Raw genomic sequence first — 72,089 nt, 5'->3', positions numbered from 1 at the left:
ACACTGCACTGAGAGTTTTGTATAGACAAAAAGGCAGAGTTAGTTTTATTCATCCATGAGAAATTAATTCTTTTGAACCCTTGATAGAGAGATGAGTTAAACTTTGTCATGTTTTTAGTAAAATTGTGGGTGGTGATAATGACTTATTGGTCAGGACCAATATCAATATACCAATTTTGACATATTGGTACATCGATATTGGTCCCGGCGTCAGCGACTAAACCGGCTCTCCCATATGCAACCCTGCAGGACTAAAAATGGAACCCACCAAAGAGCAAAGGTGCTCCTCTGCGAGCCAACGGCCAGCTAGCTAAAGATGGTATCTATAAAAACACCCAACAGAAGGCAAAGGCAAACTACTGTTAACCCTTTCGGTTCCAAAACCAAACTTTATCGGGTTACGATCAATGTCTCAGCATACCAAAACCGAAAATTCCGACATATTTCAGTTATTGATAGACCTTTTTTAAAACGTTTTATTTGTTTTAAAAACAGCGTTAAAATTTTAAATTAATAATTTGAGCAATTTCAGTAGGTTTTTTACTACTGTTTTGAGGCTATAAATAATCTCTTATGCACATGTGCAAAAAGAACACGTTGTAAAGATTTGATCTTTCTTTATGGAAAGCTGATCAACATGGACGGAAGCGATTATTTGAGCTCTGCTAAAAAGATCGTTTAGAGGAAGACATCGACTGGTTTAGAAGTGATGAAGAGGATTTCAGGTCAGAAGAATCTGGGGAAGATGATGGAAGTGAAAAAGAAGATCAACAGAGTGAATTGGATTGCGAAAGTGAGAGTGAAACGGTCGGCGTTGAAACAGGGAATAATGACGGATATCAAAGAGGGGCTGATTTAAAACAAAAATAATTACATTTTGATAACAGTTTGACAGGAGTATAAGTTCGAGTTCTTAAACAGGTAACTGTTTTTTATTATTTAAAGCTATTTATAACATCGGCCATTATAAATGTAATATTTAATGAAACGAATAAATATGGCCTTCAAAAACAGCGATGCTTCGGAGCCTGTTGATGATAAATATATTTGGCAAGTTATTGGTTTAGTTTTGCATATAGGTATTCTCAAAAAGCCTACTCTGTTGTCTTGCTGGTCCACAATTTTTTATTATCTATGGTGATTTTTAATAAAATAGAAAGAGAAATAGAAGCAAGTTTACTTTTTACTGACAATTTCGAAGACCCTGCTGGCAATAAATTGTTCAAGTTGGAAAATGTTTTTGCCATGATATGTGACCGGTTATATTCTGTTTTGCTGCCTGGTAAATTTATATCTATAGATGAAAGCTTGCTGGCATGGAAAGGACAGCTCAGCTTCAGGCAGTATATTCCATCTAACAGATCTAAATTTGGAATAAAGTTATTTGCACTCCGATGCTGTCTCTGGCTATGTGCACAAGCTGTCTGTATACATCGGCGATGAACAAGCTGAAGGTACTGGCAGCAGTCACTTGTGGAATATCTTTGTGCGAGTCATGTTTGGATCCCCACCATGCAAACTAAATTTATTTACAAATTGTATTTTATTTAGTTTCTGCAAATGCTTCCTTGCTTTGTATTGCTAGCTTTTGTACATACATTCACTGAAATGTCATTATCTATTCAATAGATAATGACATTTCACACAAAAAATACAATAGATTCTATTGTATTTGTTGTATATTGATATGTTGTATTTGTTGCCCACTGCCCTTATAGAGCACCCACTTAATCAAAAGAGTTCAGTTCTCATATTGTTTTGCCATCTAGCAGAATGATTTCTCCATCATTTGCTGTTTCTGCTCATAATAAAAGTTGCTCCCTGTCTTTTGCTGCTTCACCAAATGTGTGAATACAGGCTCACCACTCAATTCTTCTTGTGCACAACCAGTTAATCTTTGTTGCAGCACACATGGATCTTAGCTGCAGCACACATGAATCTGTGCAATGAGCTTATATGTAAAATTGTTACATAAATCTATAGTTTCAAGAAATAAATATAAATCTGACAGTAAAAAATCATAACTGTGAATATATAGATCTCAAGTTGCAAACTCTTGACAAGCTGCCTGGAGGAAAACATCTCAGTCTGTAGGAAAACATCTCAGTCTGTAGGAAAACATCTCAGCTTTCAGATGCATATTAATTTGCAGTTCTATGCCAATTTGCATGAGAGTTATAGCAGAGTTTGAGGAGCCATGTCAGGTAACAGTTGCACTGCTTATCGCCATGGCGTCATGAGCATTTCGAAGGTCTGCACCCGCAATGCACAGGAGCACCTAACTCAACTTTTGATGCGCTTGGACCACCAATTTATTTGCAAACTCTTGTAAACATATGACATCGTGCAGATGCTTGTCATAAACCAGTTTTGGCAGAGATATTGCTTCTAAAAATGTATTTGTTATCGATATTTCATGGTGGAGAGGTGACAACATCATCAAATCAGAATTTTGACTAAAGTGTTCACAGCCGACTTACAGGGAATAAATGGCTGTCTGTTGAGAAATTTCTAAGCTTTCAACTGCATATTCATTTGAAGCTCCATGCCAATTTGCATGCGAGTTATAGCCAAGTTTAGACGGCCATGTCGAGCCTCCATTTTTCGAAGGTCGTTAGGGTCACACGCTGAAAATTTCGATAGGCGCTCCTGCATTGCAACGGAGCTCATAACTCCACTTTCAATGCTCTTCGACGACCAGTGTTTTTTGCAAATTGTTGTGAAGATATGAATCCATGCAAGTATTATTTATACAACATTGTCAATTACCTTTACCAATTAGAAAAATACAATTGAAAATGACGCACAGAAATAAAAAATTCATAGCTTCTACGAATTGAGACTTTTGTTGGTAAGTATTTGCAAGCTATCTACATAGAAAAAGCATCAGCTTGTAGAGAAATTTCTCAACTTTCCTATGCATGTTAATTTATGTTACTGCCACAATTTTGATGTAAGTTACTGCAGTTTCTATGCAGTCATGTCAAATGCACAACAAATCGCGCCAGCTATTGCCCGGTACGCTAATGCTTTTTCCACCCGCAACCGCGTGGTCGCTAAAGGGTTAAACCTGTCAAGATAAGTCATGGTTATAGGAAAGGGGAGATGTACTATGGCCCTATTGGACATGGTACATAAAGAGAGGGATATTGACATAGCTTTAAGAGTTAGGGTTAGAGATAGTAGTTTGCTTAAAAAAGCTACGCCTCTGGTAATTCCCACTTGTTTTGACCACTACTACCTACCTTTTATTTAAACTGACCAGCTTAAAGGTTGACTTGCAACAAAATTCACATTACAGTTATTTGGTATTAAAAGGTTCACTCTGTCTTAGTCTGCTGTGTTGTAGGCGAAAAAACATGTGGAGATGTGATTACAAACTCTTAAAAGCTCAAAAACGAAAGTTAATTGCAGCCATTACAAAAAACGCCGTAGCTTGGCATCCCACAATGCTACATACATGTAAAATGGTAGTGTACAGCCTGCTACACGGTGTTAGTTTTTCATAATTTACAGTTTTAAACTAATTGTACTGCTCAAAAGATAAAATTTTCATTGTAGTGTCACCTATCTTTATCACAATTAGCCACCCCAAGTAAATCCCAGTTTTAACTCATGACTCAACCTTTCGATCAATCAACCTTGCCTGCAACACAAAATAATAAAACCACTACATAATATATATATATATATATATATATATATATATATATATATATATATATATACCAAAGATATGTATCTTTGTTATACTACTAGTACTATGTATATATTAGCAATGCATAAAACAATAAAACATAAAAAGTGACCAGAAGAATACAATAATTTAGCTATAAAACAACTATTTATTTTTTTGTTATTTATTTGCAAATGATTAAATTGTTTTGGTTTATTCATTCACCCACACTCGTTTTACTATTAAGCTACTATAGGCAGATAGACCAATGCCAAGCAAATCGACTTATTAGTATACTAAATCACCGCAATTTGTGGACTATTAATGAATTATAACAATAATAAATTTATAATAATTTGTAGTAAAACAGATGGTACTGAAGTAAAATCAGGGCAACCCCGTCCCAGGCCAAGCAAAACTGTTACTTGATTATAGTAGCCTAAGCACCTCACATTCAACTATGCTTCTGCCAATACCGGCGTAAAAGCTGTTAATACAGACTCACTATCACGCAGCCGATCACAGACTGGGTATACCAACGCAACCCCAACAAGAGCCTATAAATCAGACTCGATATAACAGCCGATAGCAGACTGTGTATATACAAGCACAACTCCAGCAAGAGCTGATAATACAAACTCTATATACTACAGCAGACAGCATAAATACCAGTGCAATCCCAGCGATAGAGCCGATAATACAGACTATATAACAGCCGATAACAGACTGTATATATACCAGCGCAACTCAAACTAGAGCCGATAAATCAGACTTTATATATTACAGCCGATAGCAGACTGTATATATACTAGCAGATCTTTTAAGCCAAGCTGTCTAAGTTACAAACGAAGATCTGTTGTACTTGAATAAATTTATTGTGATATCATAGTATGCCTCACCATACTAGCCAAGTTTTGACTCCTCAAATGCAAAAACAACTGTTTATATAAGCGAGCAGAAGCAAACACAGCATATGATTGGTGGCTACAAGTAGTTGAAATTTGTAGGTCAAAACGGCATTTACTTTTTAAAAAAACAAAAGCTACTTACAAGTAAATACATAATATAAAAGTTTTAGTAAATTTTTGTAATACATTAATTAATATGGAAAAAGAGTTAACAATAAAACAAAGAACCAATGAATATTCTTTCTTGAAGTTCAGAGGATTTTCTTCTTCTAAGTCCAAGATAGCGGGTGCCATATAATTCCTTTAGCGGGCGTATTTTAGCTTGCATTTATTCCGTTCTCTGTTAGAAATTGAATTCTTTAGTTGGATAAATAAGCCTTATTGACTTGCTAGTGTAGTTTTAGCCTTTGCTCCCGTTCTTTCGCTTTAGTGGTGGAAAATATTTTTCATAAATTTCACGCAAATTTACTACTGTAACAGTACTCTCATCCTAAGGGGGTGATGATCTTTTCAGACTCAAAACATCTACCAAAGCTTTAAGATTCTAAGCACACATCTTAGCGTTTTGGTAATTCCGAGAAGCCACCAGTAGTAATTGTAGTAGTGGTAGTTAAGGAAGGAAAGGAGATAATAAATTGATTTCAAGGATGATGTGTTCTTTTTATTTTACACTTCAATGATTTTCGTTCTGATTGGTAGATATATATATGAGCAATTTTTATTGTGGTAATCAATAGTCATATTTTACAATATGTTTTCCACAAGGTGCCACAGCAAGTAAACTAACTAAAAAGCAGTGTACAACAAAAAATAAAAAAGAACGCAAAGAAACTACAGCCTAACTAAAAAACTAGAGACTAGTGAATAGTCTAACTAATATAATAATGTTGGAACTGAATGCATAAAATATGTAAAACGCAAGCTTAAGGATTGACATGAGTATTGTTTAAACAAAAAGTAGACAAATAATAGCTCTGTGAAAATAGTATGCATATCTATGACAACAAATTTATAGTTATGAAAACAATGTGTAGTATAAAAATGTTAAAATAGGTAAGGCTATATGGTGAATGGTATTGTTGGTCAGAGGATAGTAGGTGTAGTTTGAGTTTTGTTTTAAAAGATTGCAAAGGAAGAGTTCTTAAAAGTTGACTTGCAACAAAATTCACATTACAGTTATTTAGTATCAAAAGATTCACCATGTCTTACTCTGTTGTGTTGTAGGTGCAAAATATATGGAAATGTGATTACAAGCTCTTAAAAGCTAAAAAATGAACAGTTAATCGCAGCCACAAGAGATCGCTGTAGTTTGGATGCTCTTTCCAAAACGGCTCAAATGTGACGTAGTTGTAGGAGATGGTTTCTGTTTACACTTTCAAGCAACCTCATTCGTCGAAATATTTTCATGAATATACTTCACGCATTCAATAAAACCATGTCTATTGTTCTTACGCGTCATTTTTATCGTCGTTGTAATGCTGTCCCTTTCAGCACTGATATCCTATAACCTACCGTAAAAATTTGTTTAATTTTTTAAACTTAGCTCGAACGAGTACATATCATTGTCTCCCCAGTTGGTCACCTGTGATAATTGAAAATTGCTGCAGAAATTAATCACAAAGTATGGGTCACATGATCAGATTATGACTAGACGATTAGACCAAGCCGAAACAAAACTGTAAAGTAGCGAGTATCTATAGTTGATACGGGGTCTTCGGTAAAACCCGAAATGTTTATCATAAACTAGTCCTACGGGAAGTTTTATATTGAGCCTTTTATTGGCCTTTCAATTCACGTGAGAACAGCACGTGGCAAGACAATAACCAACTGTAATGACTACGTCAAAGAAATAAACTGATTCCAATCTACGGCGGCTTTTCGTTTTTTAGCTTTTAAGAGCGTGTAATCACATTTCCACATATTTTGCACCTACAACACAACAGAGTAAGACATGGTGAATTTTTTGATACCAAATAACTGTAATGTGAACTTTGTTGCAAGTCAACCTTGAAGTATCAGTAACTTTAAATGAGTGCAGAGGTTATTAAATGAATTTAGCAGGTTACTGTTGAGTTTGTTGTGGTTTATGGCACTAGGTAATTTAAATCTGGTCCTGGTTTTGTGACCATGGTTTATGGTTTGAAAGCTATAGCTGAGATATTTAGGGGAGTTATCATGGAGTATTGAATAAGCAGTGTGGCAGGTAAAGTAATGTGACAGCTTAGGTAAGAGAAGAACACCAGAAGTGCTTGTTATTAAGTTGGTAGGTGGTAAGTGATGGTTTTTGTGGGGTATGTTTAGGTCTTTGCATATAAGTCGTAAAGCCTTTTTTGTAAAATAAATAGTGTGTTGGTATATTTTACAGGTATTGTAGGTTAAAACACATGTAGGCCATATATGAGATAGGAATGGATAAAATTATAGTAATATAGTCTGGCAGTATCAAAGTTCATAAGATGACGAATGTTATAAAATAAACGTAGGTTAAATGATATTTTATATGAAATGAATGAGATGTGGTCTAGCCATGATAAAGAGTCGTTGATGATAAAGCCAAGTAGTTTTGAAGCAAATTGTCTTGGTAGGGTACTGTCGAATATAGAAATTGTCAGAGGGAAATTCAACGGTGGATTTACTAAAATATAGTGAGATTTCGAAATGTTAAAAGGCATCTGACTTGTCACACACCATTGTTGGATAAGTCTTAGGTCTGAATTTATTTTAGATTGGAGGCATGAAAGGTCAGTTTCGGATATAGAGAATGAGGTATCATCAGCATAAGCATGAGGTGTGCTGTGGAGTGGTAATTTAAGTAAATCATTTATAAAAATTTGAAACAGTGTGGGTGCAAGAATTGAACCTTGTGGAACACCAGTAGCTATAGGAAGAGCATCTGAGCAGATATTTTTTATTTTGACGCATTGGTGCGGTCCATTCAAATATGACCTGATGGTGTCAAGAAATTTACCAGTTATTCCTATGTTTGCAAGTTTTGAAATAAAGATATTATGATTAACCATGTCAAAAACTTTTTGAAAGTCAAGAAAAATAATGACTAAAGTATTTTTGTTTTTGACCATGTTTGACCAAGTGGAGTAAAGATGATGAATGGTAGTGATGCAGGAGTGGGTTTTTTTCTAAATCCTGACTGTAAGCTGCTTATAGTTTTGTTGCTAAGTGTATTTGAAGCGCAGTAGTATATTTCTTTTGTAAATTTTAGAAAGTATTGGAAGTACAGAATCTACAGATATGGGTCTATAATTAGACAAATTATTTTTATCCCCACCCTTGTGTAGTGGGGTAACTATAGCAGTTTTCCATATGGTAGTTCAGGGAAAGTTGCTTCCTTAATAGCTCTAGTAAAGGCTGACTTGCAACAAAATTGACATTACAGTTATTTGGTGTCAAAAGATTCACCATGACTTACTCTGTTATGTTGTAGATGCCAAATACGTGGAAATGTGATTACAAGCTCTTAAAAGCTCAAAAACAAAAAGCCGCCGTAGATTGGAATCTCTTTATTTATCTGACGTATTTATTACAGTTTGGTTATCGTCTTGTCATGTGATGTTCTCACGTGAGTTGAAAGGCCAATAAAAAGCTCAATATAAAATTTATTGTAGCACTAGTTTTTGACAAACATTTCGGGTTTTACTGAAGACCCCGTATCAAATATAGATGCTTGCTACTTTACAGTATTGTTTCGGCTTGGACTAATCGTCAAATCGTAATCTGATCATGTGAGCTAATACTTCGAAAAAAATTTTTGTAGCACTTTTCGATTATCACAGGTAACCAACAGGCTTGTCATGATTATAGACAATGATATGTACTCCTTCGAGCTAAGGTTGAAAAGTTTAACGATTTTTTACGGTAAGTTATAAGATATCAGGGCTAAAAGTGACAGCATTACAGTGACGATAGAACAGACGCGTAAGAACAATAGACATGGTTTTATTGAATGCGTGAAGCCTATTTGTGAAAATGTTTTGACGAATGAGATCGCATGTAAGTGTAAACAGAAACCACCCTGTAATAACTACATCCCATTTGAGCTGTTTTGGAAAGCGAATTCAAACTACGGCGGTCTCGTGTGGCTGCAATTAACTGTTTGTTTTTTGGCTTTTAAGAGCTTGTAATCACATTCTTCCATATTTTGCACCTACAACACAACAGAGTAAGACATGGTGAATCTTTTCATATCAAATAACTGTAATGTGAATTTTGTTGCAAGTCAACCTTTAATGATATCTGTGAGCGGGATGATGATGAATGGCAGTGATATGCGAAAAATTCGAACTGAGATATTGTCAATACCTGTAGCTTTGTCTGAACGAATGCGATGCAGTATGTTTACTACGTCGGTTGTATGTATAGGTGAAATAGTATCTGAAGCATGTGAAGAGCTATGTGAATTAGGAGTCCAACTGCGTTCGTTTTCGATATTTAAATTTCTAGAAATGTTGACAAAATGTTTGTTAAATTCATTACCCAACGATCGTTCAAGGGTATCCGTTTCTGATGATATATCTGGATTAGTGCTGTTTTTGTTTGTGTTGCGCATAACTTGCCACAGCTTCTTGGTTTGCTTATCGTTTGACTCTGAAATTAAGTTAGAAATATAAAGTTTCTTCTTTTTACGTATTAGACTTGTTGTGTAATTTTTCTGTGTTTTATATTCGTTCCATAACTGCTGACTTTTAAGTTTATCTCTTTTCCATATTTTTCAGAATTTCACTGTCCAACCAGGGAGGAAGAGTCGAGGACTTGACAAATCAGGTCTTGGTTTTTAAGTGATGCAAGATAATCGGGTTTAGTTTAGAAGTAAATGAGTTAAACATAGTCTCAATGGAAGGTGATTGGTAAAAAGTTAGCCAGTCAGCTCCTTTTAATTCTTTTTGAAAAGCTTGAATTGAGAAGCTTTTCTAGTCAAAATATGTTAGTCTTTAACGTGTTTTAAATCCTGTAGTTGAGATGGCTAACTTACGAAATGCAAAGATTAGATAATGATCACTCATACCAGTTTTGAGTGCACCTGATTGATGAATGTTATCTGGTTTTGTTGTGTATATGTGGTCGATAAGTGATTGAGATTTTTTCTGGACTCGAGTGTTTTGTTTGACTAACTGAACCAGAGCCAGTTGTTTTAGAATATTACTCCATTTGATATTGGGAGCATTTAGATTTATATTAAGGTCACCTAAGATGATAAGTTCATGACAGATGTCTTTACAAATTGCTATACAATTTTCAAATGTGTCTGACCATGTAACAAGAGAATTGAGAGGCTAGTAAACAACTGAGGTGAAAAATGGTTTTGAGTATAGTTGAGCGATTTTAATAGTAATAGATTCGGGTAGAATGTTATCAAGATCAGGTAGCGAGATGAAGTCGATAGAAGAGTGAACATGAGTCAAAACACCACCACCCTGCCTACCTCTTCAATCTCTACGCTGTATTACATAACAAGGAATATATAACAAATTACTACTTATTGATTTGCTTAACAGTGTTTCAAAAATATGAAAAATTTTAAGATTGTATTTATTGATTAGATAGTTTACATCATTTATTTTATTAAAAAGTCCTCGTATGTTTATGTGAGCAATGGGTAATCTGACAAATTTAACGAACATTGTTGTGTCTATTGAGGTTTGTGTTGGCATAAAGATGCTCTACTCTGAAGATCATGTTTAAGTTGGAAAGTAATAGGCTGTTTTTTACGGCTTATTTTAGTTGGAGTTCATCTTTGAATGTTATTTTCAGTGTACGTAGTGGTTGTTGGTCTTTGAAAAACCTAGAAAATGGGGCACCAGAATATTTATTTTGTATAGCATCAAATATTTCTGAGTCAGGTATATTCTTAGGAACTTCTTTTACCATGCCAATATGTCCCGGTGAGTCTTTGGGGTCGATAGTAATTCTAATAACAGAGCCACCAAAACTATCCGCTTTCCAGTCTCTGGTGATCTTAGCTGCTATCTCTGCAGATTCGAGTTGTATTATAAGTCGCGGATTTGACGAGTGAAATTTGTATCTGTTGACCATGTCTATTATCAGAGGACCATGGTTAACAAATAACATATGCCGTATCGTGTCTTGTTTGGTGTGTTTGAATAGATTTTTGTCGATGTTTTCTTCACTGGGGCTTATGATAATACAATTTTCAGGCTTAAATACTGTAGTAGATGTTTTACTTCATTTGAGTTGACTAGCATTGTTCCTGCTGACTGGAGGTGCAGTAGTAGCAGCAGGGACAATTGTAGAGTTTACTACCGGAGTTATATTGGTATTAGTATTCCTGTTGATTAGTGGATATTGGAGTGCAAATAGTTGTGTGTGGGTGTTATGATTTGGATGTTCTTTTTGCGTGGTGCAAACATTGGCATAAGTCTGATTTGTTTTTTATCACAGTAAGTTGAAATGTTAAAGAAGTTATTTTGGCTTCAAGCTCTTCTAGTTTTGTACATGTAGATGATGGTAGAATATTGTTTCGTGGTGGTAGCTGATTTTCTTCTTTACAGATTCTTTCTGTCAGCTGACTGACCACCTTTTCCATCTTTGATCAGTTACTACAGGAGTTAGCATCAGTAGATTTTGTAGTTGTGGGACTATCTGGTAAGTTAAAGCTGTTTATTGTAGAGTTGAGAGTGAGAATATACTCGTCCTTAATATAGTAGGCAGGAGGGTTAAATTTTGATTTGGCTAGCATAAATTCCTCGGCTTTAGCTAAGGTAGAAAAGCCTTTGAAGCATTGTCCACTATAGCTGCTTTTCAGCTAAGTTCCAATTGTGGCAATTGTCATAAATAAATACCAGGCTTGTGACCGTTGGCTACCGCATAAAACTCCGTACTCGTAGATTTTTCTTTGATATCATCTATATTACGTATCGTCAATCATTTCAACGCCCGCAGCCGGCATTGATAGAAAAACGCACTTATATTTTCAAAATCGATATCGGCGATAAAAATTTAAACCATGATCGACCTTGACCTTATACTATGATATTATATACTAGATACTATACTATATAAGCTATATACTAGACCTTATACTAGATCACTTCTATCAGTAGCATATCTTTAACCAATGTTAAGTGAAAACACAATATCGCATTACTTCGTACCATTTTTGTTCTATTTTCTCTTCAACGAACAATGGTAGGCATCATCTCCTACACTGACGCGCAAATTCAAGGATATTTTAAGAAGACAATCTGTCATTATCATTTATCCCTTTATTACATTTATATCTATATTTTTAAATACTGTTAAGGTCTTTCCTCTGCCTGCAAAAAGAGGCTCTTTGTTTAATTCAATAAAGAAATATATATATATATCATCTCCATAATTAGTGTACATGTATTCGTAATCTCCAGAAATTGCAAACGTAACCTCCCGTCATTGTAGACGAAATCTCTCGTTGCCGAACTTTCTTATAGACGAAACCTCTTATAGCCGAATCCTCTTGTATGCGTAATTTCCGTAACACCGTTTGACTAGAACTTCCTAGGTATTGAATTTGACAGTAGTATTGCGCTCATCCAAGTAATGAATAACATTGTATGAAAAGAGAATTGGTAAACCCTGAACGCTCTCGATAGTTCACTAGGATTTTGTCGATTCCGTCCTTGCAATACATATTCTCAATGGAATCTTCTTTAGATAATTTTTTTAGCTACTAGAGACAGGAACTTACCGAAATAGGCAACACTGCAGCCATATGTGCAACCAATTGCGGGAAATCAATTTAGCGCGCAATTTTACAGCAATGTTCGAGTTGTTTAGTTTTTAGTTATATGTACACCGATTAAGCGCTTAGTGTTCAGCGCGGCCTCGTGGCCCAATGGATAAGGCGCCTGACTACGAATCAGGAGATTCCAGGTTCGAGTCCTGGCGGGGTCATACGCGAATTTTGACAAAAACCATCGTTAACATTGTTTTTACTTTGCTATGTGAATATGTTAATGAAGAAGAGCGACAAACGTGTTTCCAGAGCCCCCAAAAACTGCGTGTCAGTTAGCACTTTGGCATTACTCTAATTACCGTTTTTATGAGTACAGTCCAAATAATGAATAACCGATTTGGAAAGAAGCACAGCAGACATTCAGAAGTTGTTTTCGTGAATCTTTTTTAAGGGTGATTATTGATAGGTATTGAATACATACCATAATAACCTTGTTATGGTTGGATTTGGAGAAATTATGTTATGCATAACTAGTGTCTGAAGTGGAGAGAGATTCTTTGGGGTACTCTCTGTCATGCCAGGAGGGTAGTGTCCAGGGACAACGGCCCTGCTCGCCGCTCAGAGGGTGAGTCTGAGAAGGGCACTGCACCCTCTCAGTAGAGGGGGGTCCGGGGGGTACTCTCCCGGAAATTTTTTTAGCATGAATGCTCCTAAATTATGCTGTTTTCCATAACTTAAAACCCTGTGTTGTGTTCAGTAAGAAATTAAAAGCAGGCTTAGCTGCACAACCTGTGTGCTCTATGACTATGGAGACTCCAGGTTTTGATGTGAGTGTGTCAAAAAACCCTATGGACATTCCACACAGGCCCCAGACACAAGACAGTCCCATCTCCAAGCCACATGAATATTATTATATGATAAGCTCAGTCACTCACTATTTTTTAAACACAGACTCTAAATTCATGACAGTCACTAATTCTTACTCACCTTTAAAGAAGTTATCTATTGGCCCATGCTGTTTTGTTATGAATTGAAAGAAACGAAGAAACTAGTAAAATAAGCAAGAATTTATTCAAAACTATCATCCAAAACACAAGAGAAGAATCCAAGCAATGATTAATCTTAAGCTATTCGAGGATTCCACAGGGTGGCCGGCACAGTGTCCCGCCGATTGTGTCGGTTGATAGAAAACTGATCGGTTCTTAGGTTTTTAACAAAACAATCTAGTTGATTCGCTATAATAGCAAAGAACTGACTGAAGAAATTAAAGATCAGTATCATAATTCTCTTGTCCCGAAAACGCGCACTGTTTTCGGTGTAATGAACTCGAGCTAATATAAGTTCGAGAAGAAAAGGAAAAAAATGCTGTGTGAATATTTCACTTCATTTCGGTTTTACCACATTTAATAATTTAGGAGCAACCTTATAGGAGGGGGTACGCGTTCTAGGGAGTACCCCCACTAATTCTTCTTAGGGGTACGCCGTACCCCTGCGTACCCACCCCCATTTTGAACACTGCATAACTAATCCGAATCCACACATAACATCAGTGTTGTATTTGCTTTGCCATTTCATTCTGTTTTGACTATGTTCAGTTTGTGTACGTTTGCTTTACCACGTGGGAACTAATTTGATTATTACTGGTTAAGGTACAAGTGAAGGTGTTAAGCTATTGTGAGCACCACTGATATTTACCAGTAAAAGGTGCTTCTTTATTTTTCAAGTCCAACAATTAAATACACAACCAACAACGTTCTAAAACAATAATATTATTGACAAAAAGTTAAAATAGCTAATAAAAGTTACACCCTTACTCGAATGGTCATCCATGTTTGCTTGCTCAGTTTAGTACTGCTGCGAATTTCGATAGTCAGATGAGAGTCATGGCAGTCCTTATATGTAGAGGCTTGGTAGTTGAAATAGGGAAGCAGAAAAGGATCAGCTGATCATGGCGACAGAGGCTCCATAGGAAAGGAAAGGATAGAGGCTCCAGAGGCAGGGGGAAGAGAGAGGGAGACTTCAGAGGCAAAGGAACGCGCCTCAGAAGGCGGAGGGAGCCTTAGCCAGTCCTTCAGGAAGGAGAGATAGATAGATCGATCGCCAGATAGAGGCTGAGTCATTGGAGCTGTTCTCGTTTATAGATGTTTCTGTTAGCCTGTGAGAAGGTGTTTAGGCGCTCAGGTTCTGTTCTTTATTTTGCATAGGGTTAGCAATTGAGTGAACTTGTCTTAAGCGCATCACGAGAGTATCATGATTGGAAATGATGACTAACTCCAATTGTCTTGGTCGTGTCTGGTACAGGCTTGATATCTTTTAATGTTTTTCTGGCATGTCAGTTGATGTCCCTTTCTTCATGGGCTACTTCCACAGGAGGTTTCTAAGCTGCTTGTAGATGAGTATAGTGCACCCTCAGGATACGATTACCTTGATATACGATTTTTTCAACTTACGAACTTGAAAATGGGGAGATTTTCACCTCATCATACGATTTTTATTTCACCATACGAATTCAAGAAAACCTTTTGCCTGAGTTCAAATTTGGCTGTCGGTGTCCTTATTACGTGCGTCGAAATAACAAAAACGCCGAAATGCGGTTTGCCGAAAACATTTTCACAACGTTTAAAAAAGACACGATGACTGACTTCTCTCATGTCAGCATTCCACGTGGGAAATTTTGTGAAAAATACCCAAGTGAGAGCAAATATTCATCTTTAGCGTTTTACTCCCTTTTATTATAAACTTTTATTCAGCCTACGTATATAACTACAAGTATCTATATTTAATTTGTTTGCTATGAAATCTGAGACCGATACAAATGTTACGAAACGAAGGAAAAATGATTTCTTCTTCAACAAAGTTAGAGGTCATAAATAAATAGGAAAAAGGCGCCTGTATTGTTAATATTGCCAAGGAATATGGTCGCAACCAATCAACAATTGCAATTATTATTAAAAACAAAAACTCCATTAAAGCAAGCACAAGGAGGAGCTTACGACTGACGACTTGAAGGAGTTGGAGGCCATGCACGAAATCAGCATTCAAGAAGACAACGATTTAGTGGTGGCGAGGAAGTAGGAGAAACAGAAAAACCTACATCAGCAAAAAAATTTCAAGTGTTTAATTTACTGATGTGGACTGATGCATAAAAGCAATACCGCACAATGCATGTATAATGTACATCATTGTTTATCTTCTTTGTGTGGCATGTTTTTCATGTTTTATTCATTTCATTTTGTTTTATTTATTTCATTTTGATCTTGTTTCATTTTCGTGTTTAACTGTATGTTTCTGTAGGCAGGCCTGTTTTCTACTACGTGAATACCAATCATCGTATGTATGTAACTCATATATAACTAGCTACTCAAGATAGTTGACGCATCCACATTACTTTCTAGAACTTGCTAAAGCCCTGTCCTTTAGGGTATAAATACGTACATACTTCTGTATGTATGGCTATATTGATTCTTGTGCACATTTCATACAAGACAAACTACTGTACAACCTTCTCTGGATCCTTTTACAAGCGTTAGCTAGCTAGCAATTTTCTACATTGCACCAGCATTTACAGTGCACCAGCAAGCATCATCCTTAATAAGGGATCAAGTGGGCTATCTTCTACATTGCACCAAGTTAGCTTGTTTTCTTAGGGCACTCTCTGCACCAGCAGGAAAGCTGTGTCTTCTTGTCCATTTCTGCTTTGCAGGACCAAAAAGTGGTCAACATTTATCTTAAAAACCAGTCAAAAAATTGAACATGATTAGACAAATTCTTTTAGCTTTCTAGAAAAATTCCATTTCATTACGTATTAAATTTATTCTCAAGTGTACAGTAACATAATAAGCATTAATACGTCTTTGCCTCCTCTCTGCTCTACTTGCTACATGTACCAGCTCAATGTACCCAGTACGTTACTCCAAAGTTATGTACATAATGTATGGTAAATAAAATTTCGTTTTTATTTTCAATGGCCATTAAATGATCAAGTGGGCAAGAGGCTGCTTTTGATAACTGCATCGCTCGGCCTTTTTGTTGAATTAGGTTGAAAAAGGTTTTAACCAGACACGCTAAATTTTATAATGAAAGTGAAGATAGGAACTGAAAAAAGATACATTCTTTGTGATAGAAAATTGAAATTTAGTAAAATAGGTGAAAATACATATTAAAGCTTAATTTTAAGTGTGTGTTTAGTAAGCTAAACTTGTTTGAAGTGAGTTCAAAGTTTATGTTATGTGTACCTTTTGAAGGTAAGAACTCCTTACCGTACGTACTGCATTTGGTACACACATTATAATGTCGCATTTTATTGCAGATCATAACCATTCAAATACACTAAGTACAATACAGTTATTGCAGGTAACTATAGTTGCTAAAGTTAACATACTATTTTGTTGCTATTTTTCACATATACACATTTTTTTATAAGAATTATGACGATTTTCACCAGGGAATGTTAGCATTGTATAATTACAATGGCCTCTATACCCCTACATACAATTTTTTCACCATACGATGCCAATCCTGGAACGGATCAACATCGAATCCTGAGGGTGCACTGTATATGACGACTGTCTTTATTGCTGGTCCTCTAATGTATTAGGTGTCATGCTCATTGTAATATTGCGTATGTCTCCGGTGTTTAGGCGTTTCTCCATTACTCTATCTGCTTTTGCTAATACTTCTATACAACAACCTTCACCATAATAAGAGCTGTGTCTGTCCGGATGATCTAGCATCAACTCCTACTACCTTTTCTGTTAACATTGTTTTTACCCTTCTTTGAGACGGATATGTTAATAAAGAGGAGCGACAAACATGTTTCCAGAGCTCCCAAGAACCGTGTGTCAGCTGGAATGTTAGCAACAATCTAATTATCGTTTTTATGAGCACAATCCAAATAATAAATAACCAATTTGGAAAGAAGCGCGGCAGACATTCAGAAGTTGTTTTTGTTAATAATTTTAAGGGTGATTATTGATAGGTATTGAATACATACCGTAAAAATCTTCACTATAGTAAGAGCTGCGTGTGTCCGACTGTCTTTTCCAAGTCAGGGTTAAAGGTCAGGAAAAAAGATAGCTTATTCAAACTCAAAGTTATCACTTGGTGAGAGCAGATCTATATTTGTTTGAAACTAATGTACTAATACAGTACTATATACTATATACTTGTGCTATAATATATATATACTAGTTCAACCAAACAGTTCATTGAATTGAAATTGGTCGAAAATAAGCTTTATAGGTTGACTAGGGACTGAACAAGACTAGGGGCTACAGCGAAGATAGCCCTAAATCCTACTATATATATGACATGATTTAGGGGCTCTATAAAATGCTTGCGTGGGTTGATTATCTAGATGCAGCCAGTAAAGCATATAAAATATAATTGTCTCCTTTGAATAGCTTCATACAGCTATAAATTGTACAGTTAAGTAATTGCATAGCTTAGCAACTGAATTACAAACTGCTTTGAAATATTTTACAGTAGAACTTATTTTAAACCAACAAATATAATAGAACTTAACCTAAAAAAGGCCAATTCATGCCACTAATGTTTATTTAGACCGAACAGGATGAAAACATTTAATTCGGCCTAAATGTAGGCTATAATAGTGATAATAATGCATAATAACTATGTCATTATTTATATTGCACAACATATTTTTTATTATACTAAAGTCTGAGTTTCTCTTTCAATACTGCACTTGATGTAGTATTGTATGTGGTACTGACTCTTAGTGGTTGGATAAGCGTGTAACCATGCTTGGGTTCTAGGGCTAAGGGAATATGTTCACTCTGAGCATTAGGGTGATATATACGTATATTGTTAAAAATTGTATAAAAAAGAGACAAAAAGTGCAATGAAAGGTTCATACGAATCATCTGCCAGAAGCCAGTTTCATTAAATTAAAAAGATAATTAAAATAAAAATATTTCACCTAATACTTCTTCCATCATTTAGTTGGTCAAATATTGATTGATTTTCTATTAAAGGGAGTGCTGAGACTTGGTGATCTATATTCTGTTCAGATATCAAATATATCTGTTCAGAAGATCAACCTCCTGGCAGCTGAAGTGAGCTAAGTGTAGAGCTAGACAGAAGAAGTCAAACACTGAGTGAGTTCTACCTTGAGTCATCATAGAAATGTATTTGCACCGCAGCTCACACTGTGCAAATTGTAAGCAGCCTCTCAGCGGGGGTCAATGCCTCATGTGTAAGCAATATGACAGCAACAAAGAACTTGCACCGTTGCTTTCTAATTACATGAACTCTAGCGATTTAGCTAATGCAGAATTGAAAGAAAAGCTGCGAACGACAAAGGCTGAAGTGAGGGTACCACAACTGCTCTGTGTGTATGTTAGCTATGACTCTACAGCTGATCGTACATATGCTACAGATGTTGCGGCGTACCTGCATGATTTGGAAGCCTTGAAATGCCTGCTGGAAGGGTTGTCACCAGATCAGAAGCTCCTGGTATTGTCTCAAGGTAAAGCCGTATACTGGGCTTTCTTTGACAAAGAATCATATGAGACTACCTACAGCTCACAAGCTATTGTTGAGTACCTGTTCAATGGTCTATCAAGTGCTCAAAAGTTGAAGTTGTTAACTTCTACCGAAGTTAGCAAGGTATTCCGTACCAAAGCCTTTCGGAATGACCCATCCATTAGAGAATTTATCATCAAGTCGCTATCAAATGCTCATCAGATACGACTTCTCAGCCAGCCATTAGAATCTGCCCCTACGCAATGGGTTGCAGACCTATTTTGTCCATCCCGGCAAAGCAGAGGTATTGTATATAATTTAGATAGTTCTGTCATATTAGCAACCTTTGAGACTACTTGATAAGCGAATATCATTTATGAGAGGTGGACCTCATGTGAGTTTTGTATTATTTAATATTTGTGGATAAAAATCCTGCTAATTTTTATCCCATAAATAAAATTAAATAATTAAAACTAAAATTGATTTTGACAGCATTTATTGATCCTAAATTTCTATTAACTTGAACTCATCCAATACAATGCTTGCTTTGTCTAGAACTCAATTGCCATGGTAACCAATGAATGAGTCAGCAAGAAGCTGTCACAATACTTTGTTCAAAGTTCCCATCCTGCCCATATTGTTCTCAGCCTGTAACTGGGTCTTATATCATGATAGTTTTTAGTGAGTCATTGAGAGTTCATCGCCATCAAACATACCATCACCCAGCATTAAACCGTGAAACGACTCAGTTCTGTAACAATTGTCACAAATCAATAGGAAAACCTTCCAATAAAATGGTAAGCTCGCCTATTAGGCTAGTATATCTAATATAACTATAGCTATAATATCTATAGCTAATATAGCTCAGTTGTGTAAAAGTGATAAATAATAACAGTAAAAGGTGAAGTGATATAACAAGTGATATCAAATTTTCAGCAGGTATGTGTACGGCGTAAGCATTTGTACGTGAATTTGCTTGTGTATGTGTGCGTGTATACATACGTGTACTGGTGTGACGAGTGTCTACAATCTACAAGCTTAAGTGTGTGTTTTTTCATTTAGTATTTAATTTTCATTTTCTTAAAGCCAGCGTAGCGTATTATTGAGTGTGCGTACGAGTTACATTTGGGTGAGGAAAGACAGATTGCGGTTCATTGAAGACTTCAGATTCTGCTGGTTTAGAGTTGAAGTTCAATAGCAGGTGCTCTTTAACTTTATTGTTTTGTGGCACCTGCTGACCAACGAATCTGATGCTTTTAATGATTCATTTTACCATAACTCTATGATCTGACTAGTGCTTTGTTACTCACCCTTAGTTCCAAATATACATGTACATGTAATTGTTCACACAGAGATACAACGGCTTACGGACAACAAGCTGAATCGATTAGAAGGTTCCCTACGTACCCCAATATTCACTGATGAGACTGAAGATGAGCCATGTGAGACAGAGTAACTGCTTGTAGAGATTACGGAGAGAGAGCCAATGAACGTCTTTTGTTAAACAAAATAAATAAATATTTTATTTTATGGGATTGGGCCAAATATGCTTTTATTTTATTGTTTATTTTTAATCAACATATACAACATCTACCATTTTAACTTTTAAATGAAGGTGTTTTGTTTATTTCTGTGTACCGTTTTTATTTCTGTGTACCGTGTTTATTTTTGTGTAATTCATACTGTGCCGGCTGCTGTGCCTGGTAACGGTTATATATGGATTGCAATATTCTTGTTGGCTATGTAATGCAATGTGAGTTCAAATTCCTTCACGCATGGGCATGTATTTTTCTTCTGGTATTACTTCACGCATAAGGCTAGCTTTAGTGTTGATTGTGGAGCCATGAAAGGCTGGCGCTTGTAATAACTATTTGCCCGATTTATTTATTCTATACTGTAGCCAGTTGAGCAGCGTAGTGTATTGGATAAAGGCCTGTCTGCAGACTGGGATTTTCTGAGTTCCAATACAGAGAGCAGTGGATTGGATCATTATTAAAACTTTATTGCTTTATTAATTCAGCTGCAAATGCTTTATTTTATTGGTTTGGGTCAAATAAATATTTAAGTACGCTACAAGTAGCTCAATTTTAAATAATAACTAGCTGTGCCACCCGGCGTTGCCTGTGTAATAGAAGAGTCTTTGGACAGAAAATTGATTTGTATTTAACATATAACAAAATTTGCCATTCTAACTTTCAAACTACATATCATGAGAAAAGTGTGTCCGTGTAGTTGAACTAAATTAAGAGAGAAACAGAAACAACTGTAAAGGTTTTAAAACTTTGTCAAACAACTGTGCCTTTCAAGCTAGTGGCCTGGCATATTGCCAATGGAAACTCCACTAAGCTAGTTAATAAGGTTAGGCTTCCAATGACAGTAAGAATTTCATGAATTTCCATGAAATTCCATGAATTTGAGTCTTTATTGTTATCAAGCTCAGCTGTTCTAATAATAGCTATAGCCGGATTTCCAACAGACATACAGACTTTGAGAAATATATATATATAGATTAAGAATATTGCAGTTACATGTTATGTTATATTTGGAAGACTGATTACTGAGTTTCTATTTATCTCAGCACATATTTGCTCCACTTCAGTTATCTCCTCATGAGAAAAAGACAGTCAATGTTCTTTTCATCAGTAAAACAATTATCTTTGCAGACGTAATCTATACATTTAAATCTAAAACCTGTCACAAGTAAAGTTAGGAGTTGTCTCCTCATTGCACAACTACCTACAACTCTAGTCAACAAGAGAATAGTATAAGACGTTCGCTGATATGTCGAGACAAGCCTTAGTATCCATCAGCTGTAACGTTTTAAAATAATATACTTCATTGAATTCTATGCTATTCACGATTGTATCACTAGATAGTTGGTTTTAGCTCAATTGAACCATTAGACGAGTTGCTTTTAGGCCAATTGTACCAATAGGCGAGTTGGTTTTAGGCCAATTGTACTAATAGACGAGTTGGTTTTAGGCCAATTGTACCATTAGACAAGTTGGTTTTAGGCCAGTTTTTCTATTAGATGAGTTGGTTTTAGCCCAATTGTACCTTTAGACAAGTTAGTTTTGATGGACTTATATTTCATTAAATTCCATGCTGTTTATCAACCTCAGAATATTTTATAACTTTGTAGAACCAAATAATGTTTATATTTTATGTCCTTTTTGATGCAAACGGTTTTAACTGATCAATGTCAGTAATGCTTGAGGTACTAAATGCACCACTAAATGCACATCGTTGTCCTCACACATCGCTTGACCATACAACTCTATAGGTTCCTCTGTAAGTACTTCTACGCAACTATTCTTCTCTATGCCCCCAACACCCTCCTAAAAGTTTCCTCTATGGGTAGAATATGTGCAACTTCCGTAAATGTGCATCTCGTGATGATAAGTCGGTCTTTCATGATAAGTTGTGCTGCCTAGCTTATAATTGATTAGAGTTGTGCTCAACTTGATTGGGTGTTTTAATCTCACTTCATGGGCTTGCAGAGGTTTTTACTCACATTAGGAATCAAAAACGTACCCAAGTATGATATAACTTTTTACTTTTTATGGTCAGCTGGATTTGTTAGGGTTTTTAACAACAACTTCATGGAGGGCTCATCTCACTGCTGTTTAGTGGCCAGGCATTCATTGAGTTGACATAGCCTTCTGCCTGCAGTGTGTCCAGCTACCAGCAATTTGATCTTATGCCCTAGAACTACTGCTTTCTTTTCTGCACACAACCAAGTTATCGTAACTACTGTCTATGGAGAGAGTTGTCAACTCACCTGACAGTTTGTTGAGTATTGAACTGACTCTGTGGAATATTCTAGGCAACATGAACTACCACACCCTGGTATATCTACAATTAATTACAGTCACTTTAACAGTTTAAATCTTCCTGTTTTATAATTTACTAACACCGAGCACTTTATACATGATACAAACAGTTCAAACAACGTATAAAAAAATTATTGTAGTAAATATGTGGGGAAACAAGGCCAAGATATTTTGTTGGAAAAACTGATGAGGTAGTCTCTCTAATTTGCTTGTAGCTATTGAGCTTGTGGGGACAGTTTACAGGCTTAAAGATGACCTTACACAACATTTTAGTAGCTCTTATCAGAAAGTATTAGTATTTCTCTATCATTTGCGATTGTTTTTAATGTTTGAGGTGGTTTGATTACCAGGATGTTTTAAGATTTAAGATAAAACTTGATAGCAGTTAGAATGCTAAGAAGAGAAATGAGTGCAAATGATGTCACTAGCTGTTATTGTTGCTATTGTGCGATGTACAATGACATAAAGTGAGACACATTAATGACACATAATAAGACCAAGTTTAAATGTCCAACAAAATGAAATTTTAACACAATAAATAGCTGTTGCCTGTACTCTTTTGGTCCAGAATTGATTTTTTAACATTTATAATTTGCATAAGATTTTTTAATTCAAACTGATGTGTATGTACTCGTCGCGTGTCATCACCCACACTTTCATCTGCGACTCAATCAATACCTCTGCTTCAGGTATGCCCAGCAGATTGGACTCTCTGTCTTTTGACTTCCATGAGATAGTCATCTTACCATAAGAGCCCACTGATATTCAAAAATATTTCAAAGATGTCAAAAGTTTGGATACGAAATTAATGATTCACCTACATTTTCTTTAAGAGCACACATGCTAAAGGAGTACATTAGACATCCTGCTGTTTTTGCGGAGTTGTCTCCCCGTCAAGCGGGCAAGCAAAACAACAGCTTGCCACAATACGCACTGCACCTGATGCATCAGCTGCACGGAGAAGGAGTTGTTATCTTCCGTCTATGCGGCTTGGCTGCAATGTTATGTCGGGCGCTCCATTGGGAGTCATAACGGATTTAGCCCGAAAATTTATATAGAAAAAATAAAATAAAAAAGTTTAACCAGAGACCAGTCTCTGCAGTAAACTTTAGTAGGACTTAAGAACTTAGGCAACAACAGCGAATAAACATGTCGTTATTTGTGCACTCAGTCAGTATTATTTCTATTTTTGTATTAGTCAGTTTTATTTGTTTTTATTGGCTTTATTTTTAATTTATTTTATTCCTGAGTTCTACTGGTGATATCTCTTTAAATGGTAGCAATTTTCAAATCGTCTACCTTAAAAACAGCTACCAAACAATTAAACTGAAATATCATGAAGGCCTAGCAACAACATGCATGGTAACTTGACAAAACCACATTTGGTCTCTTTTATTTAAAAGTAAAGCGACTTTTGCATTACATTACCAATAGGCAATAACCAACTTTTCAAAATGTGAAGTTCATGTTTTGCACAGCAATGCATGTGTTTAGCTCTAATATTCCTAATTGAGTTACTCTACATGAACTACTAATAAGGTTTGGTGTGATTTGAACAAGATAATTAATTTACTTCAAGCTAAGATCAAGGATAGTATTCATTACTTTGTTCAAATTCCTATACACCCAGAAACCTATTACGGTATGACAACTCCCTAAACTACAGATGCATTCCAAGACCAACATGGTAAATAAAATTACTAAAAACATTTTGAACACATGCCTCTCATGCATCAATATTCACACACAAGTTCTGTCAGTTTAGTGTCAGAGCTTTGCTTGAACATGAGCTTTAGGTAGTTGAATGATGAAGGTCAGCTAACAGAGTTTACTCCCAAGGTACGACATTGTCTTGAATATTATGACTGCGCACTGATAGCAAATTGTATATCAAAGGCATAAGAGTGGTTCATAGAAAACTTATGGCAACAGTCGATTTCAGAGAGACGGATAGTTTCCTTCAATAAAAAATTTGGCTCAATGAACTCGCAGACAACTGAAGCACTCCTCCATATTTAGTTGATCAAAGCTTGGTGTACTGATAATCAATTTTCTACTCAAGGGAGCGCTGACACTCAGTGAACTAATATTCAGAAAATCAAACATTGAGCCGAAGTCGGCTAAGTGTAGAGTTAGGCAGAAAAAATCAAACCCTGAGTGGGCTTTAGTTGGAGTTATCATAAAATGTATTCGCAACGTGACAAATACAGACAAGGCAGCAGTTATGGGCAACCTGGCAACTATGGGCAGTGTTACAACCCAACCAGAGAAGAACTTGGACAGTTGCTCTCTAATTATATATGGACTCTAGTAATTTAGCTCCTACAGAGTTCAAAGAAGAGCTGCAAGCGACAGACGCTGGTACGAAGGCTGAACTGCTGCTCAAGATAAAGGCTTACGATTCTTCCAGAGGTCATATGTATGCTGCAGATGTTGCAGCATACCAGCAGGATTTAGAAGCCTTGAAATGCCTGCTGGAAGGGTTGTCACCAGATCAGAAGCACCAGGTTTTGTCTCAAGGTAAAGCTGTATACTGGGCCATTTTCAACAAAGGATCATATGAGACTATCTATTCAGTGGTTTATCAAGCAGCGAAAGGTTTGGAATATGTTATGGCAGCGTTAATGTATTCCGCACCAAAGCCTTCCAGAACGACCCATCCATTGAAGAGTTTGTTTTGAAGTCACTATCACATGCTGATCAAATACGCTTGCTCAACCAGCCATTTGATCCTGTTACTGATCAACAACAATTTGCAGAGCTCTTCCCTTCATCCCAGTAAAGTGAAAGTGTTGTATTTAATTTAGATAGTTCTGTCATATTAGCAACCTCTAAAACTACTTGATAAGCAAATATCATTTATAAGAGGTGGACCTCATATGAGTTTTGCACTTATTCTGTGAACTATACATTCATTGATTCTGGGTGCCTATTCAGTTAAAATCACCCAATATTTTATTTTAGCATAAAATTAAAACATTTTATACATTGTTTGCCTTTTCTGCTTCTTCTAGAACTCAATTGCCATGGTAACTAATGAAGTCATCAAGAAGCTGTCACAATACTTTGTTCAAGGTCCCATCCTGCCCATATTGTTCTCAGCCTGTAACTGGGTCTTATATCATGATGACTTGATAGTTTCTAGTTTGTCATTAAGAGTATATTCCTATCAAACATGCTATCACTCAGCATTAAACGTTGATACAATTAAACTGATACGACTAAGCATTTGTATGTGGTTGGTTGTGTATGTGAGTGTATACATAAATGTACAGGCATGAAGAGTGTGTACATGCTCAAGTGTGTGGGCTTGAGTGTTTGTTTTTTATTTAGTATCAATATCTCATTTTCTTAAAGCCAGCGTAGCGTATTATTGACAGTATGTAAGTGTCGTATGTGGGTAAGCTACAGCTGCGCAATTTTCAAAAGTCACCAGACTTTTGAAAATAGCGACACCAGAGAATAGCGATATATCGCGAACATTATATTTATAGACTATTTGCAATATATCATTATAGTATTATAAAAAAAAATCTAGTTTTTTGTCAGTATTTTTTTGTATACTTTTAGTTTAAAAGAAGTTTTGTGTTCATGATAATTGAAAACAATTATTTCATGAATGTCGGTGTGCGTGGAAGGATATGGAATGAGATTATTACCACTATAAAGCCAGTACGTTTTAGTTCTATTGTCCCTCACTCAAAGAATTGTTAGGTGTGAAATAAATTACCAGTACACAGTTGTATCGTTTAGATAATTGATGATATCTTTTCAAATGGTGGCGATTTTCAAATTGTCTGCCTTCAAAATTGTCACCAAACAATTAAATCGCCATATCACGAAGCTCAAGGCATGGGAAGACAGATTGTGGTTCTCTGAAGGCTTCAGATTCTGCTGGTTTAGAATTGAAGTTCAATAGCCTGTGCTTTTTAAATTTATTGTTTTATGGCATCTGCTGACCAAGAAAGCTGATGCTGTTAATGGCTCATTTTACCATAATTCTATGATCTAACAAGTGCTTTCCTAGTCACTCTTATGTCAAAGTAAAATTGTTCACACAGAGATACAACGGCTTATGGACAGGCTGAATCAGTTAAAAGTTTACTTTCGTACACCAACAATTACTGATGAGACTGAAGATCAGCCACCCTAGACGGAGTAATGCTTGTAGAGATTGTGGAAAGAGACAATAAACTTCTTGAGAGAAGACAACTCCACGATCAGCAGCAAATAACAACAGTTCTAATGTGCTAATCTTGCTAATTCTATTGATTGCGGAATTCTATAATTTGTTAGTCTAATTGGTTGATATTACGGTATGACAACTCCCTAAACTACAGATGCATACCAAGATCAAAATGCTAAATAAAGTATGCTAATTGTCACTAAAAACTTTCACTAAGAGCTTTAGGTAGTTGAATGAGGAAGGTCAATTCTTAGAATTTATTCCCAAGGTACATTATCTTGAATATTATGACTGCATAGTAATAGCAAATTGTACATCAAAGGCATAAGAGTGGTTCATAGAAAACTTATGTCAACAGTCGATTTCAGAGAGACGGATGGTTTCCTTTAATGAAAATATTGGCTCAATGAACTCGCAGACAACTGAAGCACTCCTCCGTTTTTCGTTGATCAAAGCTTAATGTACTGATAATCAATTTTCTACTCAAGGGAGTGCTGACACTCAAGGATTACAATTCTTTCAAAGTTGATATGTATGCTACAGATGTTGTAGTGTACCAGCATGATTTGGAAGCTTTGAAATGCCTGCTGAAAGGGTTGTCACCAGATCAGAAGCTCCAGGTTTTGTCTCCAGGTAAAGTTGTGTACTGAGCCATTTTCAACAAAGGATTATATGAGACTACCTATTCAGTGGTTTATTAAGCAACGAAAGGTTTTGGATATGTTATGGCAGCGTTAATGTATTCCACACCAAAGCTTTCCAGAATGACCCATCCATTGAAGAGTTTGTTTTGAAGTCGCTATCACATGCTGATCAAATACACTTGCTCAGCCAGCCAGTTGATTCTGCTACTGATCAACCTCAAGTTTCATGGCTCTTTCCTTCATCCTTTGGGTCAGCAAGAAGCTGTCACAATACTTTGTTCAATGTGCCCATCCTGGTTACATTGTTCTCAGCCTGTAACTGGGTCTTATATCATGATAGTTTTTAGTGAGTCATTGAGAGTCCATTACTATCAAACATACCATCACCCAGCATTAAACCGTGATACGACTCAGTTCTGTAACAATTGTCACAAATCTATAAAAAAAACTTCCATAAAATGTCAAGCTCTTCTCATATAGCTCAGTTGTGTAAAAGTGATAAAAATGATAGTGAAAGGTAAAGGGATATAAAAAGTGATATCAAATGGTCAGCATGTATGTGTATGGTTTAAGGCTGCTCAATTATGACATATGACGAGTTTCGTATGTTTCTGGCAAGTTTTTTTATTTGGTAGATACACTCTCTAAAGCATACATAGCTAATGAATCAGGTGATATGGAGGAAGAAGTGGTAATGATACATACTGTCCAAATAGAAGAACAAGCTAAAGGCATCCTATCCGCTACATACCAGTTGGACCCTGCATTGAAAGAGCTTAGACAAACTATAATGAAAGGTTGGCCTAGTAGAAGACAAGTTCCTCACTCCATTCTTCCTTTCGGTCAGTCAGAGATGAGCTGCATATTCAACATAGCTTCATTTATCGTTGTGAGCAACTAGTTGTACCTATAACTCTTAGAGAAGACTACCTCAACAGAGTTCACCAAGGTCATCTAGGCATGCAAAATGTACAGATCGAGCTCGTCAGAGCATATACTGGCCTGGTATATCTTCAGACATTAAGGAGATGGTATCTCGTTGTTCAACATGTCAAAGGTTTGCTAATCACCAACAAAAAGAGCCACTTATACTTCATGAGGTTCCCAGTCTTCCTTGGAACAAAGTGGTAATGGACTTTTTAGAGTTTCAAGGAAAGAGCTATCTTCTTGTTGTTGATTTCTTCTCTCACTTTCCAGAGCTACGAGTTTTGAAACAGAAAAGGAGTAAAGATGTAGTCTCTGCTTTGAAGTCCATATTTGCTGTCCATGGAATTTCTGTAGCTATCATAGCCGATAACATGCCATTTGTTAGTGCTTGCTTGGCTAGTTTTGCAAAGGAGTGGGGGTTCAATGTCATAACATCTAGCCCAAACTACCCGCGTTCAAATGGTATGGCAGAATGCTATGTTCAAACTGTGAAACATTTCATGAAAAAGGCTAATGATTCAGGTAGTGATGTGTATGCAGCACTATTAGCTTACCGACAGACACCCCTTTCAGGATTAATGTTCAGCCCAGCTAAGCTTCTTTTTAGCAGGTGTATACATGGTCCACTTTCACTTGCCACAGAAACGATGATGCCCTCAGTACCACAAGCAAAAGAGGGTCTGCTACTTCGTTAAACATCTCAAAAGGCTATCCATGATCGAAGTGCTCATGCACTCAAACCTCTTCATAAAGGAGATCAGGTACTTGTTCGTACTGGCCATGAAGACAGGTGGCGTCAGGCTCAGGTTAAATCTCATCATCAGAATCCCTTGTCATACATCGTTGAGACTGATTCTTCTACTCTGAGGCGTAACCGAGCTCACCTAAAGCCTGATCTTAGTGCTAACATGTCGGCTTCAGCTAATGGAGAGAACGCTGAACAGAGATCATCAGAAACAGATGAGGCAAAAGTTCTGGATACCTCAGCAGTTTTACCGGGTGCTCCGACCTTGACACCCAGAAGAAGTCGGAGAGCAAATCTGGAGACTCTGCCACGAAGGTTTGCAGAGTTCGACATGGAGTAGCTCTAACCAGCTACTCACTAACATTGTACATAGTCTTTTATATTAATTTTGTTATTATCTTTCTCACCCATTCATCATATTTTATAGTTCGTCTTCTCGAGAAAAAAGGGGAGGATGTTATGTCACATATTAACCAATTAGATTTATGATAACACTGGATTAGCCAATAGTTCAATAGTGCAACAACAACGAGAGTTCACGAGACTACGGTTCAAGCATGGTATAGGACGATAGCATTAGACAATCAGTTTACAGCTAAAACTTATTACTATTATTAGGGCTGGCCAGCCACTTAGATTATTTCCATTAACGTCAACACTCAAATCTCTGAACACAACTAAGGTAAAAAACTATCTTGTAACAACGTAAAATAAATTAATCAGTAGTAATTTACACGTGATTGATATTGACTGCCAACGTGTACCGAGAAAGACATGTGAACGCTTGTTTCTTGGGGCCACAGAAAAAATACTGTTTTCACTGACTACATTTATACATGAAAAAGGTGAGTCCTTCGCATTCAATGTTGTACTGTCTATGAATTGCCACACCTCCACTACATAACCCTTTTACTGCCGTCCATGTACAAATTAAGCTATCCGGCCTACTGCCAACCATTTTGCTGATATTGCCTCATGATATGTATACAATATTTTTTTAATTTCAAACTCCATCTAGAACGTTTGTTTTGGTTATATATTTCCTTTTGCCAGCATGTTAACAAGCACTGCTATGCAAAAAATTCATTGTATTTATACTTTGCATTGATAAAGCGATGTGAAGCTACAGAGCTAAAACGATCCTCTAGAATGTTCCTTATTCCTACAACACCATTACTTTCACCACCATCAGTCAGTGCTGCTATTGCTATTTTAATTATCTGTGTAATCTCAAAAATCTGAAATGGCTGTAATGTCATCAACATAAGTAGTTATTTGTTTTCTAACTCGGACGCATTTAATGAACTTGCACAAAAAATCTTCGTCTTTAAGTTGGAAATTCTCAAACAAAGATTTAAAATTACACTTTAGGCTAATTTTATAGAGAAATCTTAGGACAACACTATCACGACCATAAAAGTCCTAAAGACCGTCGGTTATGTTATCAACGAATAATAAAATTCAGTTACTAGCAATTGCTGGTAAAATCGCAAAAATGCGTCTATGTGGTCGACCATAAAAAAACACATAAATGAGTCTACTTCAGTGAAAGGGTTAAAACATTGGATTTGCCACTGTTTGTGATAGTAACATGTTCATTTCCTTTTGCAGCCGAGTTAGTTTTACTTTTTTCCAGCTACGACTACACAGAACTACAGCTACTACAAAACTTGCCCGAGTACTATGAGGGTTGCAATAGGTGATGGTGAAAAGAAAGAGCGCAGCTAGTATCGACTTACTGTCACCCTGCTTTAGCCATGACCAGCTGTACGTCGCCTGCTCAAAAGTAAGCACAAGCCGAAAACTGTTTGTTCATACACCCGACAGAAAAACAAAAAATGCTGTCTATCCTCAAGTGTTGCGTTGAACTAACATTGTGTTATGGTTATGTCATGATATGTTCTTCATGTTCTGCTATACCACATGCAGCATTTTCTAACATGTTTTTCAGTATATATATATATATATATATATATTTTCATGCATTTGTTATCCTTATTGTATCTCATACAAAGGCTATCATGTTGGCCCCATTATTTATTATTGTAAGGTACTAATGCTGTATCTGCCTTGACATCACACTGTCTGTGCTTTTATACATATAAATTTTATCGACACAACCTCATCACGGTTTATATATACCATGTCAAAACACAGGCTATAGACGAAAAACTTTTGAGCTATGATTAGTGTTTTAAGCATGTAGAAGTCTCCATTCAATAAATGCTGGTGATAGCAAAATATTTTGTATAATTTTTTAAAAGATGCAAAACTTTTCAATACTGCCAGTTTGAAGAACTTCAGTCTGCCTAGCAATGCCAATTTCATTATCAGTTCTCTGTACACAAATAGGGCCACTCCGATTTGAGTGGTTTGAGACTGATGCATTGTAGACTAGCTGTAAAACATAAAGCAGATTTCCATTGTTCTCCCCAACATTATTGACATGTATATGCGTATATTCATGGCAACAACTTCAGTAGACAATTTACATGTACATAATAATAAATTAGGGCAACAATTTCAGTACACTGCATATTTTGAGTTGTTTTACAGTATGAAAGACAACTCTCGATAAACCTCTTGCTGTACATGAATCTGTTCCCGTGGATTGGTAATACAGCTAGCGGTTTGGGGCCATGGCGTCACTTGGGGATGCGCAGAAGACCTTTTTCGCCCCGAGTGCAGCGAGAGTATCCAGGCGCCGCTTTCTGGATGAATGAGTTGGCAAGTGCCAGACGATTGATTGAGAAGCGATTGAGTGCTAGGCGATTGATTGCAAGGTGATTGATTGCAAGTGCGAGGCGATTTGTTGCGAGTGCAAGGCGATTGATTGCAAGGCGAGTGCGAGGCGAGTGCAAGGCGATTGAGTCTAGGGCAATTGATTGCGAGGCTATTGATTGCGAGGCGATTGACTGCGAGGCGAGTGCAAGGTGATTGATTGCGAGGTGGGTATGGGCCAATTGATTGCGAGTGCGAGGCGATTGATTGTGAGTGCAAGAGCGCGATGGTCAACTGCCGGCGGGTAAAGATTAGTAAGCCAAGGCGGGGGCTCCGCGGCAGAAGTGCGCGATCGTCAACTGCAAATATAGACGGGTATGAACGGATGCATGAATCTAGACACATAAATGTAGAATATTTACTAGATTTTACACGCATCTAGCTGTGAAACACATTGCAGATTTTCATTGTTCTCTCCAACATTATTGACATGTACGACTGCATATTTGTATGCAGTCTGATCAGCACAAAAATTTCAGTAGATTGGATATTTGGAGTTATTTTACAGTATGAAAGGCAACTCTCAATAAACCTATTGCTGCACGCCAATCTGTTCCTGTAGGCGGGTAATGCAGCTAGTCTACTATATAAACGACAATTGTTGTTTGTCTGTCTGTGTGTGTGAATGAGTGTCCGCCTTATAGAGTACCGTACTTTTCGGACTATTAGCCGCTACTAGGTATCTAGGGCGCATCAACGGGAATCTCTGGTTAGTACACGCCTCTATACATAACCTATTCATCGTTTTTACACAAAAACACATCATCTCTGGTTAGCTTGTGCCTCTTTACGGGGCCCAACGACACCGGTGTTTTTGAAACAGCAAAGTTGCTGCCGTATTAAAAAGCACCGTCCTGAGTTCTGTAGCCTATACAAAGGTGCCTATACAGCTATACAAATTTACTAATCATTAAATAAAATAAACTAATGAATAGTAATTTACATGCGATTAATATTTACTGCAAACGTGTACCGAGAAAGTTACGCAAACGTTGGTTTCTTGCGGTCACTGGAAAAACGCAGTTCTCCCCTACTAATTTTCTACATAGAAAAGTAAGTACTCCTTATTCAATATTATATTGTCTATGAATTGCCACATTTCCACCACATAACCCTTTCACTTGCTCCCATGTACAAATTTAGCTATCGGCCTACTTCCAGCCATTTTGCCGATATTGCTTAATATGTATACAATATATTTTTCAATTTCAAACTCCATCTAGAACGTTTGTTTTGGTTATATATTTTTTTCCAACATGTTAACAAGCACTGCTATACAAAAAATTTGTTGTATCTATACTTTGTGCATTGCTAAAGCGATGTGAAGCTACAAAGCAAAACGTTCCTCTACAATTTTCCTTATTCTTACAAAACCATTACTTTCATCGCCATCAGAGTCAGTGCTGATATTGCTTTTTAATTATCTGTGTAATCACAAAAATCTGAATCGGCTATAATGTCATCAACATAAGTAGTTATTTGTTTTCTAATTCGGACGCCTTTGATGAACTTACACAAAAGTGTTCGTTTTTAAGTTGGAAATCTCCAAACAAAGATTAAAATATTAAACTTTAGGCTAATTTTATAGGGAAATCTTAGAACAACACGGTCACTACCATAAAAGTCCTAAAGATCATTGGTTATGTTAACAATGAATAATAAAATTCAGTTACTAGCAATTGCTGGGAAAGTCGCAAAAATGTGTCTACAGCTGTCGACCATAGAAAACGCATAAGTGAGTCTACTTCGGTGAAAGGGTTGAAAACGTTGGATTTTCCACTGTTTGTAATCGTAAACATGTTCATTTCCTTCTGAGTTACTTTTGCTCTTTTTTCCAGCTACGAGTACTACAAAACTACAGCTACTACAGAACTTGCACTGGTACTGCTACTGCGTTTTACCTACTAAATTTCTACATCGAAAAGGTTAGTATGTTTTATGCAATGTTGTATTGCCTATGGATTGCCACACCTTAACTCCTTAATAATGTTGGATTTGCCACTTTTCGTGATAGTTGGACAAGTTCATTTCCTTCAGCAGCTGAGTTACTAATTTTTTTCCAGCTACGAGTAGGCCTACTGTAACTTACTACTACAGAACTTGCAGGAGTACTCCAAGGGTTGCGATAGGCGATGATGAAAAGAAAGAGAGCAGCCGGTATCGACTCACTGTTACCCTCCTTGAGCCATGACCAGCTGTACTTCGCCTGCTAAAAAGTAGGCACAAACCAAAAACTGTTTGTTCATACACCCGAAAGAAAAACAAAAGATGTTGTCTATCCGCAAGTGTTGCGTTGAACTAACATTGTGCTATTGTTATGTCATGCTATGTTCTTCGTGTTCTGCTATACCACATGCAGCATTTTCTAACACATTTTTTAGTGTATATATATTTTCATACATTCATTATCCTTATTTTATCTCATAAATAGGCTATCATGTTGGCGCTATGTTTTATTATTGTAAGGTGCTAATGCTGTATCTGCCTTGACATCATACTGTCTGTGCTGTTATACATATAAATTTTATCGACACAACCTCATTACTGTTTGTGTATACCATGTCAAAACACAGGCTATAGACAAAAAACTGGTGAGCTATGATTAGTGTTTTAAGCATGTAGTCTCCATTCAATAAATGCTGGCGATAGCAAAATATTTTGTATAATCTTTTAGAAGATGCAAAACTTTTCAATACTGCCAGTTTGAAAAACTTCAGTTTGCCTAGCAATGTCAATTTCATTATCAGTTCTCTGTACACAAATAGGGCAATGCCAATTTGAGTAGTTTGAGACTGATGCATTGTAGACTAGCTGTAAAACGTATTGCAGATTTCCATTGTTCTCCCCAACATTATTGACATATATGACTGCATATGTGAATGCATAGTGTGATCGGGGCAACAAGTTCCAGTAGACTGCATATTTGTAGTTGTTTTACAGTATGAAAGACAACTCTCAATAAACCTTTTGCTGTATATGATTCTGTTCTTGTGGATGGGTAATGCAGCTAGCGGTTTGACGCCGTGGCGTCACTCGAGGATTCGCGGGAGACCTTTTTCGCCCGAGTGCAGCGAGAGTATCCAGGTGCGGCTTTTCGGATGAATGAGTTGGCAAGTGCGAGGCAATTGATTGCAGAGCGATTGATTGCGAGTGCTAGGCGATTGATTGCGAGTGCGAGGCAATTGGTTGCGAGTGCAAGGCCATTGGTCGCAAGTGGGAGGCGATTGGTTGTGAGGCAATAGATTGCAAGGCGAGTGCGAGGCTATTCATTGCGAAGCGATTAATTGCGAGGCGAGTGCGGGCCGATTGATTGCGAGTGCGAAGCGATTGATTGCGAAGCGAGTGCAAAAGTGCGATTGCAAACTGCGAGGCGAGTAAAGACTGGTCGGCCAAGGCGGGGGCTCGGTGGCAAAGGCGCGCGATCGTCAACTGCAAATATAGACGGGTATAGACGGATGCATAAATCTAGACACATGAATTTAGAATATTTACGAGATTTTACATTCATCTAGCTGTAAAACACATTGCAGATTTCCATTATTCTCTCCAACATTATTGACATGTAATATGTGTATCCATATTCCAACAATTTCAACAGACAATTTAAATAATAATACATCAGGGCAACAATTTCAGTAGACTGCATATTTGGAGTTGTTATACAGTATGAAAGACAACTCTCAATAAACCTTATGCTCCGCGTGAATCTGTTCCTGTAGTAATGCAAGTAATGCAGCTAGTCTACTATATAAACGACAATTGTTATCTGTCTGCATGTGAGATTGAGTGTTCGCCCTATAGGATACCGTACTTTTTGGACTATTAGCCGCTACTAGGTATCTAGGGCGGTATCTACCGGGAATCTCCGGTTAGTACATGCCTCTATTATACATAACCTATTCATCGTTTGCCGTTTTCACACAAATATGGCATAATAATTACAACTCTATGGCTTTCTTTTAGCTTCATGACACGCGATGCTTTTTTGTCCTTGACGTATTAGGGCTAATTTGTTTTCGGCAAAACGGTATCGACAATAGACTCGCTCGATATTAGAATTTGGCGACTAAATTTTATTTACTCTAGAAAACACGATGCCGTTTTTGTGAACTTGTATTTCTGGCTTTTCTTATGGTTCAATAATTGACCTTCAATTTAGACCTTAACCCGATTTAGCAATTATTGCTAAATCGCTGTTAAGGTCACTACTTTTCACGCGGACAATTGTATTATCTCGAGTAGGAATAGCATGTAGATTCTTTCACCTTCGATCAGACAAAGACACTACAATATTTTATTTTTACAAAACATATCGTCGTACCAGTTGGTGTGTAATCGTATTTTGAGGACTTATGTAGCCTAACGATGTCTAAGGCAATGGTGAGACGCTAGTACTAGAAGTCGAGGTAAGTGATGCTTTTTCCACGGTATTAAAGCTATCAGATTATTAGTATAGGATTCACAGCTTTATTGTCTTCTCAGTGCTATGACATATAAGCTATACAGCAACTCACATATGAGGCCATTCTACAGTGTCGTATCAAGGTATGTACCTGCACATTATTTAACATGGCGTCGTAAGCAGGATACTGCGTTGTTACATTAATTAATTGAGGGGTGTTATTGTACTGTGTTGTTCTATTATATCGTTGAGAGTTGGTAATATTAATTAGTAACGCTATTGCGTGTCGTAGCGTTGTTTTGGTAGGTGATTGTTATTTATAGATTTGGGTTGCCACGTTGTATAGGTAGTGGAGTAGCATTATCGTAGCAGTGCTATAGTGATTCCTTGAGGTGTTAATTGTTAGGTTTGTCAAAAGTGGTTGTTGTTATAGTTGTGTGCGAATATGGCTGCTAGAAAGCTAAATGTTAGTGTTTTCCCTAAGTTGAGGCTAGATAGTGGAAACGTCTCTAGTTCTTTTAAGTCTTAGCTTAGTGAGTTTGAGGTAGCACGTGAGCTTACTTCGTTCCATATGGATAATACTGAAGGTGGTGTCCCACTCTTTGCGGGGAGGACTAAGCTGTTAGTTTTATTGAGCGCTATCGGTAGCAGAGGAATGAAGTTACTGAGAAGCTTATGGTCTGATATTGCGAGCCAAGCAGCTGATGCTTATCAGACTGCTTTAAATCTTTTGAGAGAGAGAAAAGTGTTATTGTGAGAACGATGAAATTTGTTACGATTTCACAGGCTTTAGGCGAAGAAAAGAGAGAGTACTTGGTGAGAGTGGAAAAGTTAAGTAGAGATATGGATTTTGGCGATGGTAATGATGATTTGAGGCAGCGCTTCTGTGTAGCTTTAGCAGTGAATGGTTTGTGTAATTCCAGTGTTAGGAAAGAGTTAATGCAGGCGACTGACTTAACTCGGGAGCCATTATCTAACAGATTGAAAGCTAGACATTTTGCTAGAGAATCAGAATCTATTATCAGTGGTGCTAATAGAGATATCAAGGTGGAATCTAGTGACAGTAGCTCTGTTCCACCTGTTTGCTGAGTTTCTAGGAAGATTGAGAAATCTCATGATGAGTGTTCTAGTTTTAGGCTGTCTAGGAGAGATAGTACAGGTAGTGATAGGTCTGACAGCTTTTCACCTGAGTGGATAGGTAGGCAAAGTTATAAAAGGTCATCACCTAGATAATATAATTACCCTGCTAAAAGTATTATTTGTTTTGCCTGTAACAGGGAAGGACATCATGTTAGGGATTGCTCGAGTGCTAGGTGCTATGTTTTTCCAAAGAAAGGTCACATTTCTAAGGATTGTCCTCGCAACAAGTTTAGTGAAAGACAAGAGTCTAGACGTGATTGCAAGAGATATAGCAGCAGTGGTAGTTGTAGAAGCCCATCAGGAGATAGGTACAAGTCTAGTAGAAAAAGTAGGAGTTTTAGAAAAAGTCCACATAGAGTGAGATTTACTAAGAGCAATAAAGAGGGTCTATGTAGTGGTGTCATCAAAAAAGTTTTAAAAGTAAATGGAAAAAATGTTGAGTTTACACTCAATACAGGAGCAGAAGTTTCTACGGTAACAGAAGAGACTAGTAAAATACTTGTTCTGAGTTTGAGTAAACCTGAACGTAGTTTATATAGCGCAGATGAATCTTCTCTATCTGTAGTTAAAATTTGTGAAGTTGAAATCAGAAGCACTTTTAGGGCAGTTGACACTTCCGTGTATTTTTTAACAGGTTCTAGGAAAAATCTTTTAGGATTACATGAGTTACATCAGCTAAAATTGCTTGACGTTAATAGTATGTGCAAATATGATTTCGACCATATAAGGGAGTTTCCTGAAGTTTTTCAGGGTTTAGGTACAATTTCTGGTACGTTTAAAATGAACTTGAAGGAAAATATGAAACCTAAGTGTTTAGTAACACCCAAACCGATGATCTCTGGTCTTAAGGATCAAGCTGAAAGAAAATTAGACATAATGTCAGCTAGTGGATCAATTTCTCGATCTGGTGCTAGTTATGCTGGTGTAGCAAAGAACAGTGGTAAAATCCAGAAAGTCTCTATATTGAACAAAGTTAATGAGTTTTTAGACAAAATAGAAAGGGACAACGTTTTGGATGAGACTAAATTTGAGGGGAAAAGAAAAAACATTAGGTTAAGGAGAGAGAGGTTACAGCGCAGGTTTAAAGAGCAGATTAGAGAGTTAGAGAAGGAGGAAATAGAGTTGAGTGAGGAATATGAGAGCTCTGTCGCCCTCCAAGGCGTCTTAGTTGAAATGGCCAAGGTTAAAGCCCGTTTGCCCACTAGATTTGCAAAGGCTAGGCCCGCGGTGGACAGTGTTTTTGCCGGCGCCCGTGCTTAAGCCAAGAAGGCCGCTGGATCTGGCTCTTGTAATCCAAGCCTGGTGGGTGATTCCAGGGAGGAAAGCTTGAGTGCGGAGATGGAAAGAGGGGAAACTGTAGGCGTAGTTAAAAGCTCCCTGGAGGAGTCTTTTGAGACCCCAGAGTTGTACAAAAGCAGCAAGCCTGTCAGTACGACAGATGCCTGCACTAGTCAAGAGGAGTCCAAGACCCTTGACCTAGATGCAGAGGAAAAGTCCTTGGGAAGCAAAGGAGATGATAGAGTATTTGGGATAAAAAGAAAATTGTAGTTTTAATTTTAGAAGTTTGTAACCTGAATGGAAATGATAATATATGAAATTAGGATCTTCTGAGGTAGCCTTTTCCTAGGAGAGGGGGCATGGTGTGTAATCGTGTTTTGAGGTCTTATGTAGCCTAACGATGTCTAAGGCAATCGTGAGATGCTACTAGAAATCGAGGTAAGTGATGCTTTTGCCATGGTATTAAAGCTATCAGATTAACAGTATAGGATTCACAGCTTTATTGTCTTCTCGGTACTATGACATATAAGCTATACGACAACTCACAGATGAGGTCATTCTATAGTGTCATATCATGTCGTACCTGCATGTTATTTAACACCAGTATCATCGTATTCAGAGTTTTGATGGATAGCTGTTGGCGGAACTGTAACTTTTTTATACGTACACTTCTATGCAAGAATTGTTATTATTAATTCAAGGTATTCACAAATTTTATTTTTCTTTCTCAGTTCGTATTAATGGTATCGTTACCGAATCATCTCATATTGAAATCGTAGCAAAACAGTCTCAATTTAGCTATTACTTGCTAGTTATTTCACTGTTACATCTAAACCTTTTTATAGTTGTTTTATTTTTAACATTTATTTGACTTGCACAAAACATTTTTCTCATGATATGAAATTTAAGTTGTTTGACAAAGTAAGTTTGAAAACCTTTACAGTTGTTTTAAGTAGAATGGCATATGTTGTTATATGTTAAATATAAATCAAATTTCCGTTCAGTTTTTTTATTACCCAGGCAACGCTGGGTTGTACAGCTAGATGTATTAGCTTACACATCTTTCCTTTTAAACCTAACCAATTAGTTTTTCGTAATTAATTTCACATTTTACAACAAACATTTGTAAGATTACTGTAAGATTTATCATGTAAGATTGCATGTATCAGTTATTCTCCACTCTCTTATATTTACATACATTTACATACTTTGAGAAATATGTATATATAGATATATAAATTTACATTTTCTTATTAAATTTATAAACTTCTTATGACTTTTGAATTTATAATATAAGTTTTTTAAAGTTTGTTTCATTGTTGTTATTATTTCAACTTGCATTCTTTTAAACATAAATTGAGTATCGTGTTTGAAGTTAAAACATCATTCATTTTTCTATTACTGTTATTATTAATTTATTAGTTTCCAATCTTTATTATTAATATTATTCTTTTATTCAACCATTTTTGGCAGACATTGTTCTAATAAAGTTTCAACTACAAAATACTATGATAGTCTGTCATATTTTTAGTATCGTCGTATTTAAAGAATTGATGGACAGTTTCTGGTGAGACAATTACCTTTTTATACCCACACACTTCTATGCAAGAATTGTTATTAATAATTCAACATATTCACAAATTTTATTCTGTTTTTTCAGTTTGTATTAATTGTATCATTACCGTATTATCTTTTATTGTAATTGTTAAAAAACCGACCTAATTTAGTTATTACTTGCTAATTATTTGAAATTTGCATCTAATCTCTTTTACAATTGTTTTTTTTAAATTTATTAGACTGGCAGAAAACCTTTTCCTCATGATATGCAGTTTGAAAGTTACAGTTGTTTGACAAAGTTTAATAAACTTTACAGTTGTTTTTATTTTCTCCTAAATTATTTCAACTACACAGAACACTTTTCTCATGATAGGTTACCTATCATGTTTTCTCATGTTACCTATGTAGTTTGAATGATAGAATGGCAAATTTTGTTATATACCAATGTTAAATACAAATAGATTTTCTGTGCAAAAACTTTTTTATTATTTGGGTACAAGTACAGCTTTTAGGGAAAAAGGTTGAAAAAATACTTTACCGAAGTTGTTTTCTCGCCTTGAAGCAGATTATAATCTACATTATTTTATTTTAATGGGAAAAATTGTTTTGGATCTAGAACTTTTGGAACTGATTATGTTCGAGAACTGAGGTTCCACTATACGTAAACAAAAGATTTAGGTCGCTGAAAGTTATGAAATTTTAAATTTACATTGGTTTGAAAACCTTTACAGTTGTTTTATTTATTTTTAAATCAGTTGTCCTGCACAAAACCTTTTTCTCATGATATGAAGTTTGAAAGTTGTAGTTGTTTGTAAACGTTTGAAAACCTTTACAGTTGTTTTATTTTCTCTCTTAATTTATTTCAACTACACAAAACACTTCTTTCATAATATGTAGTTTGAAAGTTAGAATGGCAAATTTTGTTATATGTTGAATCCAAATCAATTTTGTGTGCAAAGACTTTTTTTACTACTCGAGCAACGCCGAGTAGCACAGCTAGGCTTGGAGCCGTGGCGTCACTCGGGGATGCGCCGGAGAGCTTTTTCGCCCCGAGTGCGGTGAGAGTCTCCAGGCGTGGCTTTCTGGATGAATGAGTTGGCGAGTGCGAGGAGATTGATTGCAAAGCGATATAGTGCTAGGCAATTGATTGCGAGTGCAAGGCGATTGATTGCGAGACGATTGGTTGCAAGTGCAAGGTGATTGAATGCAAGACGAGTGCGAGGTGATTGATTGCGAGGCGATTGATTGCAAGGAGAGTGCAAGGCGATTGATTGCGAGGCGTGCAGGCCGATTGATTGTGAGGCGGGTGAGGGCCGATTGATTGCAAGACGATTGATTGCAAGTGCAAACCTATTGATTACGAGGCGCGTGCAAGAGCGCAATTGTGAACTGCTCGGCGGGTAAAGACTGATCAGCCGAGGCGGGGGCTCAGCGGCAGAAGTGCGCGATCGTCAACTGCAAATATAGATGGGTATGAACAGATGTATGAATCTAGACACATGAATCTAGAATATTTACTAGATTTTACACGCATCTAGCTGTAAGACACATTGCAGATTTCCATTGTTCTCTCAAACATTGACATGCATATGTGCATACATACCCTGATCAGGACAACAATTTCAGTAGACTGCATATTTGGAGCTGCTTTACAGTATGAATGACAACTCTCAATAAACCTTATGCTGCACGTGAACCTGTTCCTGTAGGCAGGTAATGCAGCTAGTTTTATAATAAAACAGCTAAAAACTAGCTGATATATTATCAAAGTGTTTGTGAATAGTGTTACAGCATTAAGTATGAATTATAGAATGTTATGTTATATTTAGAAGACTGACTCCTGAGTCTCTGTTTATCTCAGCACATGTTTGCTCCACTTCAATTATCTCCTCTTGAGGAAAAACATTTAATCTTCTTTTCATCAGTAGAACAATCATCGTTTGCAATCATGCTCCATGCAATTACATAAATTCTAAAGCTGTCACAAGCAAAGTTAGGAGTTGTCTCCTTATAGCACAAATACATAAAACTCTAGTCATCAAGCAAATAGCATAACACGTTCACTGATATGCTGAGACAAGCTTTAGTTGCTATCAGAATTTTATGCTGTTTATAATTACACCTTTGAACGAGTTGGCTTTAGATTAATATTGTACTATTAGATGAGTTGGTTTTATGCCAATTGGACAAGTTGGCTTTTAGACTAATTGTACCATTAGATGAGTTGGTTGAAAGCCAATTGTACAATTAGACGTGATGGTTTTATGACCATTTTGTGCAATAAAAAGAGTTAGCTCTAAACCAACTTTACCACTAGAGGAATTGGTTTTAGGCCAGCTGCACCAATAGATACAGTAGTTGGTTTCAGACTGTTTGGACCATTAGACGGTAGGTTTTGGTCCCTTGTACACTCAATTGATTCATTCAGGTCATTGCTTTAGGTATGCCGTGCGGATTGGCCTCTCTGTATTTTGACTTCCGCTGATATTCTGCCATATTGAGCTGGACTGGATGTCAAAAGCATCGACACGAAATTAATGGTCCTTAAAGAGCACAAACGTTGAAGGAGTGCATTTGGGATCCTAATGTTCATGGGAATGTCATTCAAATATTTAAATAGTTATACTGAGTAATTATACAAGTTCTATCCCAATGGTCATACCTGTCACCTAAGCAATGGAAGTTTGAGTTACAACGGCCAGGAAAAATTACATTGATGTGATTGCATCAAAAAAGCCAATAAAATGAAATTAAGACCAATAAAAGCTAACATCAGCTACAATTTGATGTAATTCTTGTCTTTGTAGACACCCTGGCCAGAGATATAAAGCATTTAATGAGATCATCTTTTAAAATGCTCAGATTCGAGCGGGTGTTTTATTCGTGACCTGTATCGTGATACATGTGAAAAGAGTCCATGAGCAATAAATATAAGATCTTTTCTTTAGCCAATCACCAGTCTAAAATTTTTATATGGGTCATAATAAATGTTATTGCTCATAAAAGCGTTGTCTGTGATCTCGAAGTTAGGGTTTTACTCAATTACTAGATCGCTCATCGACATCGCTATATACTGAGTTAATTGGCATTGTTAATTTATTGAATTACTACATTGAATTAATTATCTTCAACTTATCTTCATCTTATCTTTAGAATATAAGGCAGCTAAATGTTACCTTCAAAGCTAACATTTGTAAAAGATTTAATTTCCTTTGTCTTGTTCAGAAACTGGGTCATGTTACCAGCACACTGATCTCCTACCAAGTTACATACGCCCTTCGCAAGCATGATGGGATACACTTCCTGTGGAAGAACATTGATATCAGCAATATCAGGCTGCGGTGTCACAATGTTGCAATTGTCTCCTTCATCTAAAAACATGCACTCACATGAGGGTAATTGTAGCAGAAGATGAGTTTGCAGGACATCTCGAGCTACCATCCTATCTTATGGAACTGCTATAATTTTCATTGTGTGCAGTCCTATGTAGAGATGTGAAGATTTCAATTGTCAAAAGTGACCCTCAACTATGAGATGGGTTACAAATGACCCATTGGACAAGAGTCACAACTGAAAGCATCAGATATCTTAAACAGACACAACTATGACAAATTGTTAGAACTTCACAATATGACGATTTCATTGTTTGGTTGCGATTTTCAAGGAGGACGATTTTTAAATCTTCCCTATTTAAAGGGATATCGCCAATCACATAAACAATATAATTGTGTAATGGTGATTTATCTCACACCTGATAATTTTCAGAGTGAGTGATACTGAAACTAAAACATACTTACCTTCTAGTATAATAATAAGTTCATATTCCATGGCCTTCCACACACTCAGACATTCATGAAATGAATATTTCTATTTTCCACAAAAACAAAACAGATTCCTTTTAATGTAAAATATACAACACCATGAACCAAAATTTACAAGTTTTTTCCAAAGTAATATCGAATCGTCTGGTCTTTTGAAAATCGAGAAGCTCTACAAATTGTATTGATAACAGTAGAGTAGAGCAAGCACTAGAGCCTCTAGATTGTTGAATAGTAAACAACAAAGACAGAGGATTTATTGATAGAATCTTTCGATAATCTATTGGTCCTCACCTTTTACCTCCAAGTACCTGACCTTCACCTTGTCAAACAGTACGACATTGAGAGATAGAGACATTATTTCATCATATCAATTAATAACATTCCTTCCTGTAGTATATTAGCTATGTCTACAAATTAAAGACCATAAGATGGTTTGCTATTTCAAGTTTATGCATTCACCTGCATATGATAGCCATAAACAATGAAGAATAAAATATATATTTAACAAAACAGTCTAGTTAGAAATATTAATAAACTTCTAGAAAAAAAATTTCTTAAAAATCGTTTTTCATTGAAAAAACATTTTGCTAGTTAATGAGCAAATGCAGATTTTTAAAGGCCTCCGACTGCTCATGTCTTACACATCCAAAAAAACATTTACCATACACCGAGGTAAATTCTTTCGCAACTTTGGATCAAAGCTAAACAGTGACTGTAGGAAATGATCACTTCCAGAGTAATATCCACAGTAACTAGTGCCACAGAATGTTGAAGTGAATCAAGGTTTATTTTTTACTAATGAGAACATCTTTCAACGTTGCCATCATATGTTTTTTGAATTGCTCATGTACGTATGTAGTGAACCTTTTGGTTGGTTTTGGTATAGGCTACTCTCTAGCACCGCAAAATGATGCAGTCAGCCTACTACAATTACTTTAGCTCAGTTCAGAACTGAAGGACAGATTGAATAAATAGATGGAGATACAGTCATGAGCAAAAGTATGGAGCCACTCTGTAAGTTTGCGTGAACTCAAAGTTCAATTTCAAGTAGAACAAAGAGAACAATTTTAAATATAACAACACAAGGTATCATTTTAATCCTCACAGTCTCCTCTACAGGGTGATGCTATTTAAAACATAATTAGAAAATTTACTTCACTTGTGTGATCTCCTAAAGGACATGACACTCTCACTCAAATAAGTTTAGTATTTAATAATAATAGGAAGTGAGTACAAGTAAATATTATAATTCACTTTTTTGAAGCCATTGTTTCAAAACCTTTGAAGTTTTGCAATTTTTGTGTAGTTAAGGGTAAAAAGTAAAATTTTTCACCATTCTGTGCATTCGTTGTACAATATTTTTATTAGTAACATCCTCACTATGAAAACTACTGCAGGACAGCGAGCAGCCATTACTTGACTTCATAAAGAAGGAATATCTATGCGAGGAATTGCCAAAAGAGTTGGTTGTTAAAAAAAAGTGTCTGGTGTCATTCAGAGATTCTACGAAACTGTCAGTACTAAAGATAAAACACACTCTGATTGCCCAAAAAAGAGGACTTGTAGAGAAGACAGAACTCCAGTCCGGATTTCCTAGACAGACCGTAAAAAGTCTGGCAGTGAACTAATCAGAGACTGGCAGGACACAAGCAATATTAAAGTGCAACCATCAACCGTTAGAAGACGCCTATTTGATGCCAGGTTGAAGGGCTGTAAAGCAAGAAAGAAGCCAATGGTGACAGAGAAACAATAGCACAATCAATTAAAGTGGGTATGTCAGCACAAGACATGGAGTGTGGACCAATGGAACAGAGCGATTTTCTCTGATGAATCTACCTTTTCTGTTACTAACCACTCTGGTTTGCAGTATGTTAGAAAAAAAACGGAAGAAGCTTTCAATCCATGGCGTATTACTCCCACGGTAAAGCACGCTGCATCAGTGATGGTTTGGGGCTATAAGGCGGCATCAGGAACTGGGCGGGTCGACTTTGTACTTGGCATGATGAACAGAGAAAAATATATCAAAACCATGAAAAGTAAGGTGTTACCAAGTTCTATGGTGTTGTTTGGTAAAGCTTCTACTGACTGGTGGTTCCTAGATGACAATGCCCTCTGCCACTGTGCCAAGAAAGTAAAAAAATGAATGCAACAAGAGATAGTCGGCACAGTGCCATGGCCAACTCAGAGCCCAGATCTGAATCCCTTGGAAACTGTGTGGCAGCATATAACAGCTATAATAAACAAGACTTAACCCAAGACTAAAATAGAGCTGATGGAGGGCCTTGTAAGAGCTTGGCACAGCATAATTGAGCCATCAGAATCTGAGAAGATGGTTGCATCAATGCCCAACCGCTGTTGTCTTGTCACAGAGAACAAAGGCTGACCAATCAAGTACTGAGACTACCAGACTTCAAAAATTACTTCCACTTTCTTATAAAGAATATTTATACAACCAACGGCCTTCTTCAGGGCCACCAACTTGTTCAAAAAGTTGTTCACATTTGAAGATTATTTAGTAGATTGCAAAATCCATACATTAAACACTAGAGGGCAGCCTGTTGTTTTAATTATTTATTTAGCAAGTTAATAATTAAAATAATCAGATAGAGGCCACTCTCAGCATTAAAATGATACTCATACATTTGCTGTAGCTATATTGTAAGCTGAGTAACCATGGCTTGAAGTTTGAAATAGTAAATACTTTAGGGGCGGCTCCATACTTTTGCACATGACAAAATAAGATAAAGGTTTAAGAATGCTGAGGTAACGCTTGTATGTAAGAGTAGTAGAAGAAGCTTTGGTATTTGATGACATAACCCGTTAAAGGAAAATGATGACAAGCTAGAGAGGGACAAAAACCTTTTCCCAGTTATTACTACTCTGGGTTGCAGTATCTCTATTTTCTCAGTACCATCAAACTTTGAGCTACGAAGCTGATCTAATCCAATATTTGCTTAGTATGTCGAAACTGCCACTACCGAAGTAAATATCTTATCAAAAGGCATTGTGTCATGCCTTCTGATACCCATCTCTATAATTCTAGATTGGACTAAACATCTCCGACTTCCGTTCCTAAAAAGCTTGTATTTGTCACATGTTTATGGGCGCAGCTTGTTGTGTTGATTATGTCGTTTGCGAGACCGATATTGAAACGCTGTAAAAAGCCTTTATGACTTTGAAAGTTAGTGGACCAATCTTATTTTGATTACAAAATTAAAGTCAGCGTGTTTGAATTACTTAGAAAAAGCGATAAAAGCTGTTCGGGGCAGTTATGGTTTAAACTGCTGCCATTTGTGACCACATATCTGTGTGATTCAGGATTCCTAATATTGTTTACTATTGACCAAAAATGCAAGAAAATCTGCGCTGTGCACTATCCAAAACAAAGCCTCAAATTGAACGACTGTGCCTGAATGAACAGTTAACAGAAATCCCCTTTAATAATTAGAGTAAAATGTTATATAAAAAGTTAATATGTTGCCATAGAAAACTTGTTCGAATATGTAAAATAAACCTGGAATATAATTTGTATTGGTCATTTATACTTATCTGGGTTAAAACTACTTGTGGAGAGACTAAAATTCCAAAAAAGTTCTAAAGGGGAACAGAGTGAGAAAATAATAGCAGGCCATGGATTAGACATAGCGGACTAAGCCTGCATAAAAAGAACAACCACAAAATGGTGTGATTAACTAAGTTGGTATATGTCAAGATATTACAGTTTTGGACTACAATTTACTTGCAAAACAGTTTATATGTAAGCAGACATGCGCATGTAATATTACATATATATTAAAAAGTCAGTGGCCTTTGAAACCCTGGACTATTTTTGATATAATCAGAATTTGTCATTCTTCTTGATTATTGTATCTCCATTTATCTAATCATGAATAGGGGCGTGAATACGTTGTTTACTCTTTACTTGCAGCTGTAAGAATCGTTTATGGCCTCAGACAAGTTGCTGCTGAAAAGGACACGCTCACACGTACTGTGGTACAGGACATATACCGTTTGACTAAAACTTTGTAAGTATTGATTTAGACAGTAGTATTGAGCTCATAGTAGCAATGAATAACATCACCTGAAAAAAAGGCTAACCTTGAATGCTGTCGATAGTTTACTAGAAGTTTCTTGTGTTCGTCCTCCAATACACTTCTCAACGGAATATTTTCTAGAAAATTATTTTATCTACAAGCTAGATAGAAGATAGATAGTTTTAACGAAGATAGTTTTAAATGCTACTATATAAGGTTTATGACATGATTTAGGGCTCTATAGAATGTTGCTTTGATGGATTGTCATGCACATACAGCCAGTATAGCACATAAAAACATAATTGTCTCCTTTTAATAGCTCCATATAACTATAAATTGCACAGTTAAGTAATTGCAAAGCTCAACAACTGAATTACAAATTGCTTTGAAATATTTCACTGTAGAAATTCCATACAACAAAGATTTTAAAATTTACTTTAAACTAACAAATATAATGGAGCTTTACCTAAAAGAAGGCCAATTCATGTTACTAATGTTTATTTAGATCAAACAGGATGAAAACATTTAATTCGGCTTAAATATAGGCTATAATAGTGATAATAATGCATAATAACTATGTCATTATTTATATTGCAAAACATATTTTTTATTATACTAATGTCTGAGTTTCTCTTTCAATACTGCACTTGATGCAGTATTGTATGTGTTACTGGCTCTAAGTGGTTGGATAAGCGTGTAACCATGCTTGGGTTCTAGGGCTAAGGGAATGTGTTCACTCTGAGCATTAGGGTGATATATACGTACATGTATATTGTTAAAAATTGTATGAAAAAAAGACAATAAATGCAATGAATGGTTCATACGACTCTTCTATCAGAAGTCAATTTCATTAGGAAGATGATTAAAATAAAAACATTTTACCTGATGCTTCCCTCATTTGTTGGACAAATATAGATCGATTGATTTTTTATTAAAGGGAGTGCTGACACTCGGTGACGAACTATTCAGAAGATCAACCTACTGGCAGCTGAAGTCAGCTAAGTGTAAAGCTAGACGGCAAAAGTCGCACACCTAGTTAGCTTCACTTTGAGTAATCATAAAAATGTATTATCAAGCCGTCTGACAATGAATGAATTGTGGGCAGCCTGTCGGCAGCGGGCAATGCCTCGACTGTAAGCAATATAACAGCAGCAAAGAACCTGAACAGTTGCTTTCTAATAACATAAACTCCAACAGATTAGCTAATGCAGAGTTTGAAGAGAAGCTGCGAGCAACAGGCGCTAAAGTGAGGGTCCGACAACTGCTCAGCCCGAATTTTAGCTTTGGCTTTACTGGTCATGCGTCTGCTACAGATGTTGCGGCGCACCTGCATGATTTGGAAGCCTTGCAATGCCTGCTGGAAGGATTGGCACCGGATCAGAAGTACCAGGTTTTGTCTCAAGGTAAAGCTGTATACTGGGCTATTTTTGACAAAGAATCATATGATACTACCTACAGCTCACTTGATATTATTGAGTACCTGTTAAGCGGTCTATCAAGTGAGCAAAAGTTGAAGCTGTTAATTTCTACCAGAGTTAACAACGTATTCCGCACCACAGCCTTTCAGAGCAACCCATCCAGAAGAGAATTTCCGCTTTTATCGCTTTCCAATTCTGATCAGATAGAATTGCTCAGCCAGCCTTTAGAGTCTGCCTGTTATCAACTTCAAGTTGCAGAGCTCTTTTCTTCATCCCAGCAAAATAAAGGTATCGTATATAGTAATTTAAATAGTTCTGTCATATTAGCAACCTTTGAAACTAGTTGATAAGTGAATATCATTTATAAAAGGTCCTCTTACTGTATGCGACCCCGGCCGCGAAATTTTTTTCCCAAACAGGTTTACATACGGCAGTAAAATTTTGGCTCCTGATTGGTTTTAGTAATTGAGTTTTAGTAATCAAAACCTACATTATTACATTAAAAGTCAATAGTTATAATTAGAGAGTATAACAAAAAAATTGGATGATAGGTATGACACTCAGTTTCCACCATTGTCGACGCAGAACAAAACCCTTAAAACGGAAATGGTGGCCCTGAGAAGGGCCGAGGTGGTTGGTGTTGGCGACGGGGTGAACGCGCCCTCGGTCTCTAGGGTTCAGTCTGGGTAGACTGTGTTCTTCAGTGCTCAGCAGAGACGTGCTCTTGCAGGAGAGGCTGAGTGGTGAACACCTCATCACAGGAGGAGCAGCGGTGTCTGTGTACACGAGCGTGCCTCTGTAGGTCACGTTCCTTGTTGCCAGAAAAATCGCAAAAAGTACACGAGTGCTTCATGCTTGTAAAAGCAAATGAACTGTGAATCAGTGTGTACCCGTATTTATAGACAGTCAGCATGCATAAGAGAGTTGATGACGTCTTACCTAAGCCTATAATCCGGCAGCTTCAAATTGCTGAATCAATGGATCTATATTACGTTCGTCGCAATTCAAACAAATTTGAATAGTCATTTATAAGGCGCACGCTTAACACTTGTCCAATGTAGTGTATATGTATGTGTTATACTAGCAATTTTTTTATGTTAACCATTTATTACCATGTTGTTCTAAGATTTGTATGTTACTTTACAAACACTAAAAAAATTATTAATACTCGTATTGCGTGATTAGTTAGTGACAAATGTTATCGTTTTTGTATTCGAAATATGTTATTGTGGAATTGGTTGACCTAATTACTGTGTAGCCAATCACTTGTAGATTTTTTCCTGGGATTGCTATATAACCTGTCAGTTTTATCATTGCTGGTGTGTTACTGCTTGGTACTGAGAGATATAACTCCAATAATGATACTGCGTTCTTTACAATAAGCTCTGCTTGATTTTCAAAAGCAAATAGGGTATAAAGTTCTTGTCACTGTTTCTGACTTTAGCATTGTGATATAATTAGCCAGCGTATCATAGCTGCTTTCACTATAAGTGCTATTGACCGAACAACAAAAATTATTGCACTTGGCTTGCTAGGGTGTAATAGCTGAGAAAAGACACCATCGAGTCTGCTTATCGGCTCACTCTTGAGTCTGTTTATCGGCTCACCCACGAGTCTGTTTATTAGCTCACTGTTGAGTCTGTTTATTGGCTCACCATCGAGTCTGTTTATTGGCTCACTCTCGAGTCTGTTTATCGGCTCACCCACGAGTCTGTTTATCGGCTCACCCCCGAGTCTGTCTATTGGCTCACTCTCGAGTCTGTTTATCGGCTCACCCGCGAGTCTGTTTATCGGCTCACCCACGAGTCTGTTTATCGGCTCATCCACGAGTCTGTTTATCGGCTCACTCACGAGTCTGTCTATTGGCTCACCCACGAGTTTGTCTATCGGCTCACCATCGAGTCTGTTTATCGGCTCACTCTCGAGTCTGTTTATCGGCTCACCCGCGAGTCTGTTTATCGGCTCACCCACGAGTCTGTTTATCGGCTCATCCACGAGTCTGTTTATTAGCTCGCCCACGAGTCTGTCTATCGGCTCACCTACGAGTCTGTCTATCAGCTCACCATCGAGTCTGTTTCTCGGCTCACCCGTGACTCTGTTTATCAGCTCACCCACGAGTTTGTTTATCGGCTCATCCACGAGTCTGTTTATCGGCCCACCCACGAGTCTGTCTATCGGCTCACCATTGAGTCTGTTTATCGGTTCACTCTCGAGTCTGTTTATCGGCTCACCCGCGAGTCTGTTTATCAGCTCACCCACGAGTCTGTTTATCAGCTCACCCACGAGTCTGTTTATCAGCTCACTCTCGAGTATGTTTATCGGCTCACTCTCGAGTCTGTTTATCGGCTCACCCACGAGTTTGTTCATCAACTCATCGAGTTTACGTGAACTCGCTCTTGAGTTGGGAGTTATCTATTCTTGTCAAGCAGAATTTACTTCAAGAGGAACACAAAATTCCAAAATCTTATTCAAAATGGCTTAAATTAATGAGTTCTAAGTGAGTGCTTCTTATGTTTTAACAGCACTTTTTGAATAACAACAATTTTTACCACGTTATTTAGAATTTTGTGTTCTTTTCTAATTATAACTATTGATTTCTAATGTAATGATGTAGGTTTTGGTTACTAAAACTTAATTACTAAAACCAATCAGGAGCCAAGATTTTACTGCCGTATGTAAACCTGTTTGGGAAAAAAAATTTCGCACCCCGGCCGTCAGAATGTACAATCGTGCAGTAATTGGATTGTTCGCAATAGCGCAATAAACGTGCTTTACGCTATTGCATGACTCATCGTCACTATTTTAGTAAACAGTGGTTTATAGCGCATTCAACCCTGCTCTTTCACATGGTTGTGTTTATTTTTGTGTCTGACCAATCATAAAGCCAGAATTGCCATTTAACTATACCCATATCGGTGGTTGCTATGGAAATTTTTATAACCCAAAATCATAAATATAGGCTCTAACTGCGGGTGTGCGCATGTATGTGGCTATTTTCTGTTTTGATGCTTCAGGCGAGAACAAAATAAAACCATTGCAAAAATTACGGCTAGCTGCTGCTATTAATTTAGATGAGTATTACCACTTAGAATCTGAGTCAGCTGCCTCAGATCATAGTGAAAGCGATGGTGAAGGAGGGTTGTGATAATAGGGCAACCTTAGAAATACAGCTGCTTGCGCAATATGTGGCTGCTAACGATAATGCGAGTAATAACAATCATCCTAATGAATTAGATCAAATTACCGCCTATCAAAGATCAGCCTATCACTGCTGATAACATTCCTATTTTAGCTGTTGACATCAAACTAATAAGTGGGTGCAAATGTAGAAAATTATGCGCTGTTTTATGTCGTCTGAACAATCAAGCCTCATTAGAACTGTGCATCAAGTATTACCGAAAAAAACATTGGACATGGTTGTGTTGGACAAATTGCCACTAGCATAACAAACAAACCCCTCCAATGCACTACAATAAATTTCTGCAGCGTACTCGTGCTACACTGTGTGAGTGTTAAACTACATAAAAAGAGCTCTAGATTGAATGGTCACTTGATGAGTTGGGTTGATATTTCCGCATCCTGATGCCCCCTGTTGTCACTTTTCCTTGACCTTACCATGACCTTCTGTATAGGTGGACAATTTTGAATGCACTTCCAAAACTTTGTTAAGTCGCTGGACTGTCATTATATGCAGTCATAGCAATATAGCTTGATGAGAAGTGCCCAGTTTGAAGCATACCCTTTTAATGAAAAACTCCAGGACGGTAAGCTTTTAGCCACATATATTGTTAACCTTACCATGTCCTTTGGGAGGTCAACCATCAATCGAATTGGAATCAAAATGCAACCATCATCTTTTTCAAGGTTTTATTGTGGATAATGCCAGGTTTCATCAATATAGGTTGAGATTAAGGGGTCGGTTGCTATGGCATTCTGATTTGTAAACAAATACCATGATTTACAGTTCATGAATCACCAACTTTATCCTGCTTAAACTCAAAACAACAGTTTTAGTTCATCACGAGACCTTTTCTACTAGATCTTGCATAACCTGGGCATAAATAATCTGATTTAAAAAATTTAAAATGCATTAAAATCCTCAGAATTTGTTGATTTTAATTCTTTAAATAACTCAAAAATGTGGTTTTAGCACGATTGTACATTCTGACTGCCTGGGTCACATATGAGGTTTGTATTTTGTATTATTTGTGGTCAAAAATCCTGCTAAATTTTTATCTCAAAAATAAAACTAGTTAATAAAAACTAAAACTGATTTTGACAGCATTTATTGATCATGAGTTTCTATTCACTTAAAATCATCCAATAAAATGCTTGCTTTGCTTCTTCTAAAACTCAGTTGCCATGGTAACCAATGAATGAGGGGTCAGCAAGAAGCTGCCACAATACTTTGTTCAAGGTTCCCATCCTGCTCATATTGTCTTTTTCCTATAACTAAGTTTTATATCATGATGACTTGATAGTTTCTACCGGGTCATTGAGAGGTCATTACTATCAAACATACCATCATCCAGCATTAAACCCCGATACAACTCAGTTCTGTAACAATTGTCACAAGTCAATAGGCAAACCTATAAAATTGGCGAGTTCTTATAATATAGCTCAGTTGTATGATGTAAAAGTGATAAAAAATGATATCAAGTTGTCAGCATGTATATGTATAAGCATTTGTATGTGATTGCTTGTGTGTGTGTGTGTGTTCATACATGAATGTAAAGGTGTGAAGAGTGTTTGAAAGTGTGTGAGCTTGAGTATTTGTTTTTCATTTAGTATTAAGGTCCCTTTTTCTTAAAGCCAGCGTAGCATATTGTTGATAGTATGCAAGCATTGTATGTGGGTGACGGAAGACAGATTGCGGTTCATTGAAGACTTAAGATTCTCCTATATAGTTTAGAGTTGAAGCTCAATAGCAAGTGCTCTTGAAATGTATTGTTTTATGGCCCCTGCTGATCAACAAACCTGATGCTGTTGCTGATCCATTTTACCATAATTTGATGATCTAACAAGTGCTTTCCTAGTCACTCTTTTGTCAAAGTAAAATTGTTCACACAGAGATACAACGGCTTACGAACAGGCTGAATCAGTTAGAAGTTCACCTTCATACACCAACATTCACTGATGAGACTGACGATGAGTCATATGAGACAGAGTAAATGCTTGTAAAGATTGCGGGGAGAGAGAGCCAATAAACGTATTTTGTTAAACAAATTGAAATTGTTTCTGAAATTGTTGTGCACCAAAGTTATTAATTCACCTACAATTGTTTTATTTTATGGGTTTGGATTAAACAAATATTTAATGGAACTCCATTTTAAACAAGAGCTACTGAATGCTCGGCATTGCACGAGTAATAAAAAGGTTTTTGCGCAGAAAAATTTATTATTAATCATAGTTTACAACATCTACCATTCTAATTTTTAAATGAAGGTGTTTTGTTTATTTCTGTGTACTATGTTTAATTTTGTGTAATTCATGCTGTGGTGGCTTCTGTGTCTGGTACAGCTCTATATGGATTGCAAAAGTCTTGTTGGCTATGTGAGTTGAAGCCTTTTCCTTCACCCATGGGCATGCATTTTTCTTCTGGTATGCCTTCACGCATAAGGCTAGCTACAGTTTTAATCATGAAAGGATGGCGCTTGTAATAATTATTCGCCAGATTTATTTCATAGTGTAGCCATTTAAGCACCGTGGTGTATTGGATAAAGGCCTGTCTGCAGACTGGGATTTTCTGAGTTCCAATCCAGAACGCAGTGGATTGGATCATTATTAAAACTTTATTGCTTTATTAATTCAGCTGCAAATGCTTTGTTTTATTGGTTTGGGTCAAATAAATATTTAATGTACGCTACATGTAACTTAATTTTAAATAATGATTAAGAATATTTCAGCTACATGTTATCTTTGCGAAACTGATTCTTCTCATGAGGAAAATACAGTAAACCTTCTTTTCATCAGTAGAACAATTATCTTTTGCAGTCATGATCCATGCAATTACGAAAAGTCTAAATTTATCACAAACAAAGTTAAGAGTTGTCTCCGAATAGCACAACTACCTACAACTCTAGTCGACAAGCGATTAGCATAATACATTCACTGATATGTCGAAACAAGCTTTAAATGCAATCAGAATTTATGCTGTTTACAATTACACCTTTAGTTGAGTTGGTTTTAGACCAATTTTACCATTAGACGAGTTAGTTTTAGGCCAGTTGTACCATTAGGCGAGTTGGTTTTAGGCCAGTTTTACTATTAGATGAGTTGGTTTTAGCCCAATTGTACCATTAGACAAGTTGGTTTCGATGGTTTTTATTCCACCGATTTCCATGCTGTTTATTAACCACAGAATATTTTATTACTTTGTAGAACCAAATAATGTTTATATTTTATGTCTTTTTTGACGCAAATGTTTTCAACTGATACAAAGTAAGTAATGTTTGCCGTACGAAATGCTCTAGTAAATGCACCTCTTTTCTGTTCCTCATTCAGCGCTTGCCACATGCAACCCTATAAACATCTCCTGAAAGTACTACTACACATCTATCTTTCTCTAAGTCTCCCAGCATCAACCTTGAACTTTCCTCTATAGATAGAACATGAACAAGTCCTGTAAGTGTGCATCTCCTGATGATAAGATTGAGATAAGATCTATGATTTTAAGATAAGTTGCTGCATAGCCTGTAATTGATCAGAGTTGTGGTCAACTTGATTGGGTGTTTTAATCTCACTTCATGGGCTTGCAGCAGTTTTTACTCACTTACAGTATAGGGCCCAGCAAACGTACCCAAGTATGATATAAACTTTTACTTTTTGTGGTCAGTTGGGTTTGTTAGGATTTCCAAGACTGAGGTTACGGTGACTCCATCGATGGCTCATCTCAGTGCTGTTTAGTGACCAGGTATTTAGTGAGTTGACATAGCCCTGCCTGCAGAGGCATAAAGTCAGGTATGTCCAGCTACCAGCAATCTGATCTTATGCCCTAAACTACCGCTTTACTTTGTGCAGACAACCAAATTAAATTAACTTCTATCTATGGAGAGAGTTGTCAAATCACCTTACAGCTTGTTGGGTATTGAACTGACCATGTAGAATATTCCAGGCGCCAGGAACTACTCCACCTTGGTATATTTACAATTAATTACCCACGCTTTAACAGTTTAAACCTTTCTGTGTCACAATTCACCAATACCCTGTACCTTATGTATTTTAAAAACAGTTACAACAATCTGTCATGAAATGATTAAAGTATTTATGTGGGAAAACAACGCCAAGATATTTCGTTGGAAAAACTGATGAGGTAGTCTCTTTAATATGCTTGTAGCTATTGAACTTGTGGAGACAGTTTACTGGCTTAAAGATGAATTTACACAAAGTTTTAGTAGCTTTCATCAGAAAGTATCAGTACTTCTCTATCTTTTGTGATTGTTCTGGATGTTTGAGATCATCTGACCACCAGGATGTTTCAAGATTAAAATTAATAAAACTTAATTGCAGTTAGAATGCTAAGAAGAGAAATAAGTGCAAATGATGTCACTAGTTGTCATTGTTGCTACAGAGTGATATACAGTGACATAAAGTGAAAGACAATAATGACAGATAATAAGACCAATTATGAATCCCCAACTGCTGTATTTTAAATTTTAACACACGAAATAGCGGTTGTCTGCACTCTTTCTGTCCAGAATTGGTTTTTAACATTTATAACTTGCATAAGACTTTTTAATTGAAACTGTTGTGTATGTACTCGTCGCGTGTCATCACCCTCACTTTCATCTGCGACTCAATCAAGATCTCTGCTTCAGGTATGCCTAGCAGATCGAGACTCTCTGTTTTTTGACTTCCATGGGATAAAGTCATATTCACATGAGAGCCCACTGATATTCTGCCATATTGAGCTGGACTGGATGTCAAAAGCATCGATATGAAATTATCGATACACTTACATGTCCTTAAAAAGCACACATGCCAAAGGAATTCATTTGACATCCTAGTATTCATGTGAATCTCATTCAAATATTTAGCTAATTATATTGAGTAACATTATTGGTTCTATCACGACGGTCATACCTGTCATTGAGGCAATAGAAGTTTAAGTTACAGCTGCCATAAAAAACTATTAATATTCCAAATTTGGTTATTCTTGTGAGACAGGTCTTTACATAGTATGAATTTCTTGGCTGCCTCTCTGACATTCTATGATCAGTAATCCGATATGTTTTACAAAGACTAGTAACAGCTAGAGCTTCACGATTTCAAAAATTCACCTGACGATTCGATTTTGCAAATAAATGATTCTTTATATATCCCGATATTGTCAAGGATGTTTAGGGAGAAATTATGTTATACGTCATTAATTTGAATCAATTTACACATCAGTGTTAAATTTGCTTTGTCATATTATTCTATTTTGACTATGTTCAGCTGCGCACTTTTGCTTAGCTTGTGGGAACTAAATTAATTATTACTGGTTCAGGAGCTAATGAGGTATTAGGCTAGTAAACCAATGCTGATATTTTAATGAAAGTTATTTCTTTATAAATCTAACAATTAAAATGCACAACTAACAAAATTTTAAAACAAAAACATTAATGACAAAAGGTTAAAATAGCCAATGAATGTTACACCCTTACTCGAAAAGTCACCCGTGTTCCTTTGCTCAGTGCTACATGGCTGTGAGTTTGACAATCAAACGAGACCCCTGACAGTCCTTAGGTAAAGAGACTCCGTAGTTAAAATAGAAATAGCCTTAGCAGTTGGAAGGGGAAGAAGCTCCCCTGGCAGTGGAGAAAAAAGGCTAAGTCACAGGAGCTGTTCTATTTTATAAATGTCTAGCATGTGGGAAGGCTAGCCTGTAGGGAGTAGGTTGAGCGTTCTTTATGTCATAGGTAGATGGTACTTAAATGGACAGGGTCTTCTTGTACCATTTAGACGAACCATGTAAACAGAGATGGTGGAGCTCATGATAAACTCCTGGTATCTATATCATGTCTAGCAGAGGTGGCAGAGCTGTATATGTTTAATCGTGTCTAATGTCTTTTTTCATGATTCTGTGATCTGTTGAGTAATGTATTTTTTAAATTTATCTTTGCTTGTATCTTCCTAGCCTGTCTTGATAAACTGTGATTTTTGCTGAGTTGTCCCCCCCATTGAGCGGGCAAGCAACACAACAGCTTGTCACAAGACGTACTGCACCTGATGCATCAGCTGCACTTATATGGAGTTGTTTTTTTCTGTTTATGCGGCTTGGTTGCGATGTTATGTCAGTTGCTCCATTGGTAATCCTAACGATTTTTACGCAAAAGTGTGTGTAGAAAAAAATAAGATTACAACGTTTAACCAGCGACCAGTCTTAGCAGTAAACCTTAGTAGAACTTGAGAACTTAGGCAACAACAGCAACTAAACATGTCAGTTTTATTTCTATTTTTGTATCAGTCAGTTTTATTTGTTTTTAAGGATTTTATTTTCAATTTATTTTATTTTTAAGTTTTACTAAAGCTTACCGCAGAGACTGGTCGCTGGTTAAACGTTGTTATCTTATTCTACATACATTCTTGCGCGAAATTCGTTAGGATTACCAATGGAGCGACCGACATAACATCGCAACCAAGCCGCATAGACAGAAAAGAACAACTCCATATAAGTGCAGTTGAGGCATCAGGTGCAGTAGTTTTGTGACAAGCTGTTGTGTTGCTCACCCGCTCGATGGGAGAACAACTCCGCAAAAACAACAGTTTTTCAAGACAGGCTAGTATTTTCCCAATGTTTTTGGGGGTTTCTTCATCTGATAATTAATGTGCTTTTATAGGTTGATTTTTTGTAAAATAATAGATGCTCTGAGGATTAATACAATTATGTAAATTGTTCAATTTTTCTTGTCTTCCAATATTTTGTTTTGTTGATATTTCCATACAACGATATTATTATTAAATAAAACAATTTCTACATTTTTGGTAATATTGTTTTGTATATTTCAACTTAAAAAATTGTTTTGTGTTCGTGAGAATTAGAAACATTTATTTAATGAATGCCGATGTGATTGGAAGGCCATGGAACTAGCTTATCATAAGACTAGAAGGCTCGTTTTTGCTCCAGTATGGTGTCAGCAATCACTATTGTTTGTGTGCTCATATTTCTGAACCCATCAGCCGACTTGATACACTGCACTGAAGTCACCAGCAGACACAAAGTGTGAACTGAAAACATGATGGCAAGAGACTCTAGTAAAACACACCAATCAGGTTTCACCTAACGTAAGGCATGACATAACATTGTGGTCAATATCTAGGACAAAACACCTATGCACAAATCATGTACATTACATCAAATTGTGAATTATTCAGCTAACATATGGTTCACTCTGAAAATCATCAGGTGTGAGATAAATCCCCATTACACGATTATATCATTTATACTATTGGCGATATCGCTTTAAATGGTGGCTATTTTCAAATCGCCTGCCTTAAAAATCGCCACCAAACAATCAAATTGCCATATCATGAAGCCCTAGCAACAACATGCATAGTAACGAGACGAAACCACAATTGGGTCTCTTTTATTTAAAAGTAAAGTGACTATTGCATTACATTACCAATAGGCAATAACCAACTTTTCAAAATGTGAAGTTTATGACTTGCCAAGCAATGCATGCATGTTTAGCTCTAGTATTGCTAATAGAGCTACTCTAAATAAACTACTCAAAGGTTTGGTGTGATTCAAACAAGATAATGAATTTCCTTCAAACTGAGATCAAAGATAAAAACCATTACTTTGTTCTGATTCCTATACGCCCAGAAACCTATTACGGTATGACAACTCTCTAAACTACAGATGCATACCAAGACCAACATGCTAAATAAAGTATGCTAATTGTCACTAAAAACATTTTGAACACATGCCTCTCATGCATAAATATTCACACTCAAGTTCTGTCTGTTTAGTGTCAGTGCTTTGTTTGAACATGAGCCAGTGTTAACAGAGCTTTAGGTAGTTGAATAAGGAAGGTCATTTCTTAGAATTTACTCCCAAGGTACGACATTATCTTAAATATTATGACTGCATAGTTGTAACAAAATGTACATCAAAGGCATAAGAATGATTAATGGAAAACTTTTGCCAACAGTTGACTTCAAAAAGACAAAGGGTTTCTTTTGATGGAAAATTTGGCTCAATGAACTCATAGAAAACCGAAGCATTCCTTTATTGTTAGTTGATCAATGTTTGGTATACTGGTAATCGATTTTCTATTCAAGAGAGTGCTGGCACTTGTTGACCTAGTGTTCAGAAAATCAAACATTTAGCTAAAGTCAGCAAAGTGTACAGCCACACAGAAGAAGTCAAAAACTTAGTGGGCTTTACTTTGAGTTATTATAAAAATGTATTCGCAACTTAACAAATATGCATGTAGACAAGACAGCAGTTATAGGCTACCTGGCAACTACGGGCAACCTGGCAACTATGGTCAGCATTACAAACCTACTAGAGAAGAACTGGAACAGTTGCTTTCTGATTATATGGACTCCAGTAATTTAGCTCCTGCAGAGTTCAGAAGAGAGCTGCAAGCGGCAGAGGCTGGTATGAAGGCAGAACTATTGCTCACCGTGAAGGCTTCCAATGCTCCCAAAGGTCATATGTATGCTACAGATGTTGCAGCGTACCTGCATGATTTGGAAGCCTTGCAATGCCTCCTGGAAGGGTTGTTACCAGATCAGAAGCACCAAGTTTTGTCTAAAGGTAAAGCTGTATACTGGGCTATCTTTGACAAAGGATCATATGAGACTACCTACAGCTCACAAGCTATTATTAAGTACCTGTTCAATGGTCTATCAAGTAAGCAAAAGTTGAAGTTGTTAACTTCTACCAGATTTAACAACGTATTCCGCACCAAAGCCTTCCAGAACGACCCATCCATTAGAGAGTTTATTTTGAAGTCGTTGTCGAGTTCCGATCAGATACGCTTGCTCAACCAGCCATTCGATCCTGCAACGGATCAACGTGAAGTAGCAGAGTTTTTTCCTTCATCCAAGGAAAGCAAAGGTATCGTATATAATTTAGATAATTCTGTCATATTAACAACCTTTGAGACTACTTAGTAAGCAAATATCATTTATAAAAGATGGACCTCATGTGATTTTTGTATTACTTATATATTTGTAACCAAGAACTATAAATCCTGCTAATTTTTTATCCCAAAAACAACAAAAAAAATCTGATTTTGTGAACTATGTACATGTATTTATTGATCATGCGATACTATTTAGTTAAAATCACCTAATATCGTATTTGACTATTACATCCATTGTTTATTTGATCTGCTTTCTTTAAAACTCAATTGCAATGCTAACCAATGAATGAGTAAGGAAGAAAATGTTCCAATGCTTTGTTAAAGTTACCATTTTGCTACTTGTGTGGTAAAAGGCAATCAAGCAGCTGAGCTCAAGTCGGCTCGACCCAACATTCGACCCAAACCTGATTCAGAAGAAGGCAGAGCCAAAACCTTTAAAATAGTACTTAAAGACCAAGCAGATGGAAAGCAGACAGAAGCGATTTGAACTTTCTTGTGAATGCTGTGTATTGTACCCTCTCCAAGCAAACACAAGCTCTTGCTGAACAATAGCAGCACATAGCTCGACACACAAAAAAACTGCCTTAAAAGTGGCAGCGCAGGCCAACACTGCCTAGGAAATGGCAGCATAACATGAGCTGCTTTAAAAGTGGCCTTAGAAACTGCTTGTGTAGTAGTACAACCCAATAGAAGTCTGCCTTAAAAGTGGCAGGCCTCCCACTCGGCCTCCACCTTGACTAGATGACAAATAGGTAGGCCAGAAGTGTAGATGCAAGCTCCGACCAGTTGGTGATAGCCCTGAAACAAGTAATGATGGTACCTCGGCCCCAGACATTAGCACACTAGTTCAAGGCTCTTTGGTACACTAGGACAAGATATGTCAAGTACTTCGTCACTCGGTTTTAAGAAGTGGCCAATCCAAACTACTGGACAGAGGAGTCAACTTTACTACACTTAAATGAAGCAGTGAAGGAACCTGGGCGTAGTCGTTGACGCATTGAGAACCCAACTTGGTTTGTCTGCTCAACAGGCCCAAAGCCGATTCAGTGCCCTGAAGCTAAGTGAGAAGACGACACTCCAAGAACATGCTATAGAGGTGGAGAGACTAATCTGTAATGCACACAAAGTTCTCTCAAGTCCCAATGGGACAACACGACAATGGAGGCCTTCCGCAACTCACCCAACAACTCTGAGCTGCAAAGACACCTCCTAGCCATGCCCATAAATACACCGACAAATGCTGTAGGAGCTGGCTACAATTACCTCTAAATATAGGAAGGAGAAGGCTAGCTTACCAGCTCAACATCAAGACAGTGAAAAAAACCATCTGGTCAGAGGCAGACAGCAGAAACAGAGGTTTTTTGGCCAGCTAGCTCAGCTGATCCAACAACTCTTTTGCAGTGTTGAGTGGCTATAAGAGCAAACCCGTCTCAAGAAAGAAGGGAAGTGCCCTAAGGCTACCTTTTGTTGGAGATCTAGCGGCCAAGGTCACATCTGCTAAAATTGTCTTAAAACCAGGAATCTGGCTTAAGGAAGCTCTCTCCAGAAAACAGCAGAAGGCCCCAGCAGTAGCCCCAGCTGGTGGAAGAGACAATGTGGTCCTGGGCCTAAAAGAAGTTAATGGTTGGTGTTACCCGGTAAAGACTGAACAAAAGAAGTATTATGTGCGAGATGCCCCTGTGGACACTCGAAATTACTACCAATCTCTAGATGGACAAAATGTTGCAACAACCTCAAAAACTGATCAAGATGCAGTCAAAAACGGAAAGGAAGATAAGTCGAATCTCCTCTGACCGGCCACAAAACATTTAAGAAATTCAAGCCAATTTCTACCAGATGGGATTCTTAAAAGCCTGTCTTAAAACAGCAGGATTGACCCACCCACCATCTGAAGGAACAAGTAAACTAAGTCATCAGGTTGAAACTAGACCTGCAGAGGCTTGGCAAAAGAATATTGCTTCACTGCAAAAAAGAAACACTCAATCACTAGGGGTTTCAAGGAAGACCCTGTCTCGGCCCTGGTTCTGAGTCGATCCTACCCACCAGTAACTTCTTTTTTGGAAAATTGGAAAGCCAGTCTGTCTAGTTTCTGTCCAATATGGGCTGTACAACAAACTTGGTGAGTCAACACGTATACGACTGGTTATCAGAAATTATGCGAGATTCGCTCAAAGAGAGCGACAGCCATGGGGTATTGGTAGGTGGATCGAGGCTGCCTTTTCTAGAGTAATCAGGTTATTCATTTGGCTACAAGCTTGTAAAGACTGAAGAGGTTTTTGCACTCAGCCACCTACGCAAGGACACCATTCTGGGTATACTGACCTTGGTGGCTCACCAATTCTCTTTGCAGTTTGAGCAACATGTAATCCCATTGGATGGCAAGTCACTAATCTGTACGAACTGGCACGATAGGTTGCTACAAAGCAAGATGAAGGTCTTAAAAACATGATGATTCCAACCCGGACAGAGATGGCTCTCCATTTTTGCATCACTACTAAAACTATTGCTTCATGGGTCTGATGGAGGGTAGACTCGATAGCGTCTACCCCGGTACTACCGGTCTACCTACTGCCGGCCTACCCCGGTAGACTCTCTGTGGCGAGCAGCCTGACCAACCAAAGCCATAGAACCAGATCAGACTCAAGTGCCTCAACTCAACAGGGCAACCTCTGACTCGCAAGTACGGTATTGGCACGTATGCGGAAGGAGCGATCATAGAGATCAACGAGGAGAGTCTCGATCTTTAGAACGGATCTGCGGGCAAACAAAGTATCGGCTCATCTTGAAAAATTGTTTTAAGCAACGCATCCTAATTGTCCAGAACCAGGCTAGGCAATAAAGTTGGATGAACTACTAAGCCGCTACACTACTGCATTTAGTATGAGCGATGGAGACATAGGGAGAACCTCAGAAGTCGAACATTTCATTCCATTCAAGGAGGGGGACCCGACTTATTTGACATCCATTTCACAAGCTTGGGCTAGAGAAAGACGCAAAGACAGAAAGGCTAGTACAAGACCTGCTCAAGAAAAGCTTCAATAAGCCTGCAGGAGGTCCCTAGAATTCCCCTGTGATGCTGGTTCAAAAAAAGATAAGAAGTGGTGTTTCTGTATTGACTACTAGCGCCTGAACACCATTGCTGAGAAAGGGGCACACCCCCATTACTAGATTGATGACAACCTGAACACCTTGTTTAGCAGCCGGTACTTCAGCATGCTTGACCTGGTCAGCAGATACTGGAAGATACCCTTAGATGCGAAAGCCCAAGAAAAATTGGCTTTCTCTACCTGGTCCTGTTTTGGAAATGGAAGGTGTTGCTTTTTGGACTGACTTCAGCCCAAGCAACTTTCTAAGGACACATGAAGTGCATCGTGTGTTGCCTCTATTGGCACACATTGCTGTTAGAGGCTTGATGACACCATTGTCATTGCCTCGGATTTCATAATCAATCTCCATCGTCTTGAGGAGGTCTTTCAGAGACTTAAGCTTAAAGCTTAAAGATGTGGCTGCGTCAAACTTGAGTTAATTTTAAAAGAAACTATTTTTATCTATCAGTTGATATGTTGTCTGTTGTGTTAGGGGATCTCATTGTCAAGATATTAGAAGATTGAAATCGAAAAAAATTGGTCGCAGTAAAAACGCTCAGGTAAAAAAAAACATGTTTAGACTTGCCCAAAATGATGTAACGCGTGATATAACCTGTCTCTATCTTTCGTATTCACATTGGCTAATGCGATAAAAGTCCAGTCCTACATGGCTCTATTGGCATATATTTCATTTTGTGTTTGCTCACGTTAGCTAGAATAATTTTTTTAATCCAGCTACAGATACATTATTATGAATGTTTCTAACGCCTTAAATAAGGGAAATTATAAACTTGTCATATTAACTTTCTCTAAATGCTGTGTAAACATTTGAGTACCGACTGCCAATTTTACCGGTCTACGATAATTAGGTTGTTGAGTTAGCTTATTACATCACGACCTTTGTATCAGGTAAATTCTGTTGCTACACACACACCAGAAACTAGCTACTAAATAAAATAGGCACGCCACCATCTTTGGAAATAATATGTTCGAATATATGGCGGAACCAATGGCATCACAAAAAGTCATGTATAGTCTACGTTATTTAGTCATTATTAGTATCAATTTGGAAAAAATAAAATTTTACTGGTCCATTCGATTAGTTAATTCAAGTAAAAAACGAATGGTTTTATGAGTTGACCGAAATAGTGAACGCGAAACAAGGTCAAGTTTGATGAAATCAATTAACCCACCGATTCTGCCAAAGCTAAAGCCATTTTTGCACCTGGTTGGCAGTTTGTGGACTCAGCTGTTTTCACTTAGTAGAGTGGAGCATAAAATTTTTTGAATTTAATATTTGGTCCGCTGGAGTTGAGTAGAGCTATTCAAAAGTACCTGTCTACACAGCTCTGATTACACTTCATAAATCCATCTATCAGAGAATATTTTAGCACAGATAATAACAGGACTATAATATATTCAATATGTTCTGCAAATCATGTTTTGCATTATCTTCAACAATATTAATTTATTATATAACTTTTACAAGCCAAAAAATTTTCATCTTGGCATAAAGCTTTTATTAAAAATATCCATCCAAGTCGTGGCCACTCACAAAGTTCCAGCTCATACAATAGGAAAAATTCATCTACTGCAGCAAATTCAAACAAAACATCATGGTTTATGTAGCACACATTCAAGTCTCTTTTTGCCATTTATGGCAGTTTCCACACTGACAATGCTGCTTCGCTGGTAGGACCACATAAACATCCTGTAGTAAATAAAACAAATGCAATAAATATATGTCATTCTAACGCATATCTACTGAAAGCTTTCAAATTGGGAGTTAGATATATTGCCAGTGTAATTTTAAAAATGATTAATTGTTTAACAAAAGCGTAAATACACCAAGCCAACGATTCGAAGCATTGATTCTGGAAGTTAAAGATGAGCAATGATCAATCGATTTTTCTCCCTTTCTACAAGTGAGAAGTGAACATCTAAGGTCTAATCATAAATCTAATTTACTACCTAAAACTACCAAAAAAAATTTGAAGCAAATATCGCTAGGTGAAACGATAAAAAATTATAAAATGATGATTGGTGGTAGCAACAATTTATAATTCTATTAATTAGTAAATGTATTCATGAGTACTAAATTTATTACCATTAGTATATTCATCAATCTAAGCCATTGTATTGCTAGATGCTATGTATTACAAAGAAGCCGTCAAGAACTCACTGTGCATTCGTATCTTGCACATACGCACAGGAAATTACATTATAGCCTCAAACAGGGAAATATAATCTGAATGTAAACACAACAGTCCAACAGTATATTTATAGGAGACTCAAAGTAAAAGATCAATTTACCTACATTCTTATATCTTCCTCTGTAGCATAACGCTGCTGATGCCTGTCAGCTCTAACTATAAGCTGTCTGCCACAAATGTTAACCACTTGATGCTCAGAAAACTCAGAGTCACCTTCACAGGAGCTGGAAGCATTTTTACAATTCTGTTGTTTGTCAATAAAATGTGTCGATCGAGTAATTCATTAAAGTAACGATGTTAATTAAATTAGTAAATATTGATGTCGATGCAATCTAATAATAGAGTAAAATCCCTAAATTTGAGATCACAGACAACACATTTTATGAGTGACTAGCTGCATTGCCCGCCTATAGGAACAGATTCATGTGCAGCATAAGGTTTATTGTGAGCTGTCTTTCATACTGTATAACAACTCCAAATATGCAGTCTACTGAAATTGTTGCCCTGAATATGCATGCACATATACATGTCAATAATGTTGGGGAGAACAATAAAAATCTACAATGTGTTTTACAGCTAGATGCGTGTAAAATCTAGTAAATATTCTAGATTCATGTGTCTAGACTCATGCATCCGTTCATATCCGTCTATATTTGCAGATGACGATTGCACACTTCTGCTGCCGAGCCCCGCCTTGGCTGACTAGTCTTTACTCGCCTCTCAGTTGACCATCCTGCTCTTACACTTGCCTCGCAATGAATCGCTTTGCACTCGCAATCAATCGGCTCGCACCAGCCTCGCAATCAATCGCCTTGCACTCACCTCGCAATAAATCGCATCACAATAAATCGCCTCAAAATTAATTGCCTTGCAATCAATCCCCTTGCACTCGCCTCGCAATCAATTGCATTGCACTCGCTTTGCAATCAATAGCCTCACACTCGCAACCAGTCATCTCGCAACCAATTGCCTCTCACTCGCAATCAACCACCTCGCAATCAATCGCCTAGCACTCAATCGCTTCGCAATCAATCGCCTCGCACTCGCCAACTCATTCATCCGGAAAGCCGCGCCTGGATACTCTTGCTGCACTCGGGGCGAAAAAGGTCTTCCTCGCATCCCCGAGTGATGCCACGGCCCCAAACCACTAGCTGCATTACCCATCCACGAGAACAGATTCATGTACAGCAAGAGGTTTATCGAGAGTTGTCTTTCATACTGTAAAACAACTTCAAATATGCAGTTTACTTAAATTTTTTACCCTGATCACACTATGCATACACATATGCAGTCATATATGTCAATAATGTTGAGGTGAAAAATGGAAATCTGCAATATGTTTTACAGCTAGTCTACAATGCATCAGTCTCAAACCACTCAAATCGGAGTGGCCCTATTTGTGTACAGAGAACTGATAATGAAATTGACATTGCTAGGCAAACTGAAGTTCTTCAAACTGGCGGTATTGAAAAGTTTTGCATCTTTTAAAAAATTATACAAAATATTTTGCTATCATCAGCATTTATTGAATGGAGACTTCTACATGCTTAAAACACTAATCATAGCTCACCAGTTTTTTGTCTATAGCCTGTGTTGTGTTATGACATGGTATATACAAACAGTAATGAGATTGTGTCAATAAAATTTACATGTATAACAGCACAGATCAGTATGATGTCACGGTAGATACAGCATTAGCACCTTACAATAATAAAACATAGCGCCAACATGATAGCCTTTGTATGAGATACAATAAGGAAAACGAATGCATGAAAAGATATATATATATATATATATATATATACTGATAAATATGTTAGAAGATGCCGCATGTGGTATAGCAGAACATGAAGAACATAACATGACATAACAATAGCACAATGTTAGTTCAACGCAACACTTGCGGATAGACAACATTTTTTGTTTTTCTGTCGGATGTATGAACAAACAGTTTTTGGTTTGTGCCTACTTTTGAGCAGGCGACGTAGAGCTGGTCATGGCTAAAGCAGTGTGACAGTAAATTGATACCAGCTGCTCTCTTTCTTTTTACCATTACATATCGCAACCCTCGGAGTACTCGTGCAAGTTCTGTAGTCGTAAGTTACAGTAGGCCTACTCATAGCTGGAAAAAAATTAGTAACTCAGCTGCTGAAGGAAATGAACTTGTCCCACTATCAGGAATGGTGGCAAATCCAACGTTATTAAGTAGTTGAGGTGTGGCAATTCATAGACAATGCACTACAAAATCAAATGAGAAGTACTTACCTTTTTGAAGTAGAAATTTAGTAGGTTAAAAGCAGAAGCAGTGCCCGTGAAAGTTCTGTAATAGCTGTAGTTTTGTGCACTCGTAGCTGGAAAAAAGTAAAAGTAACTCAGCTGTGGAAGGAAATGAACATGTTTACTATCACAAACAGTGGCAAATCCAACATTTTTAACCCTTTCACTGAAATAGACTCACTTATGCGTTTTCTATGGTCGACCTGTTAGTAACTGAATGTTATTATTCGTTGACAACATAACCAACAGTCTTTAGGACTTTTATGGTTGTGATAGTGTTGTCTTAAGATTTCTCTATAAAATTAGCCCAAAGCTTAATTTTAAATTTTTGTTTGAAAGTTTCTAATTTAAATATGAAGATTTTCTGTGCAAGTTCATTAAATGCGTCCGATTTAGAAAACAAATAACTACTTATGTTGATGACATTATAGCCGATTCAAAATTTTCTGATTACACAGATGATTAAAATAGCAATAGCAGCACCGACTCTGATGGTGGTGAAAGTAATGGTTTTGTAAGAATAAGGAACATTGTAGAGGATCGTTTTAGCTTTGTAGCTTCACATCGCTTTATCAATGAACAAAGTATAAATACAATGAATTTTTTGCATAGCAGTGCTTGTTAACATGTTGGAAAAAAATATATAACCAAAACAAACGTTCTAGATGGAGTTTGAAATTGAAAAAATATTGTATACATATGAAGCAATATCATCAAAATGGCTGGCAGTAGGCCGATAGCTAAATTTGTACATGAACGCAAGTGAAAGGGTTATGTATTGAGAGTGTGGCAATTCATAGACAATACAACATTGAATAAGAAGCACTTATCTTTTTGATGTGGAAATTTGGTAGGTGAGAACTGCGTTTCTTCCAGTGGCTGCAAGAAACGAACATTTACGTGACCATCTCGGTACATGTTGGCAGTAAATATTAGTTACTTGTAAATAACTACTCATTAATTTATTTTATTTAATGAGTAGTACATTTGTATAGCTGTATAGACACCTTTGTATAGGCCAAAGAGCTCAGGACGGTGCTTTGTAACACGGCAACAACTTTGAAGTTTAAAACGTAAAGAGGCGCGCTAACCGGAAATTTCGGTAAATGCGCCCTAGCGGTGAAAGAAAAACAACAGAATTGCCGCACCTTTATATAAGCCCATTGGTTCAAACCGTCAGACAAAAGTTGCGACTAATAGTCCAAAATTACGATATTTAGCACTCATATTAATTCAGTTGGCTTCGTACGACCGAATGGAAAAATAAAGACTGCTCTATAATTTATTTACTGTTACTACTCATCTTAATTTAGTTTGCTTCGTACGACTGAAATTTGTACGACGATAAAAGGAAAAGCCGCTCTATAAGGCGAACACATACACACATACATACACAAATAAACAGACAGACAACGAATGATGTTTATATAGTAGATTACATTTATTATGACCTATATAGAAAATTTGTGCTGATGATTGGCTAATAAAGCGGTCTTATATATATCGCTCGTGGGCTCTTTTCAGATGTATCACTCGTTACGTCACAAATGAAGCACCCGCTGGAATCTGAGCTTTTCAAAAGATGGCCTCATTTAAACGCATATCTCTCTGGACCGGGTTAGTCTACAAAAACAACAATGACATCAAATTGTAGCTGATGTTTTAGCCTTTTGTTTGTCTTACTTTTTATTAAATCGACCTTTTTGATGCACCCACATCTTTAAGCTTTCTAAGTGTGAGTCACTCAAACTCAAGGTACACTGCCTAAAGACATATCATCAGTAAGGATAAAGGGTCGGCTAACCCAAGATAGAGGCAGTTCGAAAGTCGCCAACACTTTGAGAGATCAAGGAACTTCAAGAGTTTTTTTGGGTAGAGTTAAGTATTACCGACTGGATATCTTCGAGTTTTCTACCATAGCCCTCCCTTTACATCAGCTGACAGCAAAAGGAGAGTTTTGGAGATAGATGGACAAAGAGCAGACTACTTGCAATCGCCTCAAGCAAAGCATAACCACCACTTCTGTTTTGGGATACCCTGATGTGTGGCAACAGTATATTTTAGAGACTGACACTAGTGACCATGGCGGAAGGGTTGTGATATTCCAGGTACACCAAGGCCAAAAAAAGAGTGATCGCTTACTACAGTAAAACTCTGACACTGTTGGAACAAAACTACTACGTCATGTGGTGAGAATTTTGACAGTAATCAAGGCTGTTAATTACTTTCATCCTTATCTTTAAGGCCAAGAATTCCTTTTACAAACTGATCACGTCTCTATTCGCCGGCTGTGTTAAGGAAGGGAACTCTCCAACCAAGTAGCTCGATGGCTAGAGATACTGACCAAATTCCGATACACGTTAGAACATCGGGCTGGTCAAAGACGTGGAAATGCAGATGGCTTAAGTAAACAAACCTGTAAAGACTTTCGCTTGTGTGAAAACATCGAGCTGAGCAATGAGGGACTTTCTCAGAAAGAATTAGTTAAGAAAGATCACTGGCGACAAACTGGAAGCATACCAAATGGTCGCCTGAGCAGCACTCTCACTTTTAAAGTTTGGGGATTAAACCTGGGAAATGTTGCTTATTCGGAAACATCGGCCAGTTGCTCGTACGGGGCTTTCGCTAAGGCACCAGCAGTGGTTCCATGAAACTGAATCATCAAGAGGCTGTGCCACGCCATTTCCAACCAGAGACGAAGCTATCCCTAGCAACACAGGTGACTGCTGAGGAGGCCAACGAATCGGGGTGTTGTCCAACCTACAAGCCACAAGATATGAACCCATGGCCACCATGTATCAGGCCATCATTTTTAGAAGAAATGTATCTACAGAGCAGTTGGAGTTGGGAAGAACTGAGTTGGAAGTCTTACACCACATGCAAGATTTGCTAAGGATTCAACCCGATGGAGTGTTA

General features: G+C 37.1%; 1 protein-coding gene and 1 non-coding gene across 2 annotated transcripts; both read left to right on the top strand.

Moving 5' to 3' along the window:
* Positions 1-12,416: 12,416 nt before the first annotated feature.
* On the top strand, positions 12,417-12,489 carry Trnar-acg (transfer RNA arginine (anticodon ACG)). The gene has a single exon. It is a non-coding gene; the product is annotated as a tRNA-Arg (tRNA).
* A 5,831-nt stretch (positions 12,490-18,320) lies between these two features.
* On the top strand, positions 18,321-55,386 carry LOC137391542 (uncharacterized). The gene is made up of 3 exons (XM_068078048.1): positions 18,321-19,058; positions 20,107-20,463; positions 55,041-55,386. The coding sequence occupies exons 1-2, from the start codon at positions 18,416-18,418 to the stop codon at positions 20,208-20,210; spliced, it is 747 nt and encodes a 248-aa protein (XP_067934149.1). The 5' UTR covers positions 18,321-18,415; the 3' UTR covers positions 20,211-20,463; positions 55,041-55,386.
* Positions 55,387-72,089: the final 16,703 nt, after the last annotated feature.

The sequence above is a fragment of the Watersipora subatra genome, chromosome 3 (assembly GCF_963576615.1).
Source record: "Watersipora subatra chromosome 3, tzWatSuba1.1, whole genome shotgun sequence".
NCBI lineage: Eukaryota > Metazoa > Bryozoa > Gymnolaemata > Cheilostomatida > Watersiporidae > Watersipora > Watersipora subatra.
Note: the sequence above shows the minus strand (reverse complement) of the source record. Positions and strands in the feature narration are given on the sequence as shown.

Excerpts from the sequence above, each read along its gene's own strand:
- LOC137391542 (XM_068078048.1), top strand. The coding sequence starts at position 18,416 with ATGTATTTGCACCGCAGCTCACACTGTGCAAATTGTAAGCAGCCTCTC. Across the intron at positions 19,059-20,106 it reads TCCATCCCGGCAAAGCAGAG|AGATACAACGGCTTACGGAC; the intron begins GTATTGTATATA and ends TTGTTCACACAG.